This window comes from Erigeron canadensis, chromosome 8 (genome assembly GCF_010389155.1).
Source record: "Erigeron canadensis isolate Cc75 chromosome 8, C_canadensis_v1, whole genome shotgun sequence".
Lineage (NCBI taxonomy): Eukaryota > Viridiplantae > Streptophyta > Magnoliopsida > Asterales > Asteraceae > Erigeron > Erigeron canadensis.
Window position 1 is genome coordinate 8,682,937 of NC_057768.1, and position 72,089 is coordinate 8,755,025.

Here is a 72,089-nt window from a genome sequence, read left to right on the forward strand (position 1 = left end):
AAACAAAGGGTTGTTCGGTTCGTGATCAAGTACTAGCATACATATGTTCCACCGTTGAGTGTGCAATCGTAGAGAGGTTAAGTTAAACCTTGTTCTTGTCTTCAATCTCTCCATTATAAGGTACAAATTCTATTCTTTGGTTAATTAGTTAAACTACATAGATCTTGTCTTCCGTTGCGTGCTTTGTGATTTGTTGTGATAATTAGTTATAAAACCCAACAAAGGGAAGCGAATTATGCAAAGTAGCACCTTCATGTTTGTAATGCCGCGTTGGAGTTAGGGCAGCTGGTATATATTCTGGGAAATTTTACACCTAAAACTAAGGCCGGTAATGTTTAGTTTGGTATACATGATTTATTTTAAACACACATTAGTATTGTGCGATCAACTACATGTCTACATTGTAACTGTCGTCTGCAGTGACTGGAATTGGTGGACAGTTTCTACAGAAGCTTACACTCTTCAGCGACTATTAATTGGAGTGGGGCTGTGAGAACAAGAATGAGGTGATTCTTGTTCACAGCTACACATTGGTGTCCTCCTTCATCTGGTATGGTAAAGTTAGTTGACTAACCCCTCATCTGTAAACAAGTTGCAGCATTTAGAAACAAAGTGGAAATCACCAACATGCGTACTAATAACAGTTGGTTCAACTACCGGTGACAAATGCAAAAAGGGTATCTCGCACCAGGGTGGGAACTTTTGGTGTGAGGCATGTAACATCGGCATCAGTTTCACCTGCCAAGTTATGCTTCTGAATGCCACTCTCCTTAGTGGTTGTTTTTCCCCATCGGGCAACGGCTCATAGAGCTGGTAAAGCTAACCCAAGGTCTAACGCCATGTCACTTTTTAATTACCTGGTATATGCTGCAACTTGACGTGTCTGATGGAACCTCGGATACAGGTGTTGTATTGTTTGATGAGACTGCGGAAAGATTAATGAAACGACTAGCAAAAGCACTTTGGCTGATCAACTTGAGGTAGGCATATATAGTTTTAACATATTTGCATACTGCGGGTCTGCTTCAATGTTATGTGATGTCTACCTTTGCAACCTCTAGGTAGATATCTTTATTAGAACAGCTCAAAATGTTATTACATCTAACCTGCACCTAAGTACAACCCTTAACCCTTCAGCTGAACTATGTTGTATTTATTTTGTCTGCATTCTCTAGAAAAATTTCTTGAAATGGTAAATTTTACCTTCACTTTTGTCAAACAAGTTTTCAGCCAAAACAATTTATGAAGTAGAGTAATCCGGCATTGCCAAGGCCGGACTCGCTATTTTTAAGAGAGATCGGCGTTGCCAAATCCGGACTCGCTATTTTAAGCGAGACCGGCGTTGCCAAAGCCGGACTCGAGGCGTGTGTCAGAGAGAAAGACAGAGAGGACGAGCGCAGAAAGGAGCGGGTGGCAAGGTCTAGCATAGACATGACTTGACAAATTTATGACAAAAGTCACATAAAAGTTTTCATAGTTTTAAGTTATATATACATGCAGTGGTATCATTCATAATCACGCATACTATCACTACATCTATTATTTTCAAAAGCAAACATACCATCATCAATAACTCTTATTTTCAATACGAAATGGCATCTGTTAATGTTACTTGTGTACCAAAAGTTCCAGGATTGTTGTGGCGACAAACTGAAAATACCCATCGTTCATACAATATCTTCCATTAACGCCCAGTGAGTGTACCAAGATGTCGATCAGGTGATGGAGGAGTCAAGCAAATAAGTTACATTAAAATAATACATACTCAAGATAAAAGATATAAAACTTAGATAAAGAAATACATAAACTTATATAAAGAAATACATACTCAAGATAAAAGATTATTGAAGTTACTATTCTACCTGTGCTCGTCCTTTCTGCGCTTTTTCTTTCTCTCTGACACACCTCCAAACCGGTTTTGACAACGCCGGTCTCGGTCTAAACCTGACACACGCCTCGAGTCCGGCTTTGGCAACGCCGGTCTAGCTTAAAAATAGCGAGTCCGGCTTTGGCAACACCGGTCTCGCTTAAAAAAAGCGAGTCCGGCCTTGGCAATGCCGGATTACCCTATTTCATAAATTGTTTTGGTTGAAAACTTGTTTGACAGAAGTGATGGTAAACTTTACCATTTCAAGAAATTTTTCCTTATGTTTTATTGTTAATTTGGGTTTTCTTCTAATATCATTTTGATATATTTAGATTCAATTTTTCATGTTTGAGACATAGCTTTAGTATCATTTAGAAACTTCATCATTAATTTTATATATAATTTCATGTTGTTTGTTCTTCTTGGTAAATCCCGAACATGCCTGACTAGCCCTATAGGTTTACCGAGCTTAGATAATATGTTTATGTATCATAAGCATGCATGTGCGCCACATATCCCAATTTATGAGTTGTACCATATAGTTATGTATTTTTATATCATACCTATTCATTGTAAATTTTGCTATAACAACACTTATTCGCCTGTTGGGATTGGCTGTCACATTAATAAAACCGAGAGACTTTAGCCATGCTGCATCCATGCTTGAAGATCTAACCAAAGCTGGTCTTGACGGAACCTAAGGAGACACCCTGGAATTTCACAACCTTTGTAAGTATATCACCACAAGGTACATTGCACTCATATACCGATACCTTTGTAAGTAACCCATAAGACTGTGTTTATTACGTTAAATGAACACATGAACATTTTAAACGGAGGTTTGGGTGGTTACAGGAGAAGATATTTATGGTTGCGTCTTATTTGATAGCCTGAATTACTGTTTTATGCTTTACAGTGGTCTAGATCTAACTGAGGTCAACCTGACCATTAGTGACACCATCCCCAAGGTCAGTACTCTTGATGAGCTTTTACAATGGGGCTGCACCAAGAGGAATGGGTTCATCAAGGAAGAGGAGGTAAGATATTCATTGTAAGACTCACCATCTCGCTAAATTAGTTGGTGTGTTGTCATTCCTACAGTTTTTAAAGAGAGTCTAACCTAGCATATGTTTACGGTTTACATCTGAGACTGTAGTGTTCATTTAAGAATTCATAGGTGCTGCTATGATGATGAGGTTAAGGGATTAGGGTACAAAGTTAGTTACACCTCAACTCCTCAAGAAACAAATACAAGCATACTTTTGCTATTTTAGGTGGATTAGGAAACCAAGATGTGCAAGAATTGGAGTATTATGTTTCTTATAAAGTTAGAGACTACAAAAACTGTTAAAAGTGCGTTAAAGATTGTAGAAACCTTGCATGAAGATGCCACCAATACTATGATCACATTGCATCAACAGGGTGAACACATCACTAGGACTCACATGACTGCAACTGATATTGAGCAAGATCTTAGTAGGGTAACATTCTTTTCATATCAATTTCCGTGGGTTCGAGTGCTGTGCACGACCAGATATTTAAAATGGGTGGGTCTAACCGGTTGGGTAACGGGTCATACTGAGTTTCTTTTGAAGCTGGTACTATATTTTAATCACTAGCAGTAATGAACTAAGTAATAGACTAATGGACTGCAATTATAGTCTGGGACACGGGTCAAAAGAGATTAAATGGCTCATATTAGGCACGTGTTGTTTTAGTCAAATTGGTTAACAAGGTCGGGTTTTAATAGGTTGAAATGGGATGGGTTGGCTCATGTTGTCCCCCTTACAAGTTTTAGGTGGTTATGCATAAATTAATAGTGTGGAAATTTCTGACAGTTGGGCTGACATTTTGGAATGGCTTATTAAGTCTAAGTTCCCATAGACTGTGTGATACACTTCAAAGGATACCTTTGGTTTGAATATGGCTATTTGATTTAGAAGGAAGGGAACAATAGCATATATAAAAAGATAAACAAGCCTAAAGATAAAGTGAGAGATCAAATTGAGGATGTAATTAAGTGCAAGTTGATTAGTTTATAGTTCAAAATGTGTAGTGCATATACTTAAAATAGGAATGCAGAATACTTGGAATGAGATAAAGAGAGGTAGAAATGTGTATTGGATGATGCTCAGCTATTGTTAAAGCCTTAAAGGAATGCAAGTAATATGAACCATACACAATGAATGCGAACATAAGCATCTTTTTCTACCTTATACTTCCGTTATAACTCATCAATTTTCCATCCTTTTTTCTTATATATATATATACACATGTATTTACCTATTCACATTCTAGAATGGACAAGTTTGTACATGTATTTGAAATAAAATGACTATTGTGGATAAAATTTGCAAGACTTTGTTGAATGCGCAAGAGTTTGCGATCAGTCCTATGATTCATAAATATGATACATTTAATCGTTTGTGTAGTAGTGCATGCTATGATACATACAAATGACAATAAGCTTAAATATTGTATTGGCTTATCAGGAGCTGGAGCTGGACTTGGACATGGAGTTGGCATTACAGATTGTAGGAAGAAGAGTATATTTTCATTTCTTTTTCATATATCTTTGCCAACTTGGGCTCTGCTATGGAGAAAAATGTTGAGCTTCTTGATGGAGTGACTCATTGGTGTTAATTATTGATCCAAATCCTTAGTATGTAAACCAAAGTTGTTGACGATTAAAACAACATCGATTATAAAGGAGAGCATACAATTGCAGAAGTAAACCAATGTTGTTCTGTTCGTGATGCTAAAGTTGAAACTGAAAATAATGATGGTTCTGAACCCGGCAGCTGAAGTAAGATAAGTTCACGGTCCCAGGAGATATAATACATGTTTTTTAGTTGTATTTTACATTGGTAAACTTTATTTTTTGTTTTTAATAGTGTGAATATGTACCCACCTACTATATAAAATTCTATTTGCTATGTTTGAATAGGGTGTAAAGTCCTATTTAATAGAATTTTACAAAGTAAAATTCTATAAACCGGAACTACTGTGGGGTTCTTGGGTCCGTTTTTATTATATTTTTCTTATTATTTAAACCCAACATCATTATGGGCAAACCTGTTACACGCTTTGTTTGTTCATTGTTGCACATGGTTTAAAACTTGCGATGTAACAAATCGACTTCTCGATGTGAGATGAAATATCGGAAATGTGCATCACATATGCTTTGTATCAGTAGGTCGGTTACCTTTTGACCCATAGAAAATTAAATCACTGCTTGATTGTTTTCTTATGGGCTTTTTTGACTTTGGGTCCAAAACATTTATAGTTGGTCCAGTGATTTCGTGGGACATGGATATCCCGGTTCCCGGATGGGCTTGGTTATTTATGCGAAGATTTACATTATATTGTTTAGTTTATTTAACGATGGAAAAAAAATGAGAGAACATAAAATATCATAAAATCCATTCTTAGGATTTGTTTAAGCGTGAAAAGGATTGGAGTGGAGAATATAAAATTCATTCTTAAGATTTTTTTAAGTGTCAAACAAAAATGTAGTTTTTGCTTCAAAACTTTTCATCTCAAAAAATGATTAGTAAGTAATACTTCTTATCCTCTCTTCTTTCCTTTTCACCTTTTAAGTAGCGATTTACGTAGCACATTATGTGTAGTTTATGAAAACCTTTATATAAATACTCGTATTAGTTATAGCTATAACCAAAGTTGGAGAACTCGTGACTCGACTTGGCGAGGGGGGGAGTCAGGAGTTTTTGGAGAATCGGACTCGACTCGGGGAGAACTCGGATTGGAATTTTTATATACAAACATAAGAATTTTTGAAGTTATATGTAGTACAACTTTAAAATATATTCCAAACTTAAAATTTAAACGTAATTGTTTAATAACATTAACATATAATTCAAACTTGAAAATTAAACATTAGTTGATAGATCCAAGTTTCATCGGTTTTGGCCGTATCAAGGTTAGAAAACTCGTGACTCGACTCGACGAGGTGGGAGTCAAGAGTTTATTTTGGATATTCGGCCGACTCGAGAGAGTTTTATAACCTTGGCTATAACCATTAGTCTATTACTAATAAACATTCCACTTTTTATGTTTAAAAGGATCCTGTTATAAATTAGTTATGTATACATTCTTAATGACGGTTATGTTAAATTTCATTATAAAATCAATGACATTTTAATTAGTTTTGGTATCAATATGATATTAGTCACTTGATAAACATGTTTGCCTTTTTAGATTGAAACCAAGGTTCTGTGCATATGACCCGTAAACTTGTGACCCATCCGAACCCGACCCAAACCTTCACGGGCCGGGCCACGGTTCCATTTTTCATGAAGTTGCGGGTCATGGGTCAACCCAGTTCGAGCCAGGTCTTGACCCGGGCACATCCTTAGTTCAATCTATCGCATAGATGATTTTAAGAATGTATAGATCTGTTGTACTTAAAAAACATTGTAGTTATGGTATGATAAAACCACTTTTAAATGCTTGTCTAATTCGTGTATTTTTTTTTAAGAACAACCAGATTATATTAATAATAAAAAAGAAGTCTTCGGCAAGGTGCCGAAGAATTACATCAAACAACTTGGACTAATAATCCAAGTGGACCATGAAAAATTGAAGGAGTTACAATGCTTGGACACGCAAAGAAAAGACAATGAAACAATCATTCAGAACACTTCGTAATTACTAGGTTGGCATGCCTTGATGAAGACAACGTTTTTGTGCTTCCAAATCGACCAGTGACCACCACCACAGGAAACAAATAGCTCTAACCACATCTTTAGCACACCTCGTTCTTTCGCTTGATGCAATCCATGGCTCAATCTCAACATGTAGTATCTGAGGGACTATGATCCGCAACCAGTGGCTTATATGATTTTATATTTTCGTAGCAAAAATGCAATCCGCAAATAGATGTGACACGGTATCAACACCGGTTGGGCAAAAAGGACATCCATAAGAAGGAATATGAATACCTCATGAGCTCAAGTTATCCGATAATTTGTGTATTATGGGCAAGATTTATTTTTGTCAAGTACAAATCATCTTTCAGGTTTATTAACCGAACTTGTTAAATTATACTTGCATCATCATAAGTGTTTGTTTCAAACTTCAAAGTATCTAAGGAAATTTGATCGATCGAAAGAAAATTATTATTATACTACAAATAATGTTGTATTTGTTCTCACTTTTAGTTAGCGTGAACAAATTAAAAATTTTGTCACACTTTTATGTGTGTAAAAATATATAGAATTAAAAATGTAGAATTAAAAGTTCGCACTTTTTAGTGTGGACTTACATAATTATTTTGTAACATCTCATTTGTTCACAATACCTTTTTGGTTAGCGTGAATAAATGAGGTGTTACAAAATAATTACTATCATTATTTTGTTATGTTAGGTTGGAATAGCAAATTTCAAATTCGTTTACATTATATTTTCTTATAGTCTTCGAACCAAATGGATTCATAGATGCATATTTCAAGCCAACGGGTGACTAGCGGGGGTGAAGTTACTAGTAATGTCGGAAAGATTTGGGGTTTGGCATGTGCCAAGCCACCCCCAACCTTTTTAAAATAAGTAATTTATGCCTTCTCGAATGCGAAAGAAATAAACCAGTAGGAAAAGTTTGTGGTGTTTTTGTTTTCCGATCCGTTTACATCGATTTGTAGGTGATATACTGAAGAGGAAGATGAAATCTCGTTTGACTTTTGAGTGGTTGTGTCATAGATATTTTATGGATCAAGATCCTCTAAAGTTATAATCAAATTTATAGGTAAAGTTGAGTAGATCTTAACTTTTGGATTAAAATCAAAGGTCAAGATTCAAAGTTGATATTTGAATCTTGACTCTTGATTTTAATCCAAAGGTCAAAATAATCAATTGCACCTATGAAGTTAATTATAACTTTAGTGAATCTTGATCTATATTTTATACCAATTTTCATTTAGCCCCCTAAACTATTATCAAGTCTTTTTTCTAACGGGGTAACAAGGATGCTACTAGAAGCACCATACTTCCATGCTTTTGTGAGAGGGAAGATTTTGTAATTATATATGTGTTTTTCATGGAGAAGTTTGTAAGAAGGGAACATATTTCTTCCCTACTGATAGAAGCTTATTGGTTTTTTCCTTTTTTTAAATCTTATAAGTATAAAGTATATTCTATATTTAACTTATAATAGTGGATTACTGTACTTATAGAGTTATAGGTAAATTGTAACTATTAATAAATTTTTTAAATAATATGTTTAATTAATTTAATATCATTTTTTTCTTTAACAAAATTAATTCATGGTTGGAACCAATAAACTAGGACTTCAACGATAATGGTAAAAGTTGTCTACTATGGAGTTAAAATAGTATGGACGTGACAAACTAAATTAAAGTTTCCTTTTTCTTAGTTTGCGCTAATATAAACATCTATAAAACATAAGCTAAAAAACCAACAAGTCACTTTTTTAGGTAAGTTAAAGTAACTACTATCATTTTTTGAATTTGTTATATAATAATTATAAAATAAATACACGTAAGCCCCCTCAACGTTTATTAAATATTGTCTGCGCCTCTGGAGTCCGGAGCTCCCCTCAACTTCAAATCCTGACTCCGCCTCTGAATGTACTCAATCAAATATAAATAAATATTCCGAGACAATGGTTGTCTATATAAAGCTAGCTAGTTTACAAACTTTTAATTAATAGATTTTTTTTTTATTGCAAACCTCTTTTTAGTGGGAGCATGTGTATCACATCTTACATAAAAAGTACTCGTAATTAACATAAACTTGTCTTCACATCATGTGATGTGATCAACGACCGACAGATTCGTAAACAGAAATTTAAATTTGGCATGACCTACTTGTCTTCACAGCGCTCTGACCTTTCATAGCATGACCTACGTGTGAAGCTAACTTTCTGGCAATGTTGTCTTACGGGTTTTAAGGTTTTAAACATGATAAATTTTAAAAGTTTATTTCATAAGCATATAAATTAAAGTAAAAAATGAAAAACTAAAAGTAATTCGACTTATCTTATTGAACTACTAGTAAAAAAGAATACATACTTTGATGCAAAACCAACGAAGGGTGTTACTCTAATGCAAATTATATAGTGATACGTAATGAGTCGAAAGTCCAAAGACTAAGTCTTTTTTTTTTTGAACAACCAAGTTTATTAATAATAAAGAAAAACATTTGGCAAGGTACCGACGGATTACAACAAAAGACTTGGACTAGTAATCCAGGTGGACCACGAAAAATTAAAAGGCTTAAAACGTTTAGAAATTCAAGGAAAAGATAACGACACAATGGAAGTGAACACCTCATACACGCTTGGTCCAGTTGATTTGAAGAACACATTGTTCCGGTGTTTCCAAATCGACCACCACCATACAAAACAAATAGCTTTCACCACGCCTTTAACACTTGATGACATAGTAAGTCTAATATACATAATATTGAAACCTTAAATTTTTTAAGGCCTAAAGCGATCTCTTAGTTCCATAATATTGTTAAACCACCTTTACTTTCTTGATTATAATCGACAGATTTTAAGTTCAAATTTCATAGTGTGTAAAATCTAATAATTTTGTTCAACTTAAGCATTTTGATAAATAAACAAGAGTTCACGGTTGATATTCAAGTTCCATAGTGTGTAAAATCTGGATGGGGAAAGATAAAGTTGGAGAGTTATTAACCATTGAATTAAAATCAATTTGTTAAAATTCAATTATCATATTCGAATCTTGACCATTGATTTTAAATCATTGGTCGAGATCATCCAACTTCGACCCTCAAATTATCCCTAACTTGAACGGATCTCAACCTGTAAAATCTAACAAATAAGTAGCTAGCCATTTGACATTTTATCAATTGGTCAATGTTTGTTTACTGTTTATGTAAACAAACATGAATTTGTTCGACACATGACACACAACTATGAAACTCATATTAATCTAATTACTTAGAATGAAATTACCACATTTTATCATTTGAAAAAAAAAACCCCTAAAACAACCAATTATGTTGGATTAGTGGTTGGAGCTTTGATCTCTGGAGACAGAAGTCATGTGTTCGATCCTTGTAAGTGCAACCTAGAGGGGGGTGAATAGGTTGTACCCGATTTTTAACTTGGTTTACAAAACTTTTTGATTAACAATCAATCTTAACTTACTAGTTACAAAAACTTGCATGATTTGAACAACAAAGAAGTTAACCCTTGTAGCTATAACAACCAATTCAATCCTTGAGAAGCAAATATGATAACAAGATAATGAACAATAATAAGAAGATAAGGGTAAGAAAGTATATCACCACATGAACACCACGATATATAGTGGTTGGGGTCGGATGTTAACTAATCCGCCTTAATCCACTCCTCGATACACAATCGAGATTTTGTAGCACTATCTTTCTCCAAAACCGGTGGAGAGTCCACAATACAATCTTGACACTTCAAGATGAGCCAACAATTCCTAACCACTAGGAATTTACCAAGTTTTGACAATTCAAGACACACCAAAGATTCCTAACCACTAGGAAATCTTCAATTCTTGACACTTCAAGAATTTGCTCAACTTTAACCACTAGAATTTAATTTACACCCAAATAATCTTGACACTACAAGATATAAAGTTTTCTAACCATTAGGAAGCACAAGCTCTTGACACTTCAAGAGAATACGTAACAATCACACTCACTAGCGTAATTGAATACACAATTTGTAGGCTCTCAATTATTTCACTAGATAATCTCCTCACTACAAATTTGACACTCTTGCTAATAATCAATGATATAAGATTTGAAATATAAGTATGAGTTTTCCAGGAGTTGTAGATGCAAGAGGTGAGTTCCCAAAGTCACAAAGTCTTCAATTTATAGCTCAAAAATGTTTTATGACCGTTTAACCCAGACGGCTCTTAACTGAGGCCGTCCTCCAGGGCACAAGAGTCGTGCTATACCTGGAACTTCACAAAAAGCCTTGTATATCTCCCATGATGTCTCCATTACAACAATAACTTTCCCAAACCAATATTAACTTCAAGAGAGAAAGGGAGAAAGAGAGATATGTGCTTACCTTGAGTGGATGAATGGGGATTGAGGAAGTCACAGGAAGTGTTACAGAAATGAGAACACAATCCACTCAAATTCAAATATATATCAGATTTGTATTATCTCTTTGACCAATTTTGACCATTCAACCAATTTTGCCTTATCTTGACTTTCAATACTTTGAAAAAATTTGGCCTCCAATTTTGGTGAAAAATCAAAGTGTTTAGATTTGAAATTTGACACTTGCAAATACCTTAGAATGATAATATAAGACTTAGGAACAAGTTTCGGGTCACGGAAATGTGTAACGAAGGCTCGGTGAAAAACTACCATTCGGGACAGAGGCGGACGACTCTTACAGACACAGAGGCCGTCCTCAAGAGCCGTCCTCAGGTTTTACTACGAAATGCTACATTAAACACAAACTTGACGTTTTCATCGTTTTTTGTTCGGAATTAGCTTATGCATGCTCAAATCTTTATTTATACCATTTTACACATTCCATATATTGTTATGGCACGCCACACAATGATCGACGCTATAGATAGTGCTACTTTGCGTCTTTATTAAACGTTCTTTAGAGGAAAGATCAAGCATGTAAGAATATACGTATGATCAATTATATTTAACACTTAACTTGATGTGGTATGTTCTCAATCATCATCAAAAATAAGGAGTGCATTATAAATGTTATAACTCTATTAAACCATGTATGCACCAACAATCCTCATGTCCAACAAGGTTGGAGGTCCTATTCTACTTTTGGTAGATACTAGAAGCAACCTCTCTACCTTGGTAGGGGTATGTCTGTCTACGCCGTCGAAGACGATATTGGGACCTAAATGAAACGCCTCAACTTTTGGTAGTTACTACCCTCGATCTTTCTTCTCGGGCCTTCTTCATCGACTCGAGTTTGCTCGATTTCATGGTCACGCGCTACATCCGCCAACATGGAGAAAGACTCCATTTGACGTAAGCTAATCTTCTCTCGTAGGCTCTTTTTCAACTTCAAGTAAAATTGCTCTTTGAGCAATTGATCATTATCGAGAAATTCCGGGCAAAATTGAGCCTTGTCCAAGAATTGGGCTCGAAATTCATTCAAGCTCATGCTACCTTGACAATCGTTGAGAAATTCACTTCTCAACTTGGTCACTTCGGCTTCCGACCGAAATTCCTTGAAGAACATAGCCTTGAATTCGGGCCATTCAACATTATCCAAAGCCCCCTTCTTGATTGCCAACAATCCGTCCCACCAACGCTTTCCACTATTTCTCAGCATGCCAACCGCAAAGATCACCTTCAAATGTGAGGGGCATTGACTAGTACGGAACGCCCCTTCAATCTCCGATATCCACCGAGTACAAACAATAGGATCACGATCACCGTGATACTCGGGTGGGTGGCATACCTCAAAGTCCCGGAATGTGAATTTCTTCTTATAGATTCTTTCTCCCGTAACCTCCACATCTTTTTCCTCCTCATCCTTCTTACCCTTATCCTTGGCATCACGTTTTTCAAACTCCCGTTGCACATTGATTGCAACCTCCTCCCTAATCATTTGAGCAATACGGTCATTCATTGCTCCTTCCATTGTTTGATTAAGCCTCTTAAGTAAAAGAGGGGTGTACTTCTCTAGAGCTCTCCCGATTTGATCGGAAATATCCATACTACCCTCCGGAAATATCACTTCTTCTTCGTTCCTTCGATGCTCATCCTCCTCATTGTGATGTTCGGCCATACTATAATAAGAATAGATAAACGGATTTTAAGCACATAACCCTATTATCTCTACGAACTAAAGCCAACCTATAACTTCATACAAAACCGTCCCAAGGTTTGATGCTGTTAGTTTATAAAATTGTTAGTATTTCAACCACAATAAGGCCGGCTTCTTATTGTGCTTCAAATACTAGCAAGTTGATAAACTAGCATCATCAAACGCATCTTTCGGTCCCATATAAAATTTTGGATACCTAAGGTCGAGTCTCAACTAAGGTTTAAGTCTAGGCACTCTCCACACGAGGGAATACCTAAATCCATTAAACCTGGGCTTTGATACCAACTTGAAACGCCTCAACTCAATTTAGTCCCAAAAGTATGAACATAAAAGAAAAGAAACGCAAATTAGTTAAATTATACTTAGAAAAATACGGCCAATTTTCGCGAAAAATCAAAATGTTCCAATTCAAGAAAAGACACTTGGAATGTTCTTGAAATAATGTTAATAGACTACTATATAAGTTTCAGGACCCAAAAAGGTCAAACGAAGGCTCGGGAAAAAACAAGGTTCGAGATCAGTGGAGCACGACCTTTGTACAGGGCAAGAGCCGTGCTCTTTGACATAGAAGTCGTGCTCTGTGACACAGAGGCCGTGCTTTCTGTTGTACACCAAAAACACTCCTTTTGACTTTTTTCAACATTTTGACTCAATTCCAAACATTCCCAAGCACTATTACTGACTCAAATAAGATCATATCAAGCGAACAAACGTTTCATAAGCTTACATTAGATAACATGTACATTTCAACATAAGTAGGGTATGTTACCCATTTCATCAAATAACCCAAAACTTTCATTTGACTTCCAAATTTAACAAGACTAGTTACCATCACCCAAAATGAACATGATACATAACCACAAGATTCAAAACACCAAGATTGTATCAAGAGCCAAAGAGGTGGGATGAACTAAGTCTCTAAACCAAAGGGGTGTCATTCAACCAAGAATGACCTGATACCTTCAAATGTCTAGCAAAGGTCAACTTCAAGCTCTAACCAATTCAACCACACTAGTTCCTTCTTCCGTAACTACCTATAAAATGGTAAACAACTAAAAAGTAAGCGAATGCTTAGTGAATAAACTTGCATACAAATATACATATGAAGGAGGGCAAAAACACAAAAGACTATTGCATGTAGCCAATGATACCGTCATATCATCACTTGCATACTCACTTTTGCGCTAACAAAACATACATGGATCCATATACGCTAAACAATAATCTCAAGAGGTTCTTAGGCCTCAAAGGTTCTTAGGCCTTTATTTCATATCAACTATGGGGTTCTTAGGCCCCGACCTCAATTAGGCCCTAACGCCAAATCGATTACCACACATGGAATCCACCATCATATGGTAATCGACCCAACGCACATATAAAAGTATGCAAGAGTACTCACCTCCTCCGCGACTAACAATAATCAACAATGCAACAACGAGTGCAAAGCTTTCAACCTATCAATTCAATACAATATGCACATAAGACTTTATTCACAATCTTGGCTAACTCACTTAGCCAAACTAACGATTCACTAGCATTCCTATTCACCCAAACTCAATTTCCTTGAGTTGGCTTAAAATCAAGTTTCACTTAACAAAGTTCAATCTTTCTAACTCATCAATCTCAATTATCTATCGTTTTGCTAAAAATCTCATTTTACCACCATCATGTGGCCATTTCATCTAGTTGCTCAAAATTACCAAATTCTCATTCACTAGCCTTTTCCAAACCCAAAACCCAACCCATTTGTCATTGAGTTACTTCCATCTTTAACAACAACATTAGGTAGTTCATCATATCATTTTCATCCACATTTCAATAACTAGCAATAATTCATCTTTTCTCACAAACTCAACTTATCACATTTGAACTTATCAATTCATAATTAAACACATCATTTAACTCAATGACAAATAGGTTAACTAAGGAGTTGGGGGAAATTAACCATAAATCATTTTCTAGTAAAAACCCCCAATTTGGTTCATCCATGAACCCTAATTTTACAAGAAAAGATAAGGTTAAATTGGGGAAATTCCTTACCTCAACAATGAAGACAATTACTTAGGGTTTCAAATTCACAATTCCTTCCTCTTTCTCTCCAAATTTTTGGCTACCACCACAAAACCCACAAACCCTAACTTTGAATTCTTGAAAGAAAATAAATTGATGGTGATGATTGTTAGGGTGATTTCTAGTCTTGCAATTGAAGGTATTTTGACTTTGATTTTGAAGGAAATGGAGTGGATTGCATGAGAATATGAGGAAGAAGAAGAATAGTGGAAATATGAATTAGATGAGTGTGTGGCTGGCACATCCTATGGGTGCCACGACCCATTTCCAATTTTTAGGGTATTTTACCCGCTATCCGTTAAAGTTCCAACTAAATTAACCCCATATCCAAAAATAAAATACTAGAAAATTAATTTAATGTCAAAACTAATAAAAAGGGTTAATTTATTTATCTTTAGAAAAACTTGGGGTGTTACACTAAAACCCGTAAAAGACGGCATTAAGAGTTACTTTTACTTTATTAACATTTGGGGTAGTACGTGTAAAGATACAAACTAACATTCAGTTGTTAAAAAAAAGGCTCGGTTACATTTTATTCTCAGTAGAAAAAAGAACATCTAACATACATTAAAGAATACATAAGATCAAGCCAGTTTCAAATTGATATGGTATTATTTAGATGGTCCACAAATGGCCTCTATGTATACCCTAAGGTTTAAACATAAATTAATGGCAAACTACTTTGCATCAAAATTACATATCTATATCTACATCTACATCTACATCTACATACATAAATATAATTGTCCATGCATAGATGTTTCCTAACGCCCTTAACTATATTTTTGGTAGCCATCAACGGTCCCACAATGCTCTTTAATACTACACTGAACTACCAAAACTTCACATTTATGAGGAAACCAATATGGGTTTTTCTTGTTCATCTTAAAATTTGACCAAAGTTCTTACTAGAAATTTAAGTTAAATGCATATTTTAAGTATCAAAAACCAAAAAACACAAACAAAAGCTTAAAACTTCAAAGAAGGTTAAGTTCTTGAAAATGCATAAAGGCAAGATATGATTTTAAGGATTGTTGAATAGTTTTTCTACAAACTTTGATAAAAATGGAGGGAGAAGAAGGCAAGTCATTGATGGAGACACCATCATGGGCTGTGGCTAGTGTTGTATCATTCATGGTTCTTGTTGGATTTTCCATTAATAGAGCTCTTGGACACATTGAGAAGGTAACAAGTTGCGAAGATTTCGATTTTTTCTTGATAAGTTTGTTTAACCATGATGTTTTCCTTTATTTGATCAAGTGTTGAGTATGATCAACTTTATTTGATTTTGACAAATTTATGTCATCCTTGTTGCTCTCATACACAGTGGTTATATAGAACAAAGAGGAAAGCTCTTAATGCTGCTTTAGACAAGATCAAAGAAGGTAAGAACAAAGTTCTTATTGCAAAAAAACTAAAGTTATAGTAATTTGGGTTATTTATCTAAAATCGCAACATACTTTTTTATTTCGTATTTGAAAAACTATAATCTTGATGTGCTTAAAAGCACATTGTATCTTTAGATGAAAACCTTTATTACTTTAGTGTATTGATTTGAATTGTCTAAAAGTCAAAGTTAGCTGAATAACTGTTGCTTGTGAATTTGGTGGTTTGTGAGCAGAACTTATGTTGTTTGCTGTTCTATCATTGCTGATGGGTCATTGGATTGTTTATGCTGCCAAGATTTGTGTTAAGTCATCAACAATTAGCAGCCGGTTTTATCCATGCTCGGTTGAGAAAACTTTTGTTGAGCCACTACATTATCAAATGTCTTTCAGTAACTACTCAAATTACTCTGTTTCTAGACATCTTTTGAGCCACAAACACAGTGAATTCTGTCCTGAGGTGAGCAGTCTTCCTTTATATCTCAATTTTAGTCTTGCTTATTCACTAACTTTACTCATTTCCATTTCTGCCCAATACTAACGACAGCATTTCCTTTTCGCACATAAGACATTATTATAAATTGGTCCATGTTAAAGGGTACTTATGTCATGTGTTTAGTGTAAGTTCTTTAGTAAACCACTAAACAGTGCAAGTTTTATAGAGTAGGAGGCGTATGTCTTGCCAGCAAGTTAAAGGAAAAGGTCGAAAGTTGTTACTTGTGTATCGGTTGTGATGGCTTTTGCTTTTTTAAACAATCCTTTTATCATCTCAGAATGGTTATGTTTTTGGAACCAAACATAGGAAAAGCCGACAAAAGTCAATTTTGTGATGGATATTAGAGACCACGTATTAACAACATAGGGCTAGCCATCAATATGATAAAAGTTGATTTAAAGTTGATACATCGAGTAGGAATTATTGTTTGGATGGGCCAAAACTAAACAACAAGTAATAGAAAAATCATTTAAAATAGAATCTAAGCTAAAAGTCTCGGCTACTTCTTTTTCGATGTAAAGAAGAAGATTATGTAAAAGAAATTCATCACCCATTTTATTACGAAGTCTATTCTTCAAAATCTTCATAGCTGAAAATGCACTTTCAACGCTTGCTGCAGATACCGGTAGAGTCAAAACAAATCGAATTAACCAGTCAACGACATAATAATGATTTGCTACTCATGTGGTTGCTAAATGATCAAATTTCGACAAAGCAAAAATACAATAGTTGTTAAATAATGTAAACAGAGGTTGTAGAATTATTGGATAATGAGGCTGAGAAATTAAACTCAACCAATTAACAATGATTTAGTTACTAAACCTCAACTAGTTTTCAATGTTAAACTACTAAGAATCATCCTAATTCCTAAATAAAACACATATACTTAAAAAATTCAAATATTTTTCCTCTTTTTCTTAATCCCAATATTTATTTATTGATTCAAAGACTCACATCTATAAAAATAAAAGTAAGATGCCGATGGTAAATATAAAGATTAGATAAGAATTGAAATTGAATGATAAATATATAACATACCTTTGTTAGGTTACGAAAAGATACGGAGAAATGAGATGGATTTTTAATAATCGTAATTCATAAACTTCCACAGAAAGAATTAAGGTCCCATGGTGGATTTGATCCTCTAAAGCAAATAAGATTTTTTACTTGTTTCCTAAAATCTAAAAGTGACCTACGTTATTTAACTTTTTCGGCTTTATTTGGGATGGGCCATATAAGCTTTGGGCCAAAGATTTATAGAAATATACATGTGAGATTTAGTATTATTAGAAAAATTGGGATGGGCCTTGGCCCGTCCTAGTATATATGTCCCTCCGCCACTTACTATGATACACCCTTCCTGTAGTATGTTCGGATGTGGTAGAAATAATGTATCAAAACTGGTTGAAAATTGTCTATTCTGATGTATTTCTTTTTTAGAAAGGCAACTATATAAATTCACACATATTTCGTGTATATTTACAAAGTGTTTGTCATGGGACTTGAACCCACAACCTAACCTATAGGTTAATGGGCCATCACACATACCACATGAGCGCATGTGATATTTCTTAGTTTGATAGTATACTGTTTATTACTTTATCTGTCCCACTAGAAGTGTCATGTCTTGAATTTTCAAAGTCTAACTTTTACAACTTTGACCATAAATAATTTTCTGTGTTAGATAATATTTGATGAAAGTTATATGAATTGATTGTGTTTTATAAGTGTTTTCCAATGATATAAATTTCATCAAGTTTTATATAACACAAAAAAATATATTTAAGGTTGGAATATTCAAAGTAAGATATTTGTAATGTTAAGAGTTTTGTTAATGACAGCCCTTAGGGCTCTCAGTATTAATTAATTTGATGCATTAAAATTTGTAAGTTGTCTTGCGAAAATTCAGGGAGGCGGTTATTGATATATAAAGTACTACTTTTTATGCATGTAATAAGCTGTTAATAACAACTCTTAGGGCTGTCATTATCATTTTTCCTAATGTTAAGAGTTTTGTTAAATATGTGACGAAAATATTAATTTGAAAAGATAAGTAAAAAATGGACAAAAATGTATATGTGACAACCCAACATGGCCCGTTTCAAGACATGACCCGTTTCCTAACCTCCCGTCTAGCTTATCTTGCCACATCTTTTGCACCTGTTTGCTAAGCACTGATTAATGTTGCTGATCGCTGACTAGATGCACTGCCATTTATCATCAGGGTAGTTCATCTTTTGCTTCAAAAGAAAGTCTTGAGCAATTACATCGTTTCTTGTTTGTTTTGGGCGTCACACATGTATCTTACAGCTTCTTTGCGATTGCCCTCGCCATGATCAAGGTTTCCATTATTTTTCTCAAAAATATATAGTCTATATATGCTTTTTCATCATTTTTTGAAGTCTTTTCGTTCTGGCCCATCAGATATACAGCTGGAGACTTTGGGAAAATCAAGCCAAGGACATGGCTCACCCTCATCCACAAGGTGAACAACCATTCGGTTAATACTATACAATGTTTGAGCATTTGAAAAAGCTGATCATTTTTTGAAGTACATTGTAAAATGGGTAATCAGATAACGCTTTACTCTTTTCGATAAATAGTTTGAAATGGCTATCTGACATGAAGCTGGTTATTTAAAGCCCCTTAAAAATTCAGAAGCATTATCAGTTTATCCAAAGACCGAGATATGATTATTGTTACTTAAACTCGTTATAATCAGAAAACAAGTCCAAAAGTTATACCCGAATTCAACCTTAATGCTAACTCATACTTCTTTTGATCTGTCAATGTTTTAGGAATGACAAGATTATCTACTTTCATTTATCGAAATACTGCTCATCCATGGAGCCAACACAATATCCTCGTATGGCTGGTAAATCTCACCCACTAAGATTAAACTTTGATTTCCATTTACATTTTATAAGGTCTATTTATCGCGCATATATATATATATATATATATATATATATATATATCCTTATTTTAAGGACCATTAGGGACTCGTGTTTTTTGTAACTCACACACCACCATCATCATCTACTACTACGATATACAAGACTTTTTTGTAAAAATACTAAGACTTTCCGGCGACGGGCCCACCGGAAAATTATGTGCAAGTTAACTTAGACATGTGTAAGTTACTTACACATGTGTAAGTTAACTTACACATGATTTTCCGGCGGGCCCATCGCCGGAAAATCATGGTGGTGGTCGGAGATGATCATGGTGTGTGCGTGTGTGTGTGTGTGTGTACTACTTAAATTATCTACTTAAACGCTATGATCAATGTCTTTTCATTTATTAAAATTTTGAGTACAACTTCTTGACAAAAAGTTGCTACAATGAATGATTTCTCTATCCAGCTCTGTTTCAGCAGACAGATATGGAGTTCTATAAGTAGAGCTGATTACCGAGCTCTGAGATTGGGATTCATAACGGTAAGATATAACTGTAATTTCTCCTCAAATTCATGAATTAATTACAAGTAATATGCAAGCAGTATCTGAATGGGTATATTTTACTTGTATGTTTCCATGGAACTCATTGTTTCAGACTCATAACTTACCAGTATCATATGACTTCCATAATTATATGCTTCGAAGCATGGAAGAAGAGTTTCGAGATATTGTTGGGATCAGGTATATCTTACCTACGTATACCCTCTACATAACTTCTCAGGTTGCAATTCATTTTGGGCGATTTTGGGATTAAAGTGTCGTCTCTAGAGCAATTCTATTTTGTTGGAAAATATATCGCCGTGCTAGTAAATTCTATGCTTTTTCGGCTAAACATTCCACACCATTTTTTTTTCTTTGCAGCATCCCTCTCTGGATTTTCGCGATTTTGTGTGTTCTTCTTGGTTTTCATGGTAATTAAGTTTCTTTTGTTTTTTCTATTTTTTTTAAAGCTAATATGATGTTGTTTAGTAAATCTACATTATTGTTCTTTTGCAGGAACTCATATTTACTTTTGGCTGTCATTCCTTCCAGTCATTGTAAATACTCATTAAGTCTTTCAATCATTTTACACAAATTAAAAAAATTCTATTTTCTTACATTGTTTATTTGTTTGAAACTTATCAAAATGGACGAAAGTTTATTGCTTTGGTTGGAACAAAACTGCACCGGATAGTAATAAAACTGGCTGTTGAAACCAAGAACACAAGTCAAAGGACAGAATTTCGTCAGTTTAACTTGAGGGATGAACTTTTCTGGTTTGGGAGACCTAGGCTTCTATTACGACTGATACAGTTCATTTCTTTCCAGGTGATAAACGTAAACCATTCTATTGAATCTTCGTATAATTTTCTATCAAATTTTGATACCTAACGAGCTGTTTGCAGAATGCTTTTGAAATGGCGACATGCCTTTGGTCTCTGGTTAGAACACTTCCCCACATTTTCATTCTCTAAACCTGTTAATATGATATGAACACAATCACATGTAATTTGTGGGTTTCATTAAGATCAATCGGCTGCTCTTCTTATGTTATCTTTGCAGTGGGAGGTGAACGAAACTTCTTGTTTTACCAAAAACCACACCGTTCTAGTGATTCGCTTGATATTTGGGTAAATTTAGAACAAAAAAGCTTGATTTTAATCATGATATTTTAGAAGATTCTTATTTACACCCATCCATCTCATTGTTTTTGTAGTATTATCTCACAGTTTTGGTGTAGTTTCATCACATTTCCTCTCTATGTCATTGTTACTCAGGCATGCATCCTCAAACCGTTAACATCACATTTTATACTTGTTTGTCCATGTTTCTCATGTCTATATATATGCATGGGTTTACAAATTACATTTTGTGATATTTTGCCAGATGGGATCTCGGTATAAGAAAACCATAGTTCCTGAAAAGATAAGAGATTCATTACACACATGGCGGAGGAGGGTAAAAGCGAAACACAGACACAATTCCACTTTCACCCTCCTACCGGCAACATCATCAACCATGTCTTTGGACTCGATTGTGTATGATGATGATGATGACCATGATGAGATTGAGCCGGTTTTGAGTCCACGTGTTTTCATGGAAGAACGACAAACTCAAGATCTTGAAGTCTCAACACATGGCAAAGAAGATTGTGATGAGACATCTATTTCATGCGATTCAGAAAGATCTGAACCTGTAATCAATACAGAGAGCATAAATCATATAACTAGTACTTTGTAGCCTTAAGTCATTAAATTATTGTTTGTATGTATGGGTTACTGTTAAGAATTGGGTCACAAACACAATTGGATTAAAGATATATAATATATAAGCAATTCTTGTTTATATATAGTTGATGAAGCAAATGATCTACTTCATGACAGGTTTAGTCTGGTTCTTCTTGATGAATACAAGATAAACTGCGCACGATGGAACGCACAATCGTTAGGAGGGCACGCCGAAGTAAGAGTCTCCTTTGGGTGGCGATTCCCTACGAGTAACTCAACCTTCTTAAGAGTACTATACACCACGGTTTGGTTGGAACCAAACCCCAGATGAAGCAGAAGAGAGGATTTGATATCAATATTTGTGCTAAGAGTGAGAGAGTAAAATAAGTAGAGTGATGAGTGAATGAAAATATTGTTGGTAAACATGGCCTTTTATAGGAAAAGGTGAAGGAGGATAATAATCTGCTCTGATTGGGCAATAGTATTATCCTCCATCTAATGGACATTGTCCTCCATATTATGAGAGTGACCAACCTCCAGGCTATCACCTCTTGATGGACCTTTGGGTAGTAGATTTGTTCCATAGTTAATAAGTTACACCTTTTCTTATTCATTGCGATTTCTCTTTTAATGGTGTCTTTGGTTACTTGCTTCAAGATGAAGCTTGTGCTTCCTTATTGAAGGTTTTGCTTTCATAACGAAGCTCATCAGATGCTACGTCATCATCTTCCCACAGTCTAGTACAGTGTTGCCGTGTTGGTTCAGCAATCGCTCTGCGAGACTATGCGTTCTTGTGACATTTTATTGGTTCTTTTACAAACTCTTTGGTGTTTATCTACTTCGGTTGTGATGATTTTTTTTCCTTCCTAATGTAATACATGGTATATGTACATTTTCACATTTTCTTGCCACTTGTCCTTTAGCAATGAACTCTATGTGCTACTGATAGATGATTTAACCCAAATTCATTAAAGGCCTTCTTATGGCCCTATATATATATAGAGGAAGTGAGTATGGGGTTGTCCCCCATCTAAGCTTAGATGGGGAACCCCTCACATTTGGTTTTATAATCATAAAAATCATGGGGCGCCATGTATTTATTTAAAATTCAAACAAATATTAAAATATTTGTATGGGAGGGGTTCCCCATCTAAGCTTAAATGGGGGACAACCCCATACTCACTTTTCCCATATATATATATATATATATATATATATATATCCTATCTTCTCATACTAATTTTCACACAACTTTTTCTTACCCCCAAAATTTTCTCTTAAAAAAGACTCTAATTTCTCCTCCTTCTCTTACTTGAAGCGTCTTCCTCATGGGGAAGGATAACATGGATTCTTCTTCTTCAATTATGAGCTAAAGCTGCTTGAAGGAGCTTCTTCCGGTCTTCCAGATTTTGAATCAATACCATCCTATGCTTCCTTCTCATGTATCATACATCTTTGGTGCACCTGAAGGTAAGATTTATATACCAAGCTCTTTGATTTTGTGGGGGTTCGCATGCCCTTTACTCATATGTTTCTTTCGGTTTTTGAGCATTTTAAAGTTCACATATATCTGAGATTACTCTGCTGGAGTGGCTAAAGTTACCCATTTTAAAGTTCTTTGTTGTACTTATTGATGATATACCCATACGGAGCTCTAGCTCCGTACCCGAAGCAGAAGCAAAATACGAAGCTATCTTCGTACAAGTAAACCCATAACGGAGCCTAACCTCCGATTAATATGATCATCCCGGAGCTCCGAAGGTAATAAATACCGAGCTCCGAGGAGATGTACAATAAAGGACGGATATAATCTATTCCGCAATTAATATACTAAAGCTCCGATAAACTCGGACATAATTAGGTAACAAGATTACCACAAATCCCCTCAAGAAGGAAACAAGATATTTACGAAGGAGGAAGAGACTTACCCTAATTCTCTTACCTTCCTCTCCAAGTTATCCACCCTCTATATAAATAGAGGAGGAACCTCACGGCATATTCATTCTAATCATCCTTAAACCCTTAAGTCGAGCACAAATCGACTTATAAACCCTAACAACCTATTCGACTTCCGAATAAGTCTTTTACATAGTTCCAAAATCCTAACATACGGTTTATTCATTCTCCAAATAAACCCTAAATAAAACCCTAAGTCGAACGAATCGACTTAGCCATCAAACCATTCGGCGTAAAGCGGTCTCTCGGACCCTCTGACCGTAAGGGAATCGCCAATAAACACCAACAATCCAACTCACACCTCCGGTTGAGCCATAGTGCGATTATTTGATCAAACAAGTTGTCGCCATCCGTGGGACCCTTTGTCCTCAAAACTGAACCTAGCCACGATCAGAATAAGAGCATTATGTCAAACTCAGATTCCCTATCGGAAAAGCACGGGTCGAAGACAGCTCATGGTGACAGCGAAGACGGTGACAAGGACCTCCCCGCTGCGATTACCAGCTTTGTCGGTGGTCAGGAAGGTGATCTCGCGCCTTCTCTCGAACAAACGCCAGCCCGGTCGGCATACGCTGAAGTACGCTGTCAGGTAGGGTTGGAGGGAGCAAGGAAACCATGCTTACCTCAAAGCAAGCAACAGGTTGATAAACGATATCACAGAATCTTCCAAATGTGAGAGACGTTGGGCGATGCACACGTCGTCACAACGCGGGCAACCGAAAGAACATCGGAGACGCAAAGACATCCATGGGAGATTCATGGACCTGGTCAGGAAAGCCAGAGCCCGAGTGAGCAGGATTCCCCAGGTCTATATATCTGAACTTTGAAACTCGAACAATCAGACAAGGGAAGCCTAGCTACGCCAGAATATCGGGACGGTCCGTCAGGAGCGCTACATATGGAGAAAGCGACAAGCGAAGGGAGCGCTTTGCTAGTGGCACGCACACAAAACATACCCGTGCCTGAGCTACCTGACAAAGGAAGCGCTATATCTGGTCCGAAGCTGGAAGGTCTACTCCATGGCATGACGACATCGGAAAGCCAAGAAAAGCCGGTGACAACCTCGAAGGACCCGCTGGTAGGAGCGCTTGTGTGGCATCAGCGAAACACTATCCAGACTAGATGCGTGTCGGAACCGTGGAACCAGGTCCGTAATGAGCTCGCCCAGCAGCCCCCGACCATCAAAAATGGGGGGTTCGGGGAAAAGCTGTTAAGTTAAGGACGGGGTAAAAAGCTCGACATCCCACCGCATCCAGAAGGGGAGTTAGCCAAAGCAGGAAGCCTGCAACAGCAAAACCTCCATACCAGGGAACGTAAGCGGATGAAGCCAGATTCATTAATTACAAGTTTTCACTAATTACAAGTCAAACCCTAATTATGGTATGCAGATTCATTAATTACAAGTCAAACCCTAATTAGGTTTTCAAAAGGTGACTTGTGGCTTGATTAATTTCCAGGACTCGTATACGACTTAAGAGGAGTCAAGAGATAGTTTGTAATAAACTCGTCCACAAGTCATTATCATATCATATTTACTAATATACATATGTCATTTCCCTTTTTGTGTTCATAAGTCAATTCAAGGGACCCTTGTCTTTGGTTACCCGTAACAACCCCAAAAAGGCATCAATGGAGCTGATAAATGACCCGGACGAAAGCTCACCTCGATCCTAGGTTGGTTAATCAAGGTCTAGACAAAGCAGGAAACCCTACAATGGGAATCAGCGTCTCACACGCCTGAAGTAACGTCTCAGACGTCGGCTGCCAGTTGATGACCATCCCAGACGGTGGCCACCACCGTCCTAGACGGTGGTGGAGGAGTAGCAGAGCATCCCAAACGCCAGGATGTACCATCTCAAACGGTGCCTTGGAATCTAAGGTTTTAGCGTCTGACCCACCGTTTTGTACCCTAAAACAGAAGGTGCCCATTTCAGTTTCGAGTTTTCACTACCTAGGCCACCGTTTGGGATGGTGGCTGGAGCGTGTTAGGCGCCGAAAAGTCAACAGACAAAGATTCAATGCCTAGAAAGTCATACCCGACTCCATTCACCTCCAAACCCTAATTTTTGTCTACAAATCGATATGCAGTGCTTGAAAACTAAATTTTGTGTAATATTAAGCATAAATGATCATAACCACAAACAACCTACTTGCAAATCTCAACTCATAACATGATTTGATGCTAGGAATCGGTTTTGACCCATTTCATAACTATAAAACGTTAAATCGACCCATGACCAGTTTTTGCACAATAATTCGACCTAAAATCATACCATTGAACTAAAAACAAGTTGTTTTACACGTAATGAGCCTTTTAAGAAGAGTTTACCTTACCAAAAGTTCCACAAGTGCGACAACCCGAATTTAACCTAGTTTGATGGGTTTTCTTGCACTTAAAACTTCAAATTTGAGATATGTTGTAGTAATGATGATGATTATGATGATTCCTTCATTAACCCAACTAGAATAATATTAAATGATGATGATTTGCTAGAGAGAGAGTGAAAGATGGAAGAGTGTGTGTATGCATTCAATATATATATAGAGAGAGAAAGATATGTAAGAGTGAATGAATGGTTGGAAGGGATTGAGTGGGAGATTTGGATAGGGTTGGGTCTTTAGTTGGGTCATGGGTCATGGTCTAGACCCATGGTTGACCAAGTTCTCTTTTCTAATTAATTTAAGCATCGACAAGTATCGAGTCATATAATAAGTGGGTTAATCTACCCGTCAAGCGTATTACATGTCAATATGTCTTAAAAATGACCTCAATTATATCATTAATTAAGGTCACTAGTTAAATTACATAAAAGTCAAATAGCCAAAAATCACGGATGTTACAAGGAGAAATTGGAAAATCTTTTGTTGAGAGAAAAATTTGGGAGTAACAAAAAGTTATGTGAAAAATAGTATGAGAAGGTATGGTATATATAGGGCAATAAAAGGGCCTTAAATGAAGTTAGGTTAAATCATCCATTATTAACCCATAGGTTTCAATACTTGCAAAAAGCAAAACCCAATAAGAATAGGACAAGTGGCAAGAAAAAGAGGAAATGTACATATACCATTTATTTCATTCATAAGATTAAAAAAATCATCGCAACTATAGCAGATGAACACCAAAGAGTGTTGGAAATAACAGTATAATAACAATATGTAATTCCTTAAATATATATATATATATATATATATATATATATATATATATATATATATATATATATATATATTACAATACGATTAAATAATGATAAAGGAATTAAACAAGAACAGAATGGAGGAACTAAATAAAAGAGGCAATTTGAAAGCTTCCTGCAAAACAAGGAAATGTAATAACAATAAGTAGAACCGGGCTTGTGTTTGACACAATTCCCTTAAACAGATTCGCCGTCTGTTCCCAGGGTACACCAGTTAAAAGCAGCGTACTGCCGGACGTTGAACACTTGCCTGAAAGACGAACGGAGCACAGGGATGGTTGCTGTTTCGTGACCGAAATTGCAGAGAATGTGTATGTGGTATGAACGAAATGTATGTGTTGTTGTTGTATCTTTCAAGTCCCTGATAGGACCTTATATACACAAAATTGTAACTCCAAATAATTAACTAGCACTAATGGTGAGTTAATTATTTATCAGTTTCATGAGTTACAAAACTAATACTTATGACATCAGTTTCAGGAGTTTCAAAAGCTTCTTCTAGATCATTCTTGAACGGGTCAAAAACCGGGTCGGGTTTATCTCGGGTCACAGCAAAAAGGAGCCCCGCACGGGCCCCAGTTTTTTGAGCTGCATTCGTGTCCGCAGGTCGCGCGTACACGCATTGGTTCAGAGAATTTTGACCCAGAAACCCGTTTTCTGCAACCCCCCTGCGCGCGGGTAGGAGCCAGAGTAAAACACAACACAAGATCTTGACATAGCTTAGAAACCTCCACTTATAAACTAGTAAAAGTTTATATCCCACACCAATGTGGGACAAAGCTTTTCCAACTCCAACTTATGCACCAAACACACAACTTTGAGACTCGATATCTCATTCACCTTTAACCCAATTTGGACGCATCTTAGTTTGTTACGTAGCCTTGGCCAGAGACTACAAAACCCACTAAACGGTTCGCAATATATGTCACACGACTATAATATTTATTGATGTCCAAAGTGGTGGAAAAATGCACTTTTTCCCAACAAAGAGTTCGTAAAAGAATAAAAAAGAAGTCACAAGAACATATAGTCTAACACAACGATCACTGAACCAACATTGTATTAGACTAGGGGGAGATGATGACGTAGCATGCGATGGGCTTATTCATGGAAGCAAAAGGCTTCATCTTGAAACAAGTAACCAGAGTCACCATTAAGAGAGACATCTTAATGAACAGGAACAGATGTAACTTATTAGCCAAAAGACAACGTGATAGCCTGGTGGTTGGTCACTCTCATAACATGGAGGACAATGTCCATTAGATGGAGGATAATATCATCACCAAATCAAAGTTATTATGCTCCTTCACCTTTGCTCATAAAAGGCCATGTTCAACAACAATAATTTCATTGATTCATCACTCCACTTATTTTACTCTCTCATTCTCTCCACAAATATTGATTGATTCATATTATTGATTCATTGGGATTCGCTAATTTGGAAAATCAAATCTTCTCTGCTTCATCCGGGGTTTGGTTCCAACCGCACTGTGGCGAATAATTATCTTCTTAAGAAGGTTGAGCAACCAGTAGAGAATCGCCACCCGAGGCAGACTCCTCTTTTAGCCATCCTAACTATTGTGTGTTCCGTCGTGTAGTGTTTATCCTTCATTCATCAAAAAGAACAAAGTGGGTTGAAATTGGATTATGTTCGTTGGAAGCAACATGTGATGATATCATATATCTGGTCTAACTAGATGGGTTGTTTGTGGCTTACAATAAGTTGTATATTTTAAGACTTATATAATAATGGAATGAGATGCGTTTATATACCTATGACAAATAAATGAAGTCTATTAAATTTTCAAAATGCACCAGTGCTAGTGCTGACAATATACAAAAGTTGTCAACAACAACAACAACAACAATAAAAGCTTGATTTAACATGTTAAAAATATAAAGGTACCATACTTGAAATTTTTTCCTATCTTAGGCACAAACCAAAAACGCTTCCTATTGTGGTTACCAACAGTGTAAAAATGCACTAATGAAGTGTCTAAAAATGCCAGATGGTGGTTTTGATGATATGGAATGGTTTTGGTCAAACTTGACTTGTTGATGTGGAGTGACTTTGATCTTATTTACTTTTTGTTTTTGTTTTTTTGTTTTTTTTTCTAATGTCTTGGATAAAAAAAAGGCTCCAACTTCTCTTCATTAAAAAAGAATAGGGTTACTAGAAATGCTTGGAAAAAAATTATGAAAAAGAACACAACCCATTTTTATCAACTACAAGATTCATCTATCTTCAAATCCAAACACAAATATGTCTATATAATGCAAATATTCATTTTGAATCATATTTCATGTACCCACCACCGCTTGCTTCCGATATCACCACTGTACCCACTGCAAACCCACCTCTTTAAAACCATGCTTTTTCTCTGCCGACACCATCCACATCCACCCCTTATGTTTAACCCAAATTTGAACAAACAAAAAGTTAGATCTATCCAGACTTACTTTCCAACCAAAACCCAACATTAATCATCAAAACAAAGCCAAGATTTGAAGCTTATAATGATAACCGTAGGGCATTCAAAATTCCCGGCCACAATCGTGAAGGTTCCGCCAGGTCAACCATCTCCGACACTATATTGATGAATGAAGATTTACGAAACAATTGATGCACAATAATTTTCATAATGCACGGTGATATTAAGTGAAAAAAAATATTGTTTATTTGTTTTATTTTAATAGTTGTTTTATTTTACTTAAAACTGTAGATATATATTCCTCTTTTCGAGCAGATATATCTATACTAGATTAAACCCGTCCGTTGGACTGTAATATAATACTTAGTATATAAATATACAATAACTCATATATGTAATTTTTAATACTCGTAGATGTATACTTGAGTTTAATAAATTAATTAAAAAAATAATAGAAAGATTACTAAATAATTTGAATTTCATATTAAACGTATCGCTAATGGTTGCATGTCTGTATATAAATATCACAATAGTGTTTTAATATTCACAATAAGCTAAATAATCTATTCACTAATGAATATAAATAAATGGTTTTGGAAGAATCCTTGTGCATTAACTCATAAAAAATAAAAATATTTATCCTCAAGTATTTGAACCCGTGAGTATAAGACATTAATTGAATAATATAATAATCTTGAATGATTTTAAAGACATTAGATAATATTTAACTTTAAAAGATAAATCTTATTATAAAATTTCAAAATATGATACATTAAGAATAGTTAACAATAAATAAATGGTTTTGGAAGAATCCTTGTGCATTAACTCATAAAAAAATAAAAATATTTCTCCTATTTGAACCCGTAAGTATAAGACATTAATTGAATTGTAAAATAATCTTGAAAGATTTTAAAGATATTATATAATATTTAACTTTAAAAGATAAATCTTATTATAAAATTTAAAAATATGATACATTTAAGAATAGTTAACGTTATAGTAACCTATTTAAACTATTTTCACGTTAACAGTGAAATACAACCACATAAAACGTAAGGTACAATTATCCATTGCAGTGTTTTATTGTTATGAGTAACTTTAGTTGTAAATTATATTAACTACGCGGGACCAAAGGTGATTATAGATCAGTTGGTATGTTGACTTACTTTGAATCTTCATTTTTGAGGAACGTAAGTTCGAATCCCGCTACCAACATATTACATTTGTTTTTCAAAAAATTTAAGTTTTTCTTTTGCTTTGTGCTTTTGTTCATTTGCTCTTATGGGATCTATAATTTTGGATTTGCCTCGGCTAGAATATTTGGTATTTTTTTTCTTTTATTTTCATGAAATAATTTTTAGTATTACATACTATATTTTTTTATGAGCAATCTTTAGGTATTATATTTAGTTTTACAATCCATAAAAAGTCGATGCTAGAAATATTATTCGCACTAATATAACAACTTTAAAATACTATAAATTTGTGTTACGTTTTTAATTTCATAATTAACGTTGCGTTTTAAGATTTACAATGCATTCTTTTAACTATATTTAATAACTAATTTGTTGATAACTATTGACACGTTAAAGTTTAAAGAGTAAATTCGAATCTATGTTTCAAAATTATTCCTGGCCAATGGCCAGATATAACACTAGTTGTTAATTAAAAAAAAATCTATTAAAAAACCTAAAGTCACTCACTCACTTTGCATGACTAAATTTGAGTATCTAAAAAAAAGTTAAATTCGACTAATTAATTACAATTAAATAGGATGATGTGGCTATAAAAATATCATCATCATCTATATTTTATATATAATTAAAAGTTCTATCATGATAGTAGAAAAATTAGCGCATTTTTGACGCTTTATTAATATGTACTTAATAGGGTTAATTAGGGTACTTAATAAGGTTAATGACTTAATTGGATTATTAGGATATTGAATGTTTATCTATTTATTTAATATATATATTTTTTAGTGTAGATGTATGTTGGTATTGATTATATGGTACCCCAAATTAAATATCTAAGTAAATATAAATTAGAAGTATTAATATGGGCTAACTATATATATATATATATATAGTTGTATTCATGTGAAAACACAAATTTTGATGAAACCCAAAGGCTAAATTTCAGTCCTTGGATCAAAACAGATCTACGACTCATTAAAATTAAAAAAAAAAAACACAGAAGGGTATTTTCGTCATTTGACACATTATCCCACTTTTTTCCTTTCTAGTTCCAAACACACACACAAAGATCTCTCTTTCTCTCTCACTCCCCCTTTTGGGAAATCACCACCACCACCACCACTACCCTCATCGTGTTTAGGTCACCGTCGCGTTCCAATCGAAATGGCACAGCCATCATTTCCGTCGTCATCATCATCTTCATCAGTCATCATCAATGAATCTTGAGAAGTTAATATCATTGAAGGATGTATTGAATACGAACATTACGACTTTTTGTTATGTAAATTCGAATTTTCTCAGGTGATAATCAAATGTAATTTGATAATATGTGATTAGATTTATCCTAACATTTGAACTTGTTAAATTTTATTAATTATTCAATTGACTTTGTTGTTTGGTACAATATTGCATACAAGGTGTTTGATGAAATGTCTGAACCAAAGTTTCTTATATATGATTTAATATCAAATCACATTTGATTGAGTATTGCACAAGGTGTTTGATGAAATGTCTAAATCAATGTTTGATAATATGATTTAATCAACTTTATGATTCTGTATTAAATTGGTGTATAGGTTTGTGGATATAAACTCCATTTGTTCTGTGGAAATGTATGAGTAACATCAAATTCGATTTGTTATCTGTTATTGTTTACTTTTATGTTCATAATCATAGTTTATTATGTATAGAGATTATAGAAATTTCTGTTTTTGTAACTGTATGTGTAAAATCATATTTGATTTTCTATATAGATTCTATAGATTTGTGTTTTGTAACTTTGTTTTGTACAATCAAATTTGATTTTGTATTGAGGTTTTAGTTACTTGTGTTCTTATGCCTAGAATCATATTTGATTTTACTCTTACAGTGTGAAAATCCTATATATAATGAATTATTCAAAATCAAAAATGATTCTACGCATACATTGTGACAAAACCTATTCAAAATTAAAAATGATTTTACGCATACATTGGAGAAAACCTATACAAAATCATATATGATTTTTTATAACACACTGAGACAAAACCAAATGAGTTTCATACAAAGAAAACCATTTAAAATCAAAAATGATTTTACGCATAGAGTGTCAAAACCCTATACAAAATCATATATGATTTTTATTCATTCATCTAGATAAAAAAAAGTGAGTTCGGTATCATTAAACATATTCAAAATCATATATGATTTTGTATATGCTTTCATACAAATAAACTTATTCAAAATCAAAGTTGATTTTAAGCATACACTATGAAAAATTTTATCGAAAATCATATACGATTTTACGTATTTTGAGACAAGGCAAATGAGTTCTATACAAATAAACCTATTTAAAATCAATTTTGATTTTATGCATATAGTGTGAAAAGCATATACAATATCATATATGATTTTACGCATACATTGTCAAGAAAATACTCGTGTAGCACATTGAGTCAACCAAATGGCTTCCTTAAAAAGAAATTTATTCAAAATCATTTTTGATTTTACTCAAAGTCTGAAAACCTATTCAAAATCAACTATTCAAAATCAAAAATGATTTTACGCATACATTGGGGAAAAGCTATACATATGATTTTGTATAGCACATGGAGACAAAACAAAATGAGTTACATACCAAGAAACCCATTTAAAAATCAAAAATGATTTTAAGCATATAGTGTGAAATACCCATACGAAATCATATTTGATTTTATTCATACATCTAGACAAAAGAAATGAGTTCGGTATCATTAAACCTATTCAAAATCAAATTTGATTTTGTATAGGTTTTTGAAACCGTTGCGTAAAATCAGCTTTGATTTTGTGTAGGTTGTTTGGTATGAGCTAAATTTGTTTTGTTTAAATGTATGCATAAAATCAAATTTGATTTTGTATAACTTTGACACCATATGCATAAAATTAAATTTCATATTGAATAGGTTTCTTGATATGGAGCTCATTTGTTTTGTCTAAATTCTCTATACATAATCAACTTTGATTCTATACATAAAGTTGTAAAAACTGAAATCCCAAAAAATATCAACACATGATCAAATTTGATTGTAGGCATATAGTCACAAAATCAAAGTTACAAAACACAAATTTAACATATACAAAATCATATATGATTTTATTTATAAATATAGACAAAAAAAAATGAGTTCGATATCATTAATCCTATTCAAAATCATATATGATTTTAGTCGTAATTAGTTAACCAAGTATACCAAATCATATATGATTTTATGTAAGACATTTAGGTAACTTCCATCTCATTCATAAAAAAACAATACGAAATCAAAAATGATTTTATGCATCATTTAGGAAACCTATGCAAAATCAAAAATGATTTTACACATACATTAGAGGAAAACTTTAGAAACTCATATATTATTTTGTATATTACATCAAATCAAAACCAAAATAAGTTGCATAAAAATATAACCGTTTGAAATCATATATGATTTTAAACATAGTGTGAATTATCCATACAAAATCATTTTTGATTTTATTCATACTTATACAAAATCATTTTTGAATTATCCATAAGAATGATTATACGTATGCATTGGGGAAAACATATACAAAATCATATATGATTTTATTTATAAATATAGAAAAAAAAAAATGAGTTCGATATCATTAATCCTATTCAAAATCATATATGATTTTAGTCGTAATTAGTCAACCAAGTATACCAAATCATATATGATTTTGTGTAGGACATTTAGGTAACTTCCATCTCATTCATAAAAAACAATACGTAATCAAAAATGATTTTATGCATCATTTAGAAAACCTATGCAAAATCAAAAATGATTTTACACATACATTAGAGGAAAACTTTAGAAACTCATTTATGATTTTGTATGTTACATCGAGTCAAAACCAAAATAAGTTGCATAAAAATATAACCGTTTGAAATCATATATGATTTTAAACATAGTGTGAATTATCCATACAAAATCATTTTTGATTTTATTCATACTTATACAAAATCATTTTTGAATTATCCATAAGAATGATTATACGTATGCATTGGGGAAAACATATACAAAATCATATATGATTTTATTTATAAATATAGGGAAAAAAATGAGTTCGATATCATTAATCCTATTCAAAATCATATATGATTTTAGTCGTAATTAGTCAACCAAGTATACCAAATCATATATGATTTTGTGTAGGACATTTAGGTAACTTCTATCTCATTCATAAAAAAACAATACGAAATCAAAAATGATTTTATGCATCATTTAGAAAACCTATGCAAAATCAAAAATGATTTTACACATACATTAAAGGAAAACTTTAGAAACTCATTTATGATTTTGTATATTACATCGAGTCAAAACCAAAATAAGTTGCATAAAAATATAACCAATTGAAATTATATATGATTTTAAACATAGTGTGAATTATCCATACAAAATCATTTTTGATTTTATTCATACTTATACAAAATCATTTTTGAATTATACATAAGAATGATTATACGTATGCATTGGGGAAAACATATACAAAATCATACATGATTTTATTTTAGTTAAAGCAAATGGCTTCCTTAAACAAATCATATATAAAATCAAAAATGATTTTTAGCATACACTTTCATATTCGAAATTTGATTTAGTACATAAACTTTGGCTTAGACATTTCATCAAACACTTTGTGGGCAAAACTTATTATAAAAATTTTAAACAACAACAGCCAATAATACAACTTCTTATCATATGAAAAAACAAAAATAAGAGAAAAAGACTACAAATCATGGATAAAAATTGTTTGCTTGTCCATTTTTTATATTAAAAACATAAACTACATAAAATATCACTCTAATAATATTTCTAAAACATCATCTTTTATTTGTTGTTGTTGCTAGTGGTTTGAGATGAAGATCCAGATTTTAGTGGTGGTGGTGGCGGCGACGGCGGTCGGATATGTTGGTGGTGGTGGTGGTTACTGTCCAAGGAGTAAAAGAGAGAGAAAGTGTGTTTGTGTGTGTGTGTGTGTGTTTTGATCAGGAGAAAAAGAAAAGAAGATAAATGAAAGATAGAGTCTTATTTTTTTTAGTGTAAATTACGAATATACCCCTCCGTGTTTTATTTTTAATTAGGGGTAAATGTTAGTCTCCACCATTGATGGGAATGATCCAAGGGCTAAGATTAAGCCCTTGAGATCCATGAAAAATTAAGGATGTAAATGAACAAAGCTCTATATATATATAGGGGAAAGATAAAATAAGTCCACCTAAAAAAAGTCTATGTAAATAACACATGTGTAAGTTAACTCCGACCACCACCATGAATTTCAGGCCACCGCGTCGCAACTTACAAATGTGTAAGTTACTTACACATGTGATTTTCCGGTGGTCCCGTCGTCGGAAAGTCTTAGTGTTTTTACAAAAAGGTCTTGTATATTGTAGTAGATGATGATGGTGATATGTAAGTTACGATAATCAGTGGACTTTTTTTGGACTTTTTTTATGTGGACTCGTTTTATCTTACCCCTATATATATAGATAGATAGCTTAAGTGATAAAATAAAAAATGACACTAATGTATTAAGAGAATGATATAATACTAATTGAATGGTTTGTTATAACGCGTATGCTAATTAAAACGATATCACTAACATCCTTATTTTTGATAATTAAATTATTAGTGTCATAGAACAAGAAATTTAAAAACTAACATGAATATGTATAACGCTGGTTAAGAAAGATATTAGACAGCATGTAAGTAATTTAGAATCATGGACTTTAAAAACAAATGAAGTAATGTCAAATAAATATGGAATGAATTGAATCAAAAGTTACTAAGGGATATGTATGTATGAATCAATAACTGTACAGAATATAATAATCATTATTAGTGAAAAGAAGGAATTCAAGTCGGTTGGGGTGTAGGTTACGACTACATGTATTCCAAATTTATGAAGCCAAATAAATATACTTTGTAACTACAATCATAAGTTCAATACAAATATTAAATCTTCTTTTAGTTTTTCTCATCTTGCACGGCTTGCGGCAAAAGACAGATTGAGCACAAAAGCAAGTTAATTAAGTGAAACTAAATATTTGATCAAAATTGGAGAAACTTGGTCATATAAATCAAAGAGATGATCAAACTAGATAAAATCAAATCCTCTATTACTCAGCTACAATCTATTTTATTGGGTCAGATTTTGTTCCCTTTTATTCATCCATCAAATCCAACCTTAAGATATATATAAATACACATCGATTTACTCGGCTACAACCTATTTTATTGGGTCAGATATTGTTCCCTTTTATTCATCCATCAAACCCAACCTTAAGATACATATAAATACACATCGATCATAAGTTTTCAGCATATCTTCACCATTTGAAACAGAAACTACACCATCGTACGTCCCACTCTTCCGTTGACAGCAAATCCTTGATATATTAATCAGAAAGTTAGAAACAAGAGTCTATGTTTAGATCGTGGGTCAGAAAGTTCGTAGCTAGATCTGCTTCGGGTTAAGCTATCACCCTTGAGTTGTTTCTTGTTCGTTTCGAGATCTATTCGAGTTCGTTTACGAGGCCCATCTTTCATCCGTAGAGGTATATCAAGATCAACTCATTTAAATATCTACCTTGTGTTTATATAGTAGATATAAAAAGTATACTAATAATGTACATACGTTTTTGTGGTAATCGATCTATAATATTGATTCAAACTCGTGAAACAGAATACAAAAACTTTTCGATGATGGCATAAAAGTATAAAACAAAAGTTTTCTTTCGATTTAAGTATAATAAGACACGAGACGTTATATAGAAATGGATCGAGAAAAACCTGATCAATAGCTAAATGATTAATCATATTACTGTTAGTTTTGTATGTTGCAAAATAATGACAACCTTTGTAACAAGTTTTCCGCATACGTACGTACGAGGAAGAAAGTCAGTCAGCCATATGGCAAACTTTATCATTTTAATATATGTTTTAAACATGCAATGGTTATTAACCATATTAAAGAAAATAAAACTTATAAATCTAAATAACTAATTCTTATAGAAATTTTTAAAGTATTTTGATTTTAGTTAAAATTATTTTAATGTAGATTTTGTTTGCTAATCTTGGTAGAGTACACTGGCTTTTGAAAGTTTAGACCTTTATTAAGGTACGGATATTCTAAAGATTATTAGGAGCTTTTCGGTCCAATTTTTTCTTTGATGACTTTTATTTGTTATATATGTATGTATTATTGTACGGATATTTTAGTTGGTCTTAGGATCATTCCGGTAAAATCTTTTCTCTCAAAACTTTATTTGATTAAATGTGTGTTTCTTTTTATAAAAGTTGCGTGTTATTTGAAATATTAGTTGTTTGTTATCCTTTGTATAAATATTGTGATATCCCCGACTTTTGATGTACTAACGAGGTTGCCTTCAGAAATATTTATTTAGGAATCATAATATTTTATTCTTTATAGTTGTGTCAAAACCATCTCTTGAAACCCGATTTGAGTATGGTCCCCAAAAGATGCATTTGGTATATTACATTTGATGCGATGATTTGTACACTGATATGTCCCTTCAATATTCGTTGGCTGAAATAATAATACTATCGCTTATTATGAATCATATTAATTGGTCCCAAAAGATTAATACAGTCACATTTTGTGATTTATGATATGTCCCTCGAATATTCGTTGGCCACGGAAATTAATAGAGTCTCATAATATGAATCATATTGATTGACCCGAAAATTTATAAGTGACTCTATTGAAATTTTGTAAGAATTGGGTGGATGGAGATGTGGTTTTAAGTCAATATTTAATTAGAATGTCTCGAAATATATGTAATTATTTTTATATATTTTTCCGAAAACTAAGTTTGTCATTTGATATATTTAAGTTTAAGTATATATATATAAGTCGGTCAAAATGGTTTCTTAAGATGTGCATATAAGAGTAACCTATCCATGAAGGTCCCATGGGTGCGTTATTATGAAACCGATGATGTGGCACCAGCCGTAGCGGTGTATTTGATTTGATCTACGACGTCTCCTTTCGATTACCCGGTAGTGGTATGCGCACTTTGATATTTTTATAGGAGGTGTATGGATCGGTCCTAGTCATTTTGTAAGTTTGACTGTTGGCGTTTTCGTAGTGTCATACGAAGCGTTTGACCCTTTCACAAGTAATTTTGTTTGACTCTTATGTGCATTATTTTATGGAACTTGGTTTTATAGTCTACTTTGATTTGTTAATGTATAAGGTATTTGTGAACTATGCGTATGTGTACTTTGATTTGAAATAAGTTTGTTAAGGTAATAAGTTTGTTCTTTTAATATACGTCTCCACATTTGATATTATATTTCAGCTTTTGTCATATCCGTTCACTGAGCTTTTTGCTCAGCCGTATTCCTTTTTCTTTCTTATACGGCAGGTTGTCGGCTTTGAGATCGAGAGAAGAGTGTAGATAGAAGTGAACTTAGCACCCCAGGCTTTAGAGTTGTATTTCAAGCTTTAGAAGTATTCATTTTGGTTTATCAGGTTGATTTTAGTTTGATTTTGAATAAGATTAACGCCCTTTTGCCTTTTAGTTTTTTTGATATCATTTTGTATTGTTTAGAAAATTCCAAACCATCATAAGAAAAACTCGCTAAATAAAAGAAACGTACAAAACAACCCGTGAAGTCCGACCGTGCAACGCATAGGCCTTCACTCTAATCATCATAAAAATAAAACAACTAACACAATCAAAAATCTAATGTGTAATTATAATAAATGCCAACTAAGATAATTATTATTATCCTCTTTATAAACTTTTCATATGTATTGTTACATACAAACGTAAAAGATAATCCATATCAATATGGATATAGAAAACGAAGATGTAATGACTATAACTATAACTATAACTACATACGTAAATAATTCAAAATAAAAAGGAGTATATCTGAAAACGATAATGAAACAAAAGAGAATGAAATCTGAGTGGTGACCACTGGTTCTTTTAACTTTGATTAATTGATGGTTTGCGTTTTATGCATATTATATATATATATGGCTACTACTACAAAGAGAAAAAAATAAACAATGTTTTGATCTAAACCATTGAAAATAAATCAAGAATTTAATCTCCATCATTAAAATTAAAAGTCAACTTTAATAGTTAATTATAGAAATAAGACATTCATCATAATTAAAAAAACAATTAGTCATTAAGAAATAAATTGTGGATAATTATGGTGCATCAAGTTGGCATTAAAAAAAAATGCATCCATAATGAATTTATGTTATCCAAAATTATGTTGCTTATTAGTTATGAAATAAAAAGAGTTCATATAAAGTCCAATTAAAACATATGGAAAATTTGATTCTATTTAAATAAATAAATACTAATTTAATACTAACTACAACAAACATGTCATTTGTTGACATTTACCTTTAAAAAACGTGAAAAAATTTGTTCACTTTTCCACACTTAAAAAGGTATATAAACAACTCAAATTTATAAATATGAAAAAAATTTTAAATTTTTAGTTTTTTCACACTTATTATTATATGTTCACATTTAGAAATGTAAAAAGTCAATTTGTAACATTAATTTCTTTACGCGAGAGGAGCTTGAAAAAATTAGGTGTGACAAATTAATTTTCACGCTTTTAAGTGTAAAAATGAATGACAAATGTTCACTCTTCTAAGTGTTAATATTTTGTTAATACATTTATAAGTTTGTAGAAATTATGATTTTTAAAAATTATTCACACTTCTAAATATAAACTTTTTCTACACAATTTAAATTGTGAATAAATAAACATAAGTGTGAAGAAATATGTGTGGACAAATAACCCATTTTTGTTGTAATGTCTGGTTAATATATATACGTTGAGATGAAATTTAGTGTGCAATATATTTATGGAACTGTCTGATGACTATCTATATATGAATAAAAATATCATGACAACAACTTTTTAAAGAATAATAATTAAATTAAATATAAATCTATAATTATAAAATGATAAAAAAATATAACCATTTAATATAATGAAGATATTTTTTTTTAAGCAAATAATAGAAGTATGGAATAACACATTATTTATGGCGCAAAGTTAGTTGTGAACCAACACTAAAATTTTTGAGACAAAAATCTAAATTTATACTTGACCAGGGTTAACCTAATTAATTACAATGGGTTTGTTTTTGGGTCATGTGGGTTGACAGATCAAATGGGTTTGTTTTAGGTCAAATGAGTTGGTTTTTTGGTCAAGTGGGTAGACGAGTTGGTAGGTCAATTAAGTTGTTTTTGGGTCAAGTGCGTTGGCGGGGTTGTAGGTTAAATGAGTTGGACTTGGGTCATATAGGTCGACGTTAATTAATAACTAAATTAAATTTAAATGTTCAGGTTTACGGGTCTACTTAAAAAACTAAGATCCCAACTCAGACCCAATCCAAGAAAATTAGGTTGGCGGGTTAAAAATCTATGACGATTTCAGGACGAATTTCTGGTTCGGTCGAGTTTCAATGTGTGATACATATATTGGTTTCTTTTGTTACCCGAGCACTAATTATACATTGGGATCGTGAAATGCGTAAAATGGTGAATATTTGTCAAAAGACTTAAAATTAGATTTCAAAATGATGCTTATAAACTTTTACTCAGGAAAAACGGGTGAGGGTGACGATGGTTGACTTCACCAACTGTCAACTTTAAAATTTCTATGCACGGAAAAATAACTTTATTTAAAATAGTAACTAAAACAAATATAAGTATAGTTATAAAATAATTAATTGGGGTTGACGGATTGATAATATCCAACACAAACCCAATCTGATATCAATATTGAGTTTGAAATCTCAATCTAAATATGTCAATCCGTAAAGGCATAAACCCAAACCCAACCACCAACCTAAAAAAATTGGGTTAACGGGTTAAATGGATAGGTGAATTGATTTCAAGTCATATAAGTTGATGGATTGATGTTGGCGGGTTGACTACAGGTCATATGGGTTGGTGGGTTGATCCGGTCACCGGCCGGGTATAGATCTAGTTTAGATAATTGTGAAACGAAGTTATTAAATTTTATAACTTGGGTTCCACAATTTTTGTATAGATCTAAATCAATTATATTCCCCACTAATAACTAGATTAATACCCGGTCGGTGACCGGGTTACCAACTAAATTTATTAGTAATATATCACACATTGCGAAAAATATACGTCTTATAGTATATCATATTGAAGTTTATTATGAAAACGGCCATATGTTAAGATAAAGAATCTTGTACTTTTTTGGGTATAACATATATGAAGTCGGTTATATATGTACTCGACCTTACATGAAATTCGACTTAAAACTAACCTGGAAAAACTGGGTTAGGGTTGTGAAATCTCGACCCGGTAATCTGTCAATTTGAGTTTTTGGGTCGTGGTCGGGTTGACCTTTTGGATTAATAGATCAACCCGTCAACCCAAAAATATTTTTAAATTATATAAAAAATTTAAAATAAATCGACCCATCAACTCATTTGATCAGACAACTCACAACCCATTTATTTGAAATCAATCTGCCAACCACCAACCATATCACCTGAAATCAACCCACCAAACCATTTAACTCATAAACTTTAGTTTTGTTGGTTGGTGCTTGGGATCTGTTAACGAACTGACAGAGTTACAGGTTTTGGTTGAGAAATTTTAAATTATAATTATATACCGGCATTCCAAACCCATTAACTCGAACCAGAGATAATTATACTTATATTTATTTTATTTGTTGCTCTATATAAAGTTATTTACTCTTTCATACAAAATTTTAAATTATATAATAACTTGCTATAAACTTTTAAAGTACATTATAGATGACTAAAACATCATGTTAAGTATATTTCTAAACGTTACATTGTATTTTATCTATATAAAAGAAAAATATATATAGGCCACAAAATTTAAAACATTATTATATATCTGTAAAATTTAAAATCAAAAATCTTAATAAATATATGTTGTAAAAAACTATATGATAGTAAATATGATTGAATTAATAAAATAATATATGGATATTCTAAATAATATAAAACTAACAAAAATAATGGATGTGAAATTTTGGATTAGACTCGTAGGGTGAGTTATCTTGATAACCTCTAAAAATCTTTTAAAATTTAGGTTTCATGGCTATCTTGTTCAGTTTTCTTAAGAAAAACACTTTTACGTATTACAAGTATATACATTAATTAAAAATTGAAGTAATAATATATTTTTCCTCCCCCCCCCCCCCCCCCCCCTAAATAAATCACTTTATGATTTTTTTAATTAATTAGAAAATCATTTTTTTAGTTTTTCTTGTTGTTCAAATATAAAATCTTAATAATTTGTATTACATTTATATATTTTACCTCTTCCATTTGAATAACAAAATATTACCACTAATCATAGCTAGATTCACCCTCCTATGTTTTTTTCCACCTAAACAAACAAACATCAACCTGTCTAATTATCATTATGCTCGTGATGGTATTTTATAGCTAAGCTGACAAATACACTTTTGATATCATTATGCTCGTGATGGTATTTTATAGCTAAGCTGTGGTATTCTCATCCTTGTCTAATTATCAAGATCTACGTCAACCTTCCCATCCCGTCAGCCACCATCTCCGACGAGACCTTCCCGTCGAGAACAACCATCATATGGTTGAGAGTGAATGAATGAAAATAAAGAGTACGTGAAAACTGAATAGAAATGAATAGTTGTGTAATGACATTGACAACCCATTTTAAAAATTGTTGGAAATAACGACATTTTTATTCTAACAAATTCAAAAATGTTTTTATTTTTTTGTTGAATTTAATTTTTTAAATTTTATTTTCTAACTCATAATGATAAACTAACCCCAATGCAATATTCGTATATTGTAAGTTACATAATTATTCGTTTAACCTGGTCACTCATCGAATATTAAGCTAGTTTTTATTATTATAAAAAGCGACATGTTTGAAAATGGGTTAAAAATGAGAAAAAAAAATCATTAAAACGTTGCCAAATGAGAGATAGGAAAAAGACGAAATAAATCTTAAACATGTTACCATATATATATATATATATATAAACTACACATTTAGTATAATTAATTAGTTACCATATCTAGATTTTTAATTTCAAAAGCCCAGATTGATTTGTAAAACTAATTTCAATGGTCCAGATCAAATGTTCAACTTTATTTTTTTCTCTCTGCTTTACCGGCAATATATATATATATATATATATATATATATATATATATATAATTATAAGAGATAATGATCAAAGAATAGGATAAACACAACAATTATATTCACATTTACATCAAGTATATTCGATATATAAAAAAAATTATTATTATATATTAAATATAGACTAAATTATACGAGTAATAATCTAGATGTCATTGAAAAAAGCACTAAAAATAAAAAAAAATGACAACTAAGCAAAAAACTTACTTGTCAATTAAATATAATCCACATAAGTAAAAAAAAAAATCCTCTCCTAGAGAGATAGAGAGATATTCATATCAGATCATCCATATATCCATGTGTATCTATATCTATACCATACCAAATCCAATACATAAACATGCACAAATAGATTCAGATCACTTATATAAATCATACACCACCAGAAAGGGTTGCTGACTATCTCCCTCGCCACCGGGCACCACGACTACCACCTTATTACAGATTCCGATCTAATCTCGTTTGTAACAAATATATTCATCTGTTCCAGATTCCGTTCAGATCTTGTTTGTAGCAGATCCCGATCAAGTTTCGTTTGTAGCATATTCCGATCGAAGAAAAGAGATCGATGGTGGTGCGTTTTCCGGCGACATAAGTTTTTTCCTGCCAACTATCCACCAATGCATTCAATTTCCCCACCATCACCCGTAATTACACCAACAAAAAAAAAAAAAAAAAAGTCATGTGTTTTGATTTTTGAGTGTGTTGTTTGATAGATATTAATGTGTGAGATAAAAATTGGAGAGTGTAATAAAATATGTTGTCCGCTTGAGATACCAAAAGTGAAAAAATTAACAACTTGAGGTACCAAAAGTGTAGTTTTCTTAAAAAAAGGTCAAAAGACTAAAATACCCCTCACGTTTTCATCACGTGAGAGCGTTAACGGAAAAAATATACAGAGTCTGCGCGTGGTACCAAAACTGAAAAAAATAGCCAACTTGGTATGAAAACTGTAATTTTCTTCACTTAGAGACTATAAGTGAAAAAAATGACAACTTGAGGTACCAAAAATGTAATTTTCTCAATAGTAAATATGTGTGTGTATATATATATATATATAATTGTGTATTGTATTGAATAATAGATGAAGAAAGATGAGATTTAGTTGAAATTGATGCGAGTTTTTTTGTGTTTTGATCAGGCAATTTGTTGTGACTTCTGGATTTTTTGATGTCATTGGTCGTCGGAAAATATGGTGATTGCCTGAAAAAGAAGGTGTTTGGCCGGAAGAGATGGTGTTCATCAGAAAATTTTATTTATATCTTTTTTTTATAAAAAAAATAATATGGAGTATATCAAATTAACTTATTTCAATTTACATTACATTTTACACAAAATATTAGAACGATAGGTTAGTGATTTGCCTAGTTGAAAATGTTTTGGCCAACAAGCATAATGGAATCTTATGTGGCATTCAACGGTCAACGGGTAAAGGTGGCAAAGTGACATGGCATAAAAGTCAAGGGTCAAAGTTGGTACATGGCATAAACACACAAAACAACTAACACGTCAGCTTTGAAAACCGGATACTGGTTTTGGTCATTACTTTTGGCGGAATTTACACACACTTAGTATTATATTAGGAGATTTTGGTTTATACCTAACATAATAATTTTTTTAAATATAATACCTTTAGAACTAATTAGCCCAAAATAAAAATAAAAAGATATGCACATAAATAAAGATTGAAGGGGGCCTTGTATAAATTGTTAGCTTTGGGATTTATACAATGAGAATGTTCTCTAGTGGTTTAGGTTAAAAAAAAAAAGAAAAGTGAGTATGGGGTTGTTATACATTTAATTTGGGTAAAAAATCCCTCACATACCAATATTTTAATATTTTGAATAAATGTTTGGCCTCTTATGATTTTTATGGTTAAAAAAAAATATGTGAGAAATTTTTCACTCAACTTAGATACCTAACAACCTCATATTTCCTTCTCTTTAAAAATAAATGCAAGAAGTTTTGTCTTTTTATAAATCTCCAATTCAAACTTGGACATTAATTGTTGAATTATCAACTTGGTAAAACACTAACAAATAATATATGTCATGAACTCATGATTTGAAAATGATTTGGTATGATTTAAATTGAATTTATATATATATATATATATAGGGTAACACTCTGGTGAGAACAATTAAAAACATCATTTTGATGCATTAAAAGTCCATAAAAGTAACATAGTGCTTAACTAATTATCATTATTTAAGTGTTTAACAATACATTGATCTATCAAAATAAAAAAAAATCACGTTTTTTTTGTGCATCCATCTTCGATGCATATTCATCAAAATGATGCATCCAACAAAAAACGTGATTTTTTCAATTTTGACGGATCAATGTGTTGTTAAATACTTAAATAATGATAATTAGTTATGCACTATGTTAGTTTTATGGACTTTTAATGCATCAAAATGTAGTTTTTAAGTGTTCTTATTTGTTTTCATTTTAATTTGGTTCTCATTTGATAGTCACCATATATATATATATATATATATATATATATATATATATATATATATATATATATACTGTATCACTAATTATCTATATTTGTATTATATTATAAACAAGGTTGCGAAAATAGTTAATCGCTCTCAGGTCAGTCGACAAGCGAGCTGGGAGTACTCGGGTGTTAAAGTGGCCAATTCTGGGAGTACTTGTAATCGGCCGACTCTATTTGACTCGACACCCTACCTTGTAGCATGTACTAGGCTCTACTCGGTGAGTTTTATAACAGTGATTATAAAACATATAGTCTTTGTCTAACATTTTAAGTTGCAACATTTACTTTCTCAAAATGTCTCTATTATCTATTATATATTTACCTAAAATAACTATAATACACCCCTTTTTCTCAAATCTCAACCACTTATTTTTTTTTCTCCTCCAGAAATCATTCTATTTCTCTAATTCATTAAAAAAAATTTATCTCAAAACCGTACATGGATAAATTATAAAAATTATATGGGTGTTTTTAAAATTTCATGTTCTTTTATTAAATAGGTCATTAGATATACTTTCGACGAATTTTTAAATCTGATGACAGAGCCAGTACGGCTAAAGACAGAGTAGATCACCTCATCACCGCTACCGCCATTACATCACCACCGCGCCATTACCTCTATCACCACCGCAATGCGGGGATACCTTTTGGTCATTCTAATCATAACCACATAATTACATAACCATATTTGGTTTAGTGTGTTTTCATTTTAACTGTCAAATCAAATAAACAACCTGCAGAAATTAATTACCATTCTCTTACGAAGTTGGTACACAACATTATATTATATTATATACCTATATTAATAGGTAATGAATTATAAACAGTAAAATTCATGAACAGTAAAACAAGCTGGCAAGTAGCTGCGTAGCTGCCGACTTAATTTTTTTTTATATAAAAAACGTATATATTTAATATGTCAAATTTATCATATTGTTTTTATTTAAGGTTTTTAAGATTTCGTTTATCTCTATTTTTGATTTGACTTATTAATATTTTTTATAATTTTTTTTTTGTCTCACCCCGTATTACCTTTTGGATTTTATCACATTGCAACCCTTTTTGGTTTTACTTGCGCAACTGCCTGCCAGTCTTTTTTTTTTTATTAAATAAAACATATGTGTCTAATAATTATAAGCGGGTTTGTTATATTTATTTATGTTTGATATAACAAACATAGATGTATATTTATATTTATTTATGTACCACTATTTTCAATCGCGCTTTTCTCCTTTGTGATTTTAACTAATATGTTGAAAACTTATATTCAATTACTTATTATCGTACTTTTCTCCTTTGTGGTTTTAACTAGTATATTGATAACTTACATTCAACTTTCTACTTTCATTTTTGATTTTTGGTTTATTGCACATATAAATTTAATGTATTCGTTACTGTAAACTTTTAGAAATGTTTGTGGTATTGACTTTAGACAAATATGTACTATTTCATATGTCAAAACTTTTACTAACATATATAACGATACATTATCAATAATAATCTATTCGTTATTATAAATTTTTAGAAACGTTTATGGTATTTACTTTAGACAAATATATATTTCATATGTCAAAGTTTTTACTAACACATTATCAATAACAACATTTAACTACAATAAATGATACCACATAATTCACATAAGTAACCTAACGTGGTTTTGCATGCCCATATATATATATATATATATATATATTGGGTAGGGTTAATGTGAGAATCACAAATATGGATAGAATCGTGAAAATCACTAGTTTTTCTCTCTCTTTCTTATTTTTTGTGTGGTTTTTTATTTTTTGAAACTTATTTTTTGTTTTTTATTTTTTTTTTAACAAAAACCCATTCCAAAAAAAATAATTTTTTTTTTTTGTAAAAAATCATATGGATTACGTGTTAAGAAAACATATGGATACGGTACTCGCGTTGCCCTACATCCGTTCTAAAGGGGTTGTCACCGAACGCATATGAGAATGGTATGGATTTGATGAGCGGAGATCCAAAAGATGGCGACGATTGTTACATTACGGGCGTAACCCTTAATACTAAGGGCAAAGCACCCTTAGAGATGATTTTTCAATGGTTCTCACCATATATGTTGGTTCTCACTTGATCCCCTCACTATATATATATACTAGGTTTTTTACCCGCGCGATGCGCGAGATGTTATAAATTATTGTGTGATGTAAAATTAATTCATTTAAAGTTCACATGACCTGATAAGTGAAACTTCTATTTCTTAGCCAAACTTAAATTGTTTTTTAAAAAATAATAAAGTTCAATGGGAACCAGTTGATCTCATGTACCGCATTTGTATTTGCGAAACCTTATCTTGAGTCTTTTTTGCATCGATGGTCAGCTTTCATTTTCATAATTGCATTTGGCCAAAATTAAATCGGGATCTTTTAGACACAGGCTCTAAATGGAATCACGATGGGCAACTCTAAGTGAGTTGGTTATCTTAACCAAACTTAACAATGCTTAATTTGTACCTAATTTGTTGCCCTTATTAGAAGTAAAATATCAAGAAATAATGATTAGTGTCCTCTTTTCACAATAATCATGACCTAAACTAATAAGGTAGAATATAACCAAAAATATATGAGCTAGTAAACAATATAATATTTAACAAAAATTGAAAACAAAATTTTGATATATTTAATATAAACATAGTCCAATTGATATCAATACAAATTGAAGACTTGCTTTGTAATAAAGATCGATCAATAGCTATACAACTCATGAAAGAAAATGACAAAATAACATGTACACTAAATAAAAAGAACATTAATGATCGAGAGATCAAATACAGAGAAACACAAAAACCATAAAATCTAATCTTTAACATTAACAGACAATTCCAAAACATTCATCCTTTTACAATTGACTGAAAAATATAATTCAAAGGGATTAATCACTCAAAACAGGGGAACTTAATCATTCAAAACATTCATCATTTTGATTATGCCTTTAACGAAGAAAAACAAAACAACTTATGGTGATTTATATTTTTACCTTTTTATGCTGATCAAAGAATAAACCTTGATTGAAGATTGCGTTGAAAAAAATTGATGGGAGAGTGTTTGAGCATTACATTCAATAGTTAAGGTTGGTTTAATATATAAAAATGGGAGAGGCTTTGAAGGTTAAAAGAAAATTAGGGATCATTGGAAAACAAATGGTTTGTGTGAAAAAGTTATTTAAATCGGTTGAATTAAATGGCTGGGTTTGTTAGGGTCCGCGTGTTTTTAAGATGTGTATTTAATTCTTATTTTATAAAAAAATTAAGGTTGGTTTAATATATAAAAAATAAAAGATCAATATTGTTAAAAAAAATTATGAAGATGCCACATGGATAAAATCCTCTGTGACAATTTTTTAAGATAACTTTAAATTTGCAAAGAGTTTTAAAAGACTTAGTTAACTACTTTTTTAATAATTATATAGATACTTGAAATAAACTTATCAATGACATAATGCTTTTTAATTAAACGGTTAGAAAAGTCAACTTAATTATACTAGAATAATAGGTGTTTCAATGGGAAAGTGAAACCCTCGCGAAGAGAGACCTAATTTTACTAGTTCCATAAGAATACATGTGTTTTTTTTACTGAAAATTCTTCACACACCGACCACATGTGGTAAATCTTGAAAAAATCAATGATTTTGGACCCAAATCAAACAGTATATAAAACAACAACAAAAAAATTATCTTTTTGGTATTGTTTCATAAGACCTTGGAGTAAATCCGCCGGCTGAGGGATAACCAATGACAAAATTTTGTTTGCACCCCACTAATTTAATGGCAAAAAGGTCTTTTATTTTGTCATTATTATCGTGTCAATACACTAGCATTGTTTATGCATATATAGATATAATATAGATATATATGATATGCAATATTAAGTGGAATTGGATAGACTATACATGAATGTATTGGGTTCTCTGAATTTTGGAAAAAAGATGTCTAATTTGTTAAAATTTTCTAACTTTTTGTGGGTATTTATAGTTTTTGCGGTTTTTTTTTGTGAGTTGATTTATGGGTATGAAACTGGAAGTAAAATTGTTGAGGGAAAGTTGAATGTTCATTTGGTTCCACATTCACATGATGATGTTGGTTGGTTAAAGACAGTTGATCAGTATTTCATTGGGTCTAATAATAGTATACAGGTCCTCATTTTGATTTTTAAGTTTTAAAGATTTGTATTAGTAGCGAAATGTCGGTCAGAAAAGTCTTGTTATGGTAGAAAGTGTAGAAATGACTGATACATGTTCTGCATCTTTTTAACATCTTGATGCACCAAATAAGTTTTGTTGTAGCGGGTGCTTCCACTTGTCAAAAAGTTGCACTAGACATGTTGTGAGCACCAATGATTCTTAGTTTCTTACTCTTTGTTACCATAGAAAGAATTTTCTCATAGACCTCACCGTATATTACTATGTTTTTTTTTTATTGTGAGTTAGTGTAAGATCTCACTTGAATTTTAATGTGTTGCTGTGTGGTGTTTGTGTAGGGTGCTTGTGTTGAAAATGTGCTTGATTCGGTTGTCATGTCGCTGCTTCGTGATCCAAACAGGAAATTCATATTTGCCGAGATGGTATTAACCTCAACTAATCTGATTAGGTTGCTTAAATTTCGTGTATGAAAATTCAGTGAAGTCAACTTAGGGGTGTTTTCGTTTGGATTGGCATTATGAAAAGACTTGTGACTTCTGACTCTGTCTGCAGAATCAGTAATCATGTTGTTCACTGGTTTTCCATTTTGAAGCTGATAATGTGACTATGAATAGTGTTTTCGGTTATGTGTTTATAATCGTTTGGATAATCAGGATCATACTAGTTGCAATTCAAAACCTCTTATCAAAAGTCAAACTGAGATTAACTGATAATTAACCTCTGCTTTAAGACTTTTTTCATTTTTTGACAGAAAAAGACATTGTTTTAAACAGAAATGCCAATTTGGTCATTGTATGAATAATTCTTTTTTTTGTGATTGTACGACAGGCCTTTTTCCGAAGATGGTGGCTATTGCAAAGTGGAGAGATCCAAGCTGCTGTGAAAAAGCTTGTTGCTGCAGGCCAATTAGAATTTGTGTAATCAAATACTCTCTTTTTGTATTTAATCTTTCATGGTTATTTTCCACTTATTAGTCATTAAGAATTAATGTTTGAAGATTCCTGTATTAGAAATGGAGGGTGGTGTATGCACGATGAAGCAGCTACGCATTACGTAGACATGATTGACCAAACGACTTTGGGCCATGCCTTAATAAAATGTAATTTTAATGTAACTCCTCGAGCTGGTTGGCAGATTGATCCATTTGGACATTCTGCAGTTCAAGCGTACCTTTTAGGAGCGGAGGTAGTTCTAGATTCTTGATTACCCTTGAGCAAATAAGTTTTATTGTTTTGTAAATCTAAAAATGAGTCATTCTGCTATTGATTCAGCTTGGGTTTGATTCATTACATTTTGCACGGATTGATTATCAAGATAGGGCAAAGAGGAAGGATGATAAAAGTCTTGAAGTCATATGGCGTGGCTCCAAAACATTTGGTTCTTCCTCTCAGATATTTACCAATGCATTTCCTAAGCACTACAGTGCACCAGATGGTTTCAACTTTGAAGTTAGCGGAGACTTTGAGCCCGTTCAGGTTCTGTTGCTAATGACAAAGTGAACTATTTATAACTACGTCTTCATATCTTGTTCCTCATAACAAATTTATTTTTCATGATGGTGGAATCACAGGACGAACCTCTTCTCTTTGACAATAATGTTCAGAAACGAGTAAACGATTTCATTGATGCTGCATTGACTCAAGTAAGTATTTTTCTTTTGTGTCAAGTACAATGGTTACTTTTGCAGTTTTTCTTGACCCTTTTACCATTTATGCAATCTCGCTTCGACTTATATAATTTGGGCTTGGCCTATAGTGATGCCGAAGGCTTTCTTTCCGATGCATAGTTAGCTTTGATTGGGTTTAATGCCTAAACTACCAATACACTTTTCTATCAATTGACCTATAATTGATTTGATTGTGTACTTTTACAAGTAGGGTAGTTAGAAAAGTTAATTGCCCTGCTATCTTTAGAAAGTGATGATATTCTAAAAAATACAATGAACAGGCAAATGTGACCAGAACAAACCATATTATGTGGACAATGGGAGATGACTTCCAATACCAGTATGCAGAGTCTTGGTTCAAGCAGATGGACAAGCTAATTCACTACGTTAACAGAGTACGTTTTAAGTTTCATGTTTGAAAGTTGTCTACTAGAAATAATTAAAATCTGTTTACAATCTCAGGATGGTCGTGTAAATGCATTATATTCCACTCCATCTATATACACTGACGCAAAAATGGCTGCAAACGTGTCGTGGCCACTCAAAACTGATGACTATTTCCCGTGAGTTTTTTTAGACTGCATTTTATCTATGAAAGCAGCCATTGAAGCTATAAGCTTTCATTAACATGGTAGTTTCTTGTGTGCAGATACGCGGATGGTGGAGATTCCTACTGGACGGGTTACTTTACAAGTCGTCCAGCTCTAAAAGGATACATACGTTCATTGAGTGGATATTATTTGGTAAACAAGATTAATCGATTCTATAATATATGTATATATAGACATTAGTTATATTTATGGTACTTGACTTGATTATAAAGTTATTCGGCCAATTGTATAAGAAAATGGTTTAATAAGTTTATGTGTACCACACAAAATTTCCAACTATAATATCATGTCACAAATTAGGCAGCAAGGCAACTCGAGTTTCTGGCAGGAAGGCAAACTAAAGGTCCTAACACTTTCAGTCTTGGAGATGCTTTGGGAATTGCACAGCACCATGATGCTGTGACTGGTACTGCTAAACAACATACAACAAATGACTACGAAAAACGCTTAGCAATTGGAGCTCTTGAGGTACAACCTTAATTCATCTTTTAACACTACATTATGATACAATAATATATATATATATATATGTATATATATGCTTTATGTATCTTCATTTCTTCACTTCTCCATAGGCTGAGGCTGTTGTGACTTCAGCTTTATCACGCCTAACATCAACCACAAGTAATTGCACCAAACCCACATCCATATTTAGCCAGGTGATACCTCAAAATTAATCTAAACTTCTATATTAGAATATGACTAGTTTTACTCATGTATATAAAGATTAACATGTTTAGCTTAAAACCGAGCCTTAATGATTCTTTCCTTTGTGACAGTGTCCGCTACTCAATATAAGCTATTGCCCGGCAACAGAAAACATTCCTTCTACAAAGAGTTTGGTAATCCAGCTTTCAAAAATCTGAATATATTGATTAGTATTCTATGATGTTGCATACATAGATTTCTTTTCTTTTTCAGGTGGTTGTTGCTTATAACCCTCTTGGATGGAATCGCACGGATGTTATCAAGATACCTGTAAGTAGTAAACTTTCTGAATGACCTCCTATTAATATGATAGATCAGCATATTCAACATTTGCTATACTGTTCAAACCTCAAACCATTTTATTTGACTTTTTAATAGGTCAAAGATGTTAATTTTGTTGTGCAAGACAACAATGGCAATACGATTGAAGCACAGTTCATAGAGTTTAATAACGTAACAAGCAACATAAGAAGCTTTTACACAGAGGCTTATTTGGGAATTTCACCCCAAGATGTTCCAAAGTATTGGCTCATATTTCAAGCAGCTGTGCTACCTTTGGGTTGGAACACTTACTTCATTACCGAAACATCTGAAAAAGGTACATTTACGCTTGTTTTTTGTGGCTAGAATGACTATTTTCTAAGCACAAATACATACAGTATAATTTTTCTACATGGTCAACAAACTTATACATTGATTTTTTGCTTAATGACAACTTCCTTGACATAAAATTTTGAAATAATCCAAACATATTTACAATCTTTCATCTAGCTTTATTAAGATCTGTGTTGATCCTATTTTCAGGAGGATACGTTTCTGTGGTAGACACTCCACAAAACGATACTATAGAAATTGGACCAGGAAACTTGAAAATGTCTTTCTCATTACAGTCTGGACAGCTAAAAAGAGTAACAAATTCAAGGACAGGAGTAAGTTCCATTTTTAATTGTTCAATGCAAATTATACCGGCTTTTGGGTTTGTTGCTAAACTATTTGATATTGCAGATCAACTTACCAATACAACAAAGCTATCTCTGGTATGGCAGTGGAGCTGATAACCAGGTTCAGTCACTTTAAATCCATGTAGTTCATTCATTAATCAATTACAGTTGGTGGTTCTCATTTCTATGACGGAGATGTGGCCAAAAAGTGAATTGAACTTAGTATCTTAGTGTTGCTAGACTTTGAAGAAAATTATATATCCTCACATGTCATTTGTATATATTCCATTAGCCTTCTGGTGCCTACATATTTCACCCCGATGGAGCACCCCCGGTCATTGTTTCAAGATCAGTATGTATTCTTCTCCCTAGCAAAGTTCATTTGTTCGGCCCAGTTAGATAAATCTTGGGAAATATCTTTGTTATGTGCTACGATCCCTTTCTATTAATCACTTAACTGCAGGTACCGATAAAAGTCATTCGTGGACCACTTGTTGATGAAGTTCACCAGCAATTCAACCCGTGGATTTATCAGGTCTGGATCTTAATTCAACTTAAGGAAATCAGAACTTGTATTCTATATCAATATAAATCAAACACAGATTCTCGAGGTGGAAATTCAGCTATTTACGTTTATTTAGTCTATTCTACTTCGGTAACGTTTGTATCTATCGGGGGTCAAACTGGTAGAATGAAAAGAAAAGGGGTCAAATGAATCGAGAAGTGATACAAAAAGTGTATGCTTATGCATAAAACCTCCTAAATCATTACTCTTTATAATTAGTATAAATAATTTGGCTAAAAAGTGAAGGCTTAACTCGACTTGTACTAGAAATATATGTTTTGACCTCTTACCCAACCTTGCCCAGTGCCCATTACGTAACGCCCCATGCCAAATGATGAGGGCCAACTCAAGACAATATATCTAAAAGTTGACATCAAATTCTTGTATATGTTTGTTTTCAGGTGACCAGACTTTACAAAGAGAAAGAGCATGCTGAATTTGAGTTCATCGTAAGAATGGCCTTAAGTCTAGTTTCATAACATAACTTAGATATAAATCTCTTCACATGTATGGATTAATAAATCATGAACCACATTTAGAACACTGAATTCTTACCAAAAGAAATAATATTGACTCTAGATTGGTCCGATTCCTACGGATGATGGTGTTGGGAAAGAAGTCATTACAAGAATTACAGCGGATATGGCTACAAATAAGGTGTTTTATACTGATTCTAACGGAAGGGACTTCCTCAAAAGGGTATAATCTCTATGCTCTAGATTAAATCTCACTAAATGCTACCAAGTAATTCTTAATTTATTATCAGGTACGAGACTATAGAGAAGACTGGCCTCTTCAAGTCACACAACCTGTAGCTGGGAATTATTATCCAGTAACACTCTTGACCTCAAGTTTGATTCATAACTATATTGTTTTCGTATCATATACTAATAAGATGTTTCAGTAATTGACAAGACATAGCATTTGTGGGTCAACCCAAATCTACTCATTTTAACTTGTACTAAGACGACCCATATCATCCTTAACCCATTTTTGACACAGTATATCCATATTTCTCCCTCTAAGCTTTTTAACTTTTTGTTGTAGCTCAATCTTGGAATGTTCACAACAGATAGCAAAACTGAGTTGTCAATCCTTGTTGATCGTGCCACTGGTGGAGCTAGCATCAAGGATGGACAAATGGAGATTATGTTTCACCGGTACTCATTTTCCTCCGTGATCGCAAGTATTATTTCTATACTTTGCTGTGTACCATGAGCATACAAATATGACTTTTCTGTTATTTTGTTTAAGGCGCATGCTGTATGATGATGGTAGAGGAGTCGGTGAAGCCCTTGACGAGACTGTGTGTAATAAGACCACGTGTCAAGGACTTGCGGTATGGTACAATTATATTTTCGTTTAGCCAATGTTCCGGGTCTCTTTCACAAGGATGGGATCCAAAATTGAGAAATAAACAATACTAAAATCCGGTGTTATGATATGGTTTCAGATTCAAGGAAATTATTATATGAGTGTTGACCACATTGGTAGCGGATCACGATGGCGCCGAACAACGGGCCAAGAGATTTATTCACCCCTTCTCTTAGCTTTTACACATGAGGTATGTTTGCCAATCATTTAATAGAGACAGTCGTGTTTTGTAACATGAGGTGCAAAGTGGGTGGGTCCTGTGCAGATGGATAATAAGTCAAAGTAAAAAGGAGTGATTTTTGTCTACGATTCAGACTGTTGACTTCTAACACTTTCTTTCGCTAGAATTGTAGAGTCCTAATATAATCATTAGTCTACCTATAATTACGAAAGTAGTATAAACTTCTATGACAATCACTCTTTTTAGTAAAATTATTAAAAGAGTTTCATGCATTAAAAAAACGCTTTGGAAGACTATCAACCTTTATGACCTGTTATATATTAGATTCATGAAACGTAACCTGTATCGTTGCACAAGTAAAAGGGTCTTCACGTCTGTACCTAATCTATCTTAGAAGGTCAACATATCTTTTCTCGGCTTGGGATCAGCATGTCGGGACTTTGAGCCTTTCTCCTCTTGGGAATTTGCAAATCACATTCTGGTTTAATGCGCACAGGTTATTATTTCTTAAGATACCATAACCTAACAACCATTTTATTATCACAGAAACAAGAAGATTATAAAGCTTCTCACTCAACGAGATCAACAACAATGGATCCAAACTACAGTTTACCCCTTAACGTTGCATTACTTACACTTCAGGTAAAATTTTGAGTCATTACACAATGATTCATCACCGTGCCATGCTTTCTTTAACACTCATATTTTCAGGAATTGGATGACGGATGTGTGCTCTTACGTCTAGCCCATCTCTATGAGGTACCATCAATCAATCTTTTCTAATGACACCAAAATTTTCCCTAAACACATCAATTTCTTAGCTTAATCCTGTCTGTGACACTGATTCCCCGCTAGTGTGTTTTGGCAATGATCCTGTCTTCTTGGGACACCTTATTCCATTAGTTTTGAAGATAACTTTCCTACTTGTCATGAATATTGATTGTTAGGCTGGTGAAGACGTTGATTATTCGACCTTAACTAAAGTTGAATTAAAGAAGTTGTTTTCTTCTAAAACGGTTAGTCATCACACTAAGTTTATGAACTACCAATTCTTTGTGTTATTTTGACCATATGAATTAATCCTTTATTACAGATCAAGACAATAAACGAAACAAGTTTATCTGCAAACCAAGATAAGTCAGCGATGAAGAGGACGCCATGGAAAGTTGAAGGTGGAAAAGGGAGTGAATCGGCAATAGTTAGAGGTGCACCTGTTGACCCTTCCGCTCTTATTGTCGAGCTAGGTCCTATGGAGATTCGGACTTTTATTTTGAAATTTTGATAGAGTAAAATTCGATTTGTCAAATAACAAGGAAGCTCTTGAATATGTATTCATTATCAAATGTGAAGTTTTGATGGGAAATAAACACCATAAGGGTAAACACAAAAGTAGAATAACCCCTTCGTTTGGCAACACTTTCTCATCAACCCTTATGAACCTATGAGGAAGCTAACAAATAGGATACGCTAAACGTAATCAAAGTGAGCCCCTAACAATGACAAAATCAGTAAACAAATGCACACACAAACACAAGAGCTTTTAGCTTGAAAAACCTCTCCAAGTAAGAGTGAAAACCACAAGACCCTTAGGCCTTTTAAAATCCACTACCACCAATAATAGAGCAATAAATCTGATCTTTTCTAACTATACTAGAGGCATACAACAATCATCGTACACTTGGAATAAAGCATTAAGATGTATGGAAACAAACTATAGACATGTAACATTTGTAAATTTTGACTAAGTTTGACTTGTAATTAATGTAATTAAATGTAAGTGAATTTCATAAGTTAATGATAAATCCCGAGCGTTTTGTTGAGCCTTAGTGTAATTTAAAGTTCGTTTGTGTTTACAGGATTGTTTTAATGTTTAAATGGATAATGAATAGCTATTGGTTGAAATTAGCGAAGCAGGAGCCCACATTTGGACTCCTTAGGTCGGCCTCCCCATACCACGTACGCGCCCACTCCATTCATTTCCCCTTATCTCTTCTCTCTCTCTCTCTCTCTCTCTCTCTTATCTTTCATCTACCAACAAAAACCATCATAAATTCACCCTCAAATCATTGCAAATCTTGTGTTGTTAATGATAAACTAACTAGAACTTAACCCTAATAATAACAAACATCAAATATCCAAGAAATTGCAAGTTCCAAGTGTTCATCCATCTCCAAGAACGCTAAATCTGAATTTCAAGTTGTAGGCCAAATTGGTAAGTGTTTCTTAGCTTAAAATGATCCTCTTACATTGTAGATACTTCCCCATCTTAGATCTAAACGTTCGGTGGTTGATTTTGGCGTAAATTGTATGTTTTGGCTCATAACTTGTCTTGAACCAAACCTTGGGGAATTGAAACTTTGAAAGTGGGTTTTTGTAAAAATATGATTTTTAGACTTGGTTATACTAGTATTACTTTATGTTAAAGTTTGGAAACCTAAATTGGAGCGAAAGAGGCGATTCGGTAACTCAAGTTTGGCCCAAAAACGATTTTCCAAAAAAAAAAAACGTTTTCCTGACCACTGTAAATTACGGTGGTCCTGCCATCTCTTACGCTGCTTTGTATTTTCATTTTCAAGTTTACGCTAACAATCTCTGACTTACGCCACATTACACTCTAGCAGGTGCCAAAGATCATCTTTCTAGACCACCGTAAGCTACGCCAATCATTACGGTACCAAACGCCAGTTTAGTTGGCCTAGCGTCTCTTATTCTCGACCTTGCCGTCTCTTACACCCATCTAAGCTGACCAGCGTATGAGACGCCACTCCTGAATGTCAGTTTTCCTATTTTTCGTTTATTTGTTCGTTTATTGATCGTGGGGTGTGATGGTATGGCCTAGGATGTCTTGTAACTTAATTTAGGACACATTATGATGATGGGATATTGATGTAATAGGTTTGTGATCATTGTACTCTTCGCTTACCTGCTTAAGCTCATTTCTAACTTCAAACAAAGCTAAGGTGAGTTTCGTAGCTCATATGTTTACTTAACTTGGGGTAGAAAGTGTACTTGTCGTTAAACGATAGTCGTTTGATTTGAAACATTATGATAGAGAACGAGACGTTGAATATCTTATTGCATGCTTGTGTATATGTGTGAATGTAAGACGAGCCAAACGTTTCAGATTATTAAATCCGCATTATATATGTATGTAACACAAGCCAAACGTTACGGATTGTTGAATCTATATCATATGTATATGTAAGACGAGCCAAACATTATAGGTTGACGAATCCACTCATGGGTATGATCATCCCACATTACGAGTTGTTGAATCCACGTTATTAAATGATATTATATGTATATTATGATTATATATATATATATATATATATATATATATATATATATAGGGGTTGGGTATTGTAAAACAAGTATTAAAGAAAAACAAATAAGACATGATCTTGACCCTTGGATCATGGTTAAAATGATGCACGAAAATTCACGAAGTAATTGATGCACAATGATTTTCATGCTGCACGGTGATCTTCGGTGAAGAAAAACCTATTATTTTATTTGTTTTACTTTAATACTTGTGTTATTTTACCTAAAACCTATATATATATATATATATATATATATATATATATATATAAGACCCTTATTTTGAGAGCCCATTTTTTTGTAAGAACCGTGAGAACTCCTAAATTTTATATTGGATTACATGTTTTTTTTTGTTCATTCACACGTGAAACGTTATAAAAATATATGTTGCAGATAAATTTTTTTTTCAAAACCTTATATATAGTCCTTTGTCATATGTGAACAGAAAATTTGGACAAATTCATTCACAAGTTCACAAAAGACTATTTTGAAGGTTTCTTCAAAAAGTTTCTTCTACAACATACATTTTTATATCATTTCATATGTGAATGAACAAAAGAAACATGTAAACAAATGTATATTTTAAGAGTTCTCATGGTTCTTACAAAAAAAAATAGTTCTCAAATAAGGAAATTATATATATATATATATATATATAGGGTGACAATCAAATGAGAACCAACTTAAAATGAGAACAAGTAAGAACACTTAAAAACTACATTTTAATGCATTAAAAGTCCATAAAACTGACATAGTGTATAACTAATTATCATTATTTAAGTGTTTAACAACACATGGATCCGTCAAAATCGAAAAAATTCACGTTTTTTGTTGGATGCATTATTTTGATAATATGCATCCAAGATGGATGCACAAAACAAAAAACGTGATTTTTTCGATTTTGAAGGATCAATGTGTTGTTAAACACTTAAATAATGATAATTAGTTATGCACTATGTTAGTTTTATGGACTTTTAATGCATCAAAATGATGTTTTTAAGTTTTCTCACCGTTCTTATTTTAAAAGTGTTTTCACCGGAGTGTTACCCTATATATATATATGGGATATATATATATACATAAACGAATGTTGTATGAGTCGTCGTTGTTGTTTAACGTAAAACGTAACGAAGTTGTGCTAACGTGTGCCCTTTCTAGGGTTTGTTGTTGTCGTTAGGTATTCTAACCCTTGTATATCGATAACGGTTGATATCTCGGCACTTGATTTTGATTACTAAAACCTACGAACTCACCAACTTTATGTTGACACGTTTTAGTACACTTTTCATGTGAACATGTGAATCAAAAACGTGTTGGTTGATTGCATGCATGTGATAGGATTTTGGGCATTGGGCTATATGGATCCGAGGTTCATTTTCTCCCACTATTGGGTTATGCTTAAGATCGTTAGCCACCATTTGATCTATTTTGTAAACTATTTATGGTGTTGTGCTCTACATGCATTATTTAACTCGATACTTATAATTGTACTAGAATTATGAATTGATTGCCCTAATCCTTGATTGCATTTAGTGTGTCTCTACTTAATTTCCATGTCATTGCTGAACTTTCTTATAACCCTCATGGTTCCGTCTTGTTGAAGTGTTACAAGACAAGCGAAGAAACACATCACCAAATGTACTTCCCTCTATTCGAGCCACTGTATCTCGAGTTTCAAAACACTTGAAACAAATTCAATGGTCCAATCTGTGAAGTTACTGTCCAAAAACAGGAACGATCCAACAATTCAATCTTTAGTGGTCGAGACTTTTCTGGGCTGTTATACGTGAAAAATGAAACCGTAGAACTCTCTAACTCTCTCTCTCTCTCTCTCATTGTTACTAATGAAGTAGTGGTTGCGCAAAACATATATTAACTAATGCCCTAAAATCACAAGTTAGCCGGAGTCAATAAATTTGGATTTTGGGCCTTATTTGATGGGTTTTCATCATTGGCGAATGAAAACAAACCCAACAAATCTCTCCTTTTTTCTGACTATGAGTCTGTCAACAATTGGTTTACATTCATTCCCCGCTTTGATGGTAACAGTGTCAATTAACATTGCCTTGCAGCCTCCCACTGATCGAGCAACAAACCTTGAGCTTCTCCTATGCTAATGGCTTGGTTAATATATCTAAACCATTATCATAGATATGAACTTTATTAGGTTTAAACAAACCATCTTCAAGACAATCTAGAATCCAATGATATCTCACATTAATATACTTTGTTCGCACATGAAACATATTTTTAAGTATCGGGTTGCGGTTTCATGATTGAAATTTTGTAAATATATAAGAAATTTATGTGAAATTACTTAATTGCCTATAATAAAATGCATGGATGCGATCTATACTAACATCAAGCTTACTTAGACTTATAGTTATGCATATATTACGAGTACATATTAAGCAATATAAATAATTATAGTTCTTATTTAAAGTCTAGTGACGTAATCAACATCTTTTGTGGATTTGGGATAGAGATTTACCATATTAATATAAAATACTTAGTGGTGGAACACAAATTCTCTCAAGATTCTTAGCTTTTTAAAATGATCTTCAAATCTTCCATCTTTATCACCAATTAATTAGGTTTCACCAAGAAGCTTATGCAAAAGTCGAATAATATAATTCAACAATATCTTTAAAGTGCTTAAACACCAATAAAGTGTCAATCCTTGGACAAAGAAAGTAACTTGGGATGTTGAAACTTTTACCTTAAAAACCATCATCTGATTATGATTGAGTATATATTACATGTAAAATCGTACCTGCATATAGATTCGAATAATTTTGATCAGGAGAGGGCCTAGTGGCCTACAAATGAAAAGGATTCTTAAAGCATTACTAACATCTTTTTTAACCGATCTATCTTTTTCATGATAGAGTATTATTTAAAACATTTTTAGTCATTAATCTAGTTCACTTATATTTTTTTTTTTAGAAGGATTCCCTCAAGTTATTTTTATAACTTGAGTTAAGTTGGAGACATCTTGATCCTTGATTAAAAATCAAGGGCTAAGATTCAATAATTATATTTGAATCTTGGCCCTTGATTTTCATCTAAGGGACAAGATTAGCCTAACATGACTAGTCATGTTAGTCTAACTTGAGGGAATCTTCTTCCGTCGTCAAAATGGAGGTCAAAATACACAACTATAATCATTCAAAACACATATTCAATAGCTATAAACTTTAGATTGGGTTGGAAATCCTCTTTTTCTTGCTTAAGAAGTTGATACAGCAAGGATTGTGGTTAGGATACAAGAGAGCATTGGTTTTAGTAGTTGTATTTCTAAAAACATGAGTGTTAGCAAAGCCAATTCTGTGTAAGCAACTTATGCTCTGTCGAGGTAATTTTTTTAAGAGTTAATCACATAAATCGTCCATGTGGTTTACTAAAATAGTCACCTTTCGTCCTTAAAAATTCAAAACCTCAAGGACAGTCTTTTATAGGAGGATAAGGTTCACGTTTGGTCCTTTGACTATTTGACCGTCACCTTCTCTCCGTTAAACCCCCCACGTGCTTCCCGTGTGAGGGGTATTCTAGTCATTTTCACTCTAAAGGACGAAAGTTGACTATTTTGGTAAACCACATGGACGATGTATGTCAAAAACCAAAAAGTGTAACTATTTCTTTTAATAATAACAAAAAAAAATAAAATCATCCTCTTTTTTTCCAATCCCTTTAAACCTTTCCATTGATATATCTATACATCTGCATCTATCTCTTTCTAAGTGTAAATCTATACATATATCTATACTACCGCCACTGCTAATCACCAAACCACCAAAAATCATCGGCACCTCACAATTCGCCGCCGCCGGCCCTACTCATCATCAACTCCGTCAAACCCATTCATCACCACCACTAACGTCACCCCTACTCGACCCTCCACACCACATCTAGGGCTGTAAATGAACTGAACAGTTCATGAACATTTCATGAAACTGTTCGGTGGGAAGTTCGTTCGTGTTCATTCGTGTAGTTAAATGAACGAACATGAACACAAAAATTTGTCGTGAACATGAACACAACTCCCGTTCGTTCACTTATGTTCGTGAACGTTCGATAATATGTTTGTGAACAATGTTCGTGAACGATGTTCGTGAACATCCGTTCATTTATGTTCATGAACATTCGTACGTTTATGTTCGTGAACATTTCATTTTGCTATATATATATATATTAATTTTAATATTAACATTAATATCTAATCCTTTATATACTTAAAAAGAAAATTAAATACAAATTATAAAGATAAATTCTCGTTTTATATCAAACCGGATATTTTCATTAAATAGGAAAGTTCTGTAAAAATTTGAGTCGATCAATAATTTGTAACCTTGAATATGAAGTCTAATATTTCTAATTATATATTTGTAAATATTGTTAGTTATATGTTTGTTCATTGGTGTTTGTTTGGGTTTGTTTGTTTGTGTTCGTTCATTAGTTTTCATGAGCATTCGTTCATGAACACGAACATGAACACCGCCGACCTGTTTTTAAATCTATAAAATTTGTTGTCACAATTTATATCCAGATCCATATACATCTAATCCAACCACCGCACCCCACCTCCAATCGATATTTATATCCAGATATATACCTATATCTATAAAATCCGATCACCATAACGCCGACCTCCCCATCTCCGTTGTCACCATTTAGATATATATATATATATATATATATATATATATATATATATATATATATATATATATAGCAGATAGCCTGAAAGATTCAACGGTTTGATGGCCTAAAAAAGCCCAGCGATGGTTTGCAGGAAAGTGATGGTATCCCCATCTTCATTCATTCTTTTTTGTTGTGTTCTCTACCTTTGATTAATGACAGCCATTTCATTTGAATAAATGAATGAAATTGGATAGATTGATCTTCAAATAGAGATATATGTATTATTGTGTTTATGTATGTGTATATATGTATTTAATTTTAGAATATCTAGGCTTTAAGTAAGTGAAACAAAAAGATAAAAAACTATCAGGTTTTTGGAAAGAGTTAATGACATAAATCGTCCATGTGGTTTACCTAAATAGTCACCTTTCGTCCTTTAGAGTGGAAATGACTAGAATACCCCTCACGTGGGGGGTCTAACGGAGAGAAGGTGACGGTCAAATAGTCAAAGGAGCAAACGTGAACCTTATCCTCCTATAAAGGACTGTCCTTGAGGTTTTGGATTTTTAAGGACGAAAGGTGACTATTTTGGTAAACCACAGGGACGATTTATGTCATTAACTCTTTTTTTAATATTTAAGATTTTAAGGGATTTTATAACAAAAAATAAGAAATATTTCTCTCTAATAATTTGAAGCTAAAGGAACAAATAGATTTGAATATCTTGATCAAAAGTAATAAATTTTTAAAGTTTTCTATTTAATGCAATTCTATAAATGGGGCTAGTTCTAGAGTTAAAGTGAAGTTTGGACAGGGTAGGTTAGAAATGGACTAAAAGAGGTTTTGTAGTTACTCGTTTAATTACGATATTTATCTAATTTTATCAGTGTTTGAGTCTTACTTCTTGGATTTGTAGGCTTCATCTCAAACATTTATATAATTTTGAATTACGAATAAGATAATTTGATGTTTTAAATAAAAATATAAAAAATGATTTTTCTTATTTAAGTACACTCATCACTTACTCGTCGATCCTTGACCCTCAAAACCGACATTGGCCACCAACCAAACCGTACAATGGTGTCACTTAAGAGCACTTGTCATATCATACACGGTTAAAGCGACCTAAGTAAATAATATGAGAAATGATATATCCTCATATCAAAGTATCAATTCTCTTAGAAAACCTTCTAACTATAAAATCTTGACATTTGATAAAATCAAGATGGAATCCACATGTTATGTTATAATAGTTTGAGGAGGATTTTTAAAAGGATTTTCGAGAGGTTTAATCATTTTCCAAATAATATTACTCGTACTACCAAGTGACAAAAAGAAACCACATACTCCCACTATTGGCATAAACAATTAGATGGTGCCTTCCAAATAACAGAAGCAACAAAATATTAGTGATGTAAAGTACATATTTGAAAGCCTTGAACACACGCCTAAAAAGTTTTATATACATATATAAAAATGCTACTTGGTGTTATAAATCACATCACTGATTATATAGTACTCGTATCTGTTTTATGTTGTAAAGATGAATGTCTAGCCTGCTCCCCTGCAGAATCGATATCACCACACACATACAAGAAGCCAACAACATGAACATTCAATGTTCACCAGCTCGAACGACAAGAATGACATCAACACTAAGACGAATCTTCAAGAGAATCTCCATATATTTGACAGGAAAAAACCAATTACCTTGCAGAAGAAGTTTAAGTAACACGGTCAATCAAGAAGAATTCCGTTGCTATAGCGTTTGTGTAGCCCGTCTTGCCATCATGGTAATCACAAACAAACGTCAAGAATCAAGAAAACTATGGTTATTTAATAATACTAAACTGATGTTCCAATTAAAGACCGTTTTTGTTTGTAAGCTTGAAACCAAAATGCAGCTCCCTTTCAACTTAATAATGAATCTTTATAAATGTTTTTACGTATGCAGGTAATGCTGGCAATTCTTCTAGGTTTACTAACAATACTCTCATGGCATTTCACCAAAGTCTACACAAAATCATCATTAAACACTTTGGCATATGGCCTTCGGTTTGAACTATTGCAACGTCCCATATTGCGTATGTGGAAAATATTGAACTCAACAGTTGAAATAACAACATCCCAAGTTAGGCTTTCAGAATATGTTATCAGGAAATATAGCAAAGCTGAAAACCAAGCACAGCAAGTAGAGGTTTGTCACTTCATATAACTAAACTTTCTTCCTTTTTTTCTATTGACTAATTTCAAGTAAAATGGAAGCTAATTTTAATTCCTAATGTATGTCAGTTGTATGAAGCTATGAGAGACATCACATGGGCGCTTTTCTCAAGCCGCAAAGCTCTAAATTCAATGTCGATAAAATACAGGAATGGATTTGTTCAAGCCTTCCATCGAGACCTTAGAAGCAAAAATACATATTATATATACTCCGATTTAGACAATTACACAATGGTTGAACCTTATGGAATGAACAGATCTTTACCTCATGAAGAGTGGAATGATCAGACGATACATGGTAACTTGTCAGCAATCTGGTACCGAGAACTGCTGGATCCGGATACTGGTATAAGAAAGGAAAAAAATGAGAAAATCCCACCAGATGAATTACTTAATATTGCAGGTATTTCTCAGGTACCTAATGGTGCAGCTACCTGGCACGTGGCTGTGAGCAAATTTACCAACTCACCCTTGCTGTCAGCTGCTTTGCCTGTATGGGATAAGGATCGTGTTAGTATAGTTGCGGTAGTGGGAGTTACTACTGCTTTGTACAGTGTCGGGCAACTTATGAAAGAACTGGTGGAGCTCCATGGTGGACACATTTACTTGACATCTCAAGAGGGGTGGTTGCTTGCAACTTCTTCTAGCACACCGTTGTTAAAAAATTCATCAAATGGGCCTACACTCATGATGGCAGTAGATTCTCAAGATGAGATAATACAGTCTGGAGCCAAGTGGTTGCACAAAGCCTATGGTGACAAGCAGCCCCTCTACCATGAGGTTCACTCAGCTACTGCCACGCTTGGTGGCCAGCGATATTACATAGATTCGTTTTTCTTGAACTTAACAAGACTCCCTATGGTATGTTTCACCAGGAAATAACACAATATAGAACTAGAAAATTCAACCCATTTATGGGTATCTGTTCTCTTTTTAACAGGTCAAACGGTTAAAAAGTAGATCAAAAGAAAACGTGTCAAATGAGTTAATGGCTTAAAGGGTGCAAAGTTGACAAAGCCAGTGTTTAAGCATAAATCCTGGGTCACTCGATACAATATTTTAGATTATTGATGAAATCATAAAACTATTTTAATCATATTTACTCGAGTGTTTTTGGTCAACTTAGCCTGACCCAACCCTGTATAGCTTGTACAATAGAAATATTTTGACAAGAAAAACCATTTTGACACATCACCCAAATTGCCCGAACCACCTGTTTTGCCACCTCTATATGATATGAAATGCTTACTCAAGAAGAGATTATACAGGTGGGAGTTCTGTGTATTCCAAGGAAGTTCATAATGGGGAAGGTGGATGAAAGGGCATTCAAGACATTGGTGATATTGATATCTGCATCTGTATGTATACTACTTGTGGGCTGTATTTGTATTTTCATTTTGACTAATGGAGTATCGAAGGAAATGAAACTACGGGCAGAACTAATTAGTCAATTAGACGCCCGAAGGAAGGCTGAGGCATCAAGCAATTTTAAAAGCCAGTTTTTAGCCAACATGAGGTTTGTATTAGTTATAACTTTTGTCTTTCATTCTCTAACTAACAACTCAAAGATCACATGACAAATATGTAAATATAACATCATGAAAACTTGGTCTGTGAAACAGTCATGAACTGCGAACGCCAATGGCTGCAGTCATAGGATTGTTGGACATTCTTCTATGTGATGATTGTCTTACAAACGAACAATATGCAACTATCACTCAAATTCGTAGATGTTCAACAGCTCTCCTCAGGCTTCTTAATAACATTTTGGATATTAGTAAGGTAAAATTACAAAAAATATTGCATATTGTTTAGCTATATAGCTTAAGAAAGGTCATCAGATATATACGCCAAAACTCATTCGATCATTTATAAAAAATTTGTCCTACAGAGAACACTTGGTTAATATTTTATATATTACAGGTCGAATCTGGTAAACTAGTGCTGGAAGAAGCTGAGTTTGATTTGGGGCGAGAACTTGAAGGACTCATAGATATGTTTTCTGTGCAATGCAAGAACCACAATGTGGAAACCATCATAGATCTTTCTGGTACAAATACAACACCATGACTATCATCTAAAAGTGGCAATTTCGACCCAGTTACTAATGGGTCAATTCGAGTATGTTTTATCTCTACTGAGCCTAATAAAAATATTAGCTACAAATGAAATGGGTCTCACAGGTCGGATGTTGCCCAAAGGGAACTTTGATGCATATTGCATACAATCTCCTAATTCACCTATTGAAAAAATTTAAACTAGGTTATCATTGTTTTTTAAATGGGGGCTAATCATTGTAATAATGCGGATTTTTAATAATATACAACACAAAAAGAAAAGCTATGACAGTGGAAATTTTAGAGGTGTGTGGTCTTTCTCTGGATGAAGCCAGAATCTGTCACTTTTTTGTCGTAATTATCAATTGTCCGATAATATTTATGTCCTTGTGACAAAATCCCGATTCAAGTATCATTTATTGCGTATTACAGACTTCAGACATAAGTATTTATACGCTCTGTTGGAAGAACTGGATGGAAACTCTCTCGTGTCAGCCTGACATCTACCACTATATTTGTTTTTCTAAACCAAACTTTTTTGACGTGCTACCTGACCCACCCATTTTGCCACCGCTACTATCATCAAATCGGATCCTAAAGGAATAAACAAAGATGGTTTCATTATTTCATGCTAAACACTTGGGTCCTTGGGACCTGCAGTCCCAACTAATAGGTCAAAACTATTGTTTTAATATGCCATATTTTGGTTAATGTCATCAGATGATATGCCAAGACTAGTCCGTGGAGACTCAGGTAGAGTTGTTCAGATATTCGCAAATTTAATCAGTAACTCGATCAAGTTTACAACGTGTAAGTGCAATTTCACAGTTATTATAGTGCTGAATAGGGAATCACATGTACATCAATATGATCAAAGTAATGTTACTTTTTTTTTTTGGATATTTTGTCCATGAGGATTAATATTAGAAATTGACTTACAGCGGGATATATTATTCTGCGAGGCTGGTGCGAGAATCTAGATTCGTTCAGTAACAGTGAAAACTTCTTCATTGATCATAAAGCATTGTTGTCTGCATCCCAGAAAAAGATCAGTCGCGAAGGACTTCACGAGAGAAGATCCTGCAAGAATGACAAAACAATGATTCTTTTTTTCGAAGTTGAAGATACTGGATGTGGTATGAAGCTTAAGTATATCACAGTTTATGTTTTATATTATTCCTCTCATCAAACACATAAATTGAAATCTTTTAACTGCTTTTACCATTCTTGCCACATAGGAATTGATCCGAGTAAATGGGGATCAGTATTTGAAAGCTTTGAACAAGCCGACCCATCAACAACTAGATTGTAAGGAATTAAATGCTATCTTATTGAAATTTCCACATTTTCTGAAATTATAGTTCAACTATATATCCCCGAAACTACTTTATAATTTCAGGCATGGTGGGACTGGTCTTGGGTTATGCATTGTTCGAACCCTGGTAAGGAAGAAGGTTCCTTGAGCCAATTAATACATGGCACAGCAAGGCCCGTCTTATCTTGGGTACAAATTTTAATTATACTGCCTCAAAAAGAGAATGCTATTAACAGGTTAACAAGATGGGCGGAGAAATTAGAGTTGTCAAGAAGAATGGACCAGGCACCTTAATGCAATTGTACCTCTTACTCAGCACACCTGCAGATATACCAACAGAAAACTACCGACTAAAGTTTGCAGACCATAACTTGAAGGTGAACACCACTATCTCAAACTTATTTAAGAACCTGAACTACAAAAACTTAGAATTTTCTTGCGTCGAAACTTTATACACAGGTAGTTCTGGCACTCGGTAGAAAAATGGGTACCGAAATTCTTTCCCAGTGGCTACCTAAACTTGGAGTACCAGTATGGGAAGCGAACGAATGGAATGAACTGACACATATACTTCAGGAGCACTTTAAACCAACGATTAATGAGCAAAACTTGACATACGAGCATACAAAAGTTGAAGCATCAAACAAGGAAGAAGTAGAGATGTCAGTTTTCATTATAGTCATTGATATCGGAATGCTTAACTTGAGCACAAAGATATGGAAGGAACAGCTCAATTTCCTAGATACATTCAACAGGGGGCCAAAGTTTGCTTGGATCCTAGATCAAGATACATCGACTTCCATCAAGATTGAGCTTCGAAGAAGAGGGCATTTGTTGATGGTAAATAGACCATTGTACAAGGCAAAAATGATTCAAATGATTGAAGCTGTTATAAAAGAAAGCATTCTTGAGAAGCAGAAGAATATAATTATGAGGACTGAAAAACACAAATGTCGTCAGATTGATCCTATGCACATCCACACAAAAAGTTCAAATGATTCTGAAATATCAACGATTAATTCAACTGAAAGCTCCAGAACTGAAGCAACAAATGAAAAAACCTTCACAATTTGTGGACCAGTTGGCAATTGCTTCCCTGAGCTTACTGAAGTCCGTTCAGAATGGAACAAGTTGAGCACGAACAGTATGGTAACATTGACTTCCTTCCCAAACTCAAATAATGAGCAAGGTATTCATCATGCGGACAAATCCAGGAATGGACAAAAGGCACTTGAAGGCCTACGCATTTTGTTGGCAGAAGACACACCAATACTCCAGAGAGTGGCGACTATGATGCTCGAGCAGATGGGTGCTAAGGTCGTCACCGTGGGAGATGGGGTGCAGGCAGTAAAAGCTCTAGATCTCAATGTTACAGCATACGACTTAATACTCATGGACTGTCAAGTAAGGATGTCATTGTTAACAGTTATTTTCCCTTTTATAAGTCTTTTGCTTTCCTTTAGGTAGTTCAACATACAAAGGAACATATTCCAACCATGAATCATCTACCTATACAATTATATAAAGCAAAACCTCCACCTCCGATTAAGTAAGACCAACAGAAATACGCCACATCACCCATATTCCTAATCCGATAAAAGAAAAAGTTGACACATCACCCCTTTCTTACACCACCACCAACTGCGACCTGCCCAGCTCAACAGCAGGACAGCCCCATCAACCAAGATATATTTTTCAATACAAAAACTGAAATAAAATTTTTGTGTAACTACCTAAAATTATGTGTCAATGCAGCATTGCACGGGAACTATTCTAGTAATCATAAACTAAATCGAAGTTTCCCAAGATAACAAGAAAACCATCAACGGACACCAATACGCACAATACAGTGAACAAAGCTATGGAATTGTATTACAGAACTGTTCTATATGACTATTTTAAGGGATGTGAGAGCCTATAACTTGTTTCTATCTATTTGACATATCAGATGCCAAAGATGGACGGCTACGAAGCAACTAAAGCAATTCGTAAAGCAG

At 33.3% G+C, this 72,089-nt stretch overlaps 3 protein-coding genes across 4 annotated transcripts in view; all 3 read left to right on the plus strand.

Moving 5' to 3' along the window:
* The first annotated feature begins 15,611 nt into the window (after positions 1 to 15,611).
* LOC122578549 (MLO-like protein 4) lies at positions 15,612 to 22,392 on the plus strand. The gene is made up of 15 exons (XM_043750528.1): positions 15,612 to 15,932; positions 16,075 to 16,132; positions 16,369 to 16,592; positions 18,853 to 18,969; positions 19,053 to 19,113; positions 19,427 to 19,503; positions 19,994 to 20,068; positions 20,184 to 20,269; positions 20,450 to 20,499; positions 20,585 to 20,625; positions 20,726 to 20,896; positions 20,974 to 21,009; positions 21,131 to 21,198; positions 21,285 to 21,345; positions 21,455 to 22,392. The coding sequence occupies exons 1-15, from the start codon at positions 15,813 to 15,815 to the stop codon at positions 21,806 to 21,808; spliced, it is 1,599 nt and encodes a 532-aa protein (XP_043606463.1). The 5' UTR covers positions 15,612 to 15,812; the 3' UTR covers positions 21,809 to 22,392.
* A 27,647-nt stretch (positions 22,393 to 50,039) lies between these two features.
* On the plus strand, positions 50,040 to 57,899 carry LOC122578314 (alpha-mannosidase). Of its 2 annotated transcripts, none has more exons than XM_043750247.1 (28): positions 50,040 to 50,123; positions 50,825 to 50,908; positions 51,315 to 51,403; positions 51,497 to 51,671; positions 51,758 to 51,961; positions 52,057 to 52,128; positions 52,434 to 52,547; positions 52,615 to 52,715; positions 52,802 to 52,895; positions 53,064 to 53,231; positions 53,339 to 53,422; positions 53,543 to 53,605; positions 53,685 to 53,741; positions 53,850 to 54,069; positions 54,276 to 54,400; positions 54,477 to 54,533; positions 54,705 to 54,764; positions 54,876 to 54,947; positions 55,379 to 55,426; positions 55,557 to 55,676; positions 55,744 to 55,809; positions 56,025 to 56,137; positions 56,232 to 56,316; positions 56,431 to 56,541; positions 57,079 to 57,174; positions 57,244 to 57,291; positions 57,480 to 57,548; positions 57,626 to 57,899. In XM_043750247.1, exons 2-28 carry the CDS (start codon positions 50,861 to 50,863, stop codon positions 57,812 to 57,814), a joined length of 2,748 nt encoding a protein of 915 aa, XP_043606182.1. In that variant the 5' UTR covers positions 50,040 to 50,123; positions 50,825 to 50,860; the 3' UTR covers positions 57,815 to 57,899. The 2 variants fall into 2 exon arrangements, with proteins under 2 accessions (XP_043606182.1, XP_043606181.1); XM_043750246.1 differs by lacking the exon at positions 50,040 to 50,123 and adding an exon at positions 50,245 to 50,480.
* An 8,241-nt stretch (positions 57,900 to 66,140) lies between these two features.
* Positions 66,141 to 72,089, plus strand: part of LOC122610219 (histidine kinase 1-like) — a 6,113-nt gene continuing 164 nt past the window's right edge. Inside the window, exons 1-13 of the mRNA XM_043783213.1 lie at positions 66,141 to 66,290; positions 66,452 to 66,694; positions 66,790 to 67,581; positions 67,989 to 68,236; positions 68,343 to 68,502; positions 68,644 to 68,770; positions 69,498 to 69,587; positions 69,719 to 69,913; positions 70,016 to 70,085; positions 70,177 to 70,219; positions 70,329 to 70,469; positions 70,552 to 71,496; positions 72,041 to 72,089. The exon at positions 72,041 to 72,089 is cut by the window's right edge and continues 164 nt beyond it. Coding sequence (XP_043639148.1) covers positions 66,141 to 66,290; positions 66,452 to 66,694; positions 66,790 to 67,581; positions 67,989 to 68,236; positions 68,343 to 68,502; positions 68,644 to 68,770; positions 69,498 to 69,587; positions 69,719 to 69,913; positions 70,016 to 70,085; positions 70,177 to 70,219; positions 70,329 to 70,469; positions 70,552 to 71,496; positions 72,041 to 72,089 — 3,253 coding nt within the window. The remainder of the gene's footprint in view (positions 66,291 to 66,451; positions 66,695 to 66,789; positions 67,582 to 67,988; positions 68,237 to 68,342; positions 68,503 to 68,643; positions 68,771 to 69,497; positions 69,588 to 69,718; positions 69,914 to 70,015; positions 70,086 to 70,176; positions 70,220 to 70,328; positions 70,470 to 70,551; positions 71,497 to 72,040) is intronic.

Coding starts and splice junctions, on each gene's coding strand:
- LOC122578549 (XM_043750528.1), top strand. CDS start 15,813: ATGGAGGGAGAAGAAGGCAAGTCATTGATGGAGACACCATCATGGGCT. Junction 16,133..16,368: donor TTTAGACAAGATCAAAGAAG/GTAAGAACAAAG, acceptor GTTTGTGAGCAG/AACTTATGTTGTTTGCTGTT. Junction 21,346..21,454: donor TCTATGTCATTGTTACTCAG/GCATGCATCCTC, acceptor ATATTTTGCCAG/ATGGGATCTCGGTATAAGAA.
- LOC122578314 (XM_043750246.1), top strand. CDS start 50,274: ATGTCTAATTTGTTAAAATTTTCTAACTTTTTGTGGGTATTTATAGTT. Junction 53,423..53,542: donor CCACATCCATATTTAGCCAG/GTGATACCTCAA, acceptor CCTTTGTGACAG/TGTCCGCTACTCAATATAAG. Junction 54,948..55,378: donor TCAACCCGTGGATTTATCAG/GTCTGGATCTTA, acceptor GTTTGTTTTCAG/GTGACCAGACTTTACAAAGA.